A 72,089-nucleotide genomic window follows, 5' to 3' on the forward strand; every position below is an offset into this window, starting at 1 on the left:
AAACCAAGGGAAAGAAAGTAGCTGCTCCTGCACCAAAGAGACCTACTATAAGGGCTGCAACATAAAAAGCCCAAGAGGAGGGAAGAGAGAAGAATAAAACTTCAAAGAAGACTGCTGTCGAGCCAAAGAAGAAAATAAAATTTGTTGCCCAGCCTCAAATAGACGAGGAGAAGACTAAGTCAGAGGACAACAGCCAATTTCAAGTGGTAAGGCACAAACCTTAGACTACTATTGATAAATTATGTTCAAAGATTAAGAATGATGATTTGAAAGGTTTAAAGAACCTAAATTTTTCTAAGCTCACCAAAGAAGAACAAAATAAATTAGAGGAATCAGTGTATGATATGATGGCTGAGTATAAGCACACACATCTAGAATTAGATGAATCAATGCCTAAAGAATTGTACAAAATTATAGAGGATAAATGGCATTTTTGTTTACAAATGGAAAGGGAGATAAGGGAATAAACATTAGCCAGATTTTTGCCTTATTTAACTAAGGATAAAATAAAGAATGTAGTCAAGAGGCATAACAATAGATTCACTCCCAAACATAGAGCTTTCAGCATTTTACAGAATAAAATTGAGGAGGTAGTTAAAAAATCCACAAGATTGTGGAAGATAGTTTACAAGAAAATAGAAGATGTGTATAATGAAGAATATAAGGCAGAGGCAAGTGCCAAGATAAAGGAGATGAAGGGATCAAGAATCAAAGAAAAAGAAAAGGAACAAGTGGAGAAGAAGGTTGAAGAAGAAAAGGAAGATGAAGAGGTACATACAGAGGAGAAAGAGGAAGAGAAAGATACAGTTGTGCAACAAGATCAAAGTGTGCAAGACACACAGGTATCCCCTCCTAGTCCTCCTCATGCCACCATCACACCTGCAGAGATTATCAAAATCAAGGATGTTACAAACACTTCAAGTCAAAACATCAATCCATTAACTGCAAAGGATTTAGAAATCCTTGACCAATCAACACTAGTAGGAAAATTCTATTGAAATCTTGTATTGGTCAGTATTGATGAATTGAAGAATCTAGTAGTCAAAACAAAAGTAGTCAAGGTGAAAACACAAGAACCACCTTCGACCATATAACCTACTAGTATTCTATTCCTTCCTCTACCACCTCCACCAAGTGTAGTCACTAACACACTTCAAATGCTAAGTACAATAGCAGGGGAAGTTAAAGAAACATTTGAACAACCAACAAGTTCAACCCCACCTAGTGATCATCAAAAAAATATACAAGCTGAAGAAAAAGATGAGACAAGGAAGAAGGAGGAGTCTGTAATACAAACATTGGTTACATTACCCAAATCTTGTACTCCAACATAGACTCTTCAGTAGCCAAGCACTGATAGGTTATAATTACAAATCAGGACACTAGGCTCAAGCTCATCAAAGGTAGTTAGGAAACTTCACTATGGAATTCCTGAGCTTGATGAAGAAATAAAGATTCCATATTATGAATCAAGCACTCTCACTGAAGAGAAGATCAATGAAATTCAGAGTGCATTGGACAGAAGAAGGAGACAAGAAGCACTAAGAAGAGAACACAAGCACAAGCTTACCTTGAATGAAATCAAAGACATATTCATAGAAGCTTTCTGCTTACAGTCTCTAGATGAGTCAAGGCCAATTATAGAGTAACTATCTGATATAGTTGACCAGGTGACTAGTGAAGACCAGGAAACAAATGCCAAATTACTAGAATGGTCAGAAAGAAAATTCTAAGGCAAGGTAAACAAGAAAATATCCGGTGATATAGCACTATCACAAGTAGAACTGGCTAAGAAAATTGAATCAATCAAAATTGTACTTGGAAACATATTTTCCCTGTACAACAAGTTGTGTGACTTTTCCACATTCACACAGGACACTAGCCAGAGGATACTGAGCTTGGAGAAAAATTTGAAGATTTCTAGCATGCAACTCCCTACAAATCTAGCTCAGAGTGAGAAACATTTTGCCCAATCACTTCACACACAAAAAGAGTTAGCTGGCTTAGCAGCACGGGAGGCAACCACCAAAGCTAAATTGGTGCAAATTCAATCCTCTATCACTCTTCATTTGGAATACTTCACAAGGCATAGATGAATGCAGAGACAGTTCTCAAGAAAGACCCCAATCTTTCTACATCTGATGGACTTGTACACCTAGTAGCAGAGATTTCCATCTAGCATAAGTCATTGGATGTTGCACTAGCAAATTGGGATGCAGCTTTGAAGGTACTCCTTGAAGTAAATAGTACATTTTTGGCCAAGTATGGCATTTCCTTATAGAACCCTTGACATAAGTGTCAAAAAGGGGGAGAATAAGTATGGAGTTAAGTGTTAAGTAGAGATTAAGTATGGGGGAGTTAAGTACAAAATGAAATGGTAAGTATGATGAAAGGGGGAGATAGAGAAATTAGAAATTTTTGACAAATTTTGATATAACATATTGGTCAGAATGCAGAAATAGGAAAGAAGTCACTAAGTGTACAAGGCATAATCAACTCATAGGGAGTCATAAGGTATATTGTTATTTGTTCCTAATATTTTTGAAGCAAATAAGAAGATACATGAAATAATGTCAAAGATCACAGGATCTTAGTTAAGTGTTTTTGCCACTCATGTCAAAGGGGGAGATTGTTGGTTTAAAGAATAATTTAGATAGCTGAGTGTCAATACACTTAACCATTTTTCACTATACATGCCGAGCAAAGAGTAGGAGCCGAGTGATATCAAGTGCCGAGTGATATCAAGTGCCGAGTTATATCAAGTGCTAAGTTATATCAAGTGCCAAGTTATATCAAGTGCCAAGTGATATCAAGTGCCGAGTTATATCAAGTACTAAGTGATATCAAGTGTCGAGTAATATCAAGTGTCAAGTAACATAAGGTGCCAAGTGATACAATTTTGTTTAGGTGCCAAGCTATCCAGGAAATAGCATGTGTCGAGCATCAGTAATGCTTCAGGAGCTGAGTAACTCAGGATATCAGCATAAGAGTTTGTAATTGCACAAACTATGATGTAAACCATTTTTGTAGCTGACATAAGGAAAATCTCGAAAGATCTAGAGATAAGAATGAATCTTTTACATTTCCTATGCAATCTGCATGTAGCCAATTGGAAAGACATGCATCCAATCAGAAAAAGGCAAGTATTGAGCGGGAAATTAAGATTCAATGAGGATAGTAGATCCATATCTAACCCTAAGTCTTTGAAGTCTTTTTAAGGAAGACGAAAGTTTTTCACTGAGATGATGAAAGAAGAAAGAATAGTGTTGAAAAAAAAGGAATGGAATTCAGTAAAAGGAGACATAGAGAGTAAGAACAACAATTCAATATTCAGTTGATCAGAACAAAGCAAAGTAGACAAATAGAAATCAGATCTCAGAGATTCGAAAGTAGAGAGTGAGCCAGAACAAGTGCCTGCACTCAGCAATCAAGGATTGCAAACTATCAAGTTTATAATACCTAATACTCTCTTAGCATTTTTTTAGAAAGGAAATCCTATGTAAATAGGTTGGCTTAACATCTATTTGTAGATCCTTATCAAAAGGTGATTAAATCCTTTAATAGGGTGACACTTCACGTTAAGTGTTTGTAAATCCTTTAACTAGGTCACTATTGACACAATGTAAAGCCTTTAATAGGGCAGACAATCAGAAGTGGTTGAACAATATTACTATAGTGATTTTTGTGGGTATCATCCCCACCCCAGTTTTGCCTTCTTATTTTTGGAGGGTTTCTGGGTTACCAAATTCCAGTGTTATGTTTTGTTGATGCATGTCTTAGTTTCATGTTTTCTTGATGTATTTACATGCATGCAATTTAATTTTAGATAAAAGTTTTATTGGATAAAGTGTAATACTTCTAATTCAACCCCCCCTCTCATAAGTATTCTTTCCATATTTGAATATTCCAATAAAAGAGATGTGAATACATGACAAGGTTATGCGATGCTTTTATGAGGTAGATTCTAGAGTTTCTACAAAAAAGGGTATTGGTAAATCATATTTATCTTTTAGTAGAGATGGAGTTTGATTAACTGAACTTAGAGAATGGTCAAAGACATTTTCATGAGGATATTTTATGCATGGAAAAATTAGATATGCAGTTTCAACCAACTTATGGAGCCTATTCAGCATGTTGTTTCCTTTGAGTTGACTATCGCTAAATACTTTGAGGAAAGATTTTAATTGTAATATAATGTGTATTTTAATACCATAGTGATGTCCTATGCTATTAATTTTAAATTGAGAGATCCTCAAGGCTGACTCAAAACTTGATTTAAGTCTTTTTATATAAGAAACATCATGTTTCCCTGTGGATCGGTATCCTATGTGGATGGTTAATGTTTACATGAGCTTGAATGTGAATTTGGCTAAGATAAGAGTAGAGTTTGTTCTTGAGGATGTAATAGGACCTTCAAAGGAACTATGTTGGTAAAGAAGTTGATGTTTAGTTAGTTAAAAACTTGGATGAGATCATCTTGAAGAATGTTTAGTGAAGATGACAGTCTAAGGATATTTGAACAATGGGTTCAATTGTCCTCCTTTGAACTCCTAATAGGTTGGAATATTTTAGCAAGGATTCAAATTCTCCTATTAGAGAATCATATGTACTTGATGTATTTCATTGACTCCAAAAAAGGTCTTTCCTTTCATGAAGAACTTTTCTATTAGTACACCATTTTGTGGGCATTACTCCTACCAAGATTTTCCCTTTGATAAAGAGTTTTCATAGTTAACATATCTGATGTTATTGTGCATGGTTATCTATATATGGTTGTTTCTTCTATTGATTACATATTTTAGAATTGATAATGCTAATGAGAGGCCTAAAATTCTATAATATCTTTTGGTTTTAAACATAATGCCTATATTTTTCTTAGAAATATTAGTACAAATTTTGCTCTTGACCATGGACCAATGTTGAATTGTAATGATGTAATTGGAAAAAACTCAAATTTTCAAGGATAGTTTATCATTGTTTGGTTATTATATTGATTATTGAAGCAAATGAAATGATTATATTGACTATTTTCTACTTATAGTATGTAGATCATATATTTCTGTGACAATTCATTTTGGGATTTTTTTCTCATTCTACCAAATAGACTATATTATTTATAATAATATAGGACCTGGTTAAAGGTTAATGACAGGATGAATGAAAAAGAAATGTAATCAATTTTCTAATCTAGTATTTAAGTTTGCTGAAGTTTGTAATGCTCATATTGTAAAATTCTTCAAGAAGTCAAATTTTGTTGAACTAAAAGCATATTGATCCTTGACCGATGTGATCTCAATGTTTTATTGTTGACATAACATTTCAAGGGATGAAAAAGAAAACCAATAAATTCTATAGAAGCAAGTTCCCAAAATATTTGAAAGGTTTTTCATTAGCTCCTAATGTAATAAGAGTCAAATAATTGCCTGCAGACCACACTATAAATATTGTAATATTCAAAATTTCTTGTTTGTATTACTTAGGTCCTAAAAGCCCATTAGACTAAAAAGTAAAGAATACATGAAGCCACAAAAAGGTCTTATTTTATTAAAAAAAAATGATCAAAGTGGCAAGTTGGTGCAACATCTATTAATTTCCCCTTACAAAGATTATACCAAAGTTTATACTAATGCTTACAACTGTGATGATGCAAATTATCCAACTTAACATTTTTCCCCTCTTCATCCTCTCTACAATTTTTTACTTTTAAATAATCTACTTTACATGAGTGGAGCACAAGGTATTTTATTGCATATGAGTGAGATGATACGTATGACACAATCACTTCCACATGTATTCATACTCCTATTAAAAGATTATAGTGTTGATCTCTAAGCCTTGTTGCCTATTAGTGTCCAACACTAAATCTTTTTCGAGGCAACGTTTCTTGGTTATCACTCTGACTGAGCCATTGAATAAAGGTTGAGCTACATGGACTTGTTTATATTTTACTAAATGCTAAGAAAGTCAAACATTGTCGAGCACCCTAGTATAGATTGAGTCATAATATATGTTGAGTGAAAAATATGGAGACCAAGTAAAGAAAATACAATTTATGCTACGTGAATCAATACATGTCAAGTATATAGAAGTTGAGGGATAACCTGAATGTTATTTATGACCAAGCATCATGCTATTCAATTTCCAAGTAAACTAGTTTTTGAATGTGTTTGTAATGGAACAAACACTTATGTCAATCACTTTGGTCAACTTCTATGCAATATTTCTAGATTGTAGAGAAAACTAGGGAGCTAATTCCACATTTTATTGGAGAACATTAATCCCTAGGAAGGCTGAGTAATAAATCACAATAATAGAAGGACTAAGTGGCAAAAGAAAGAATTTTATATCATTGATTATGATATAAAACCTTTCACTAATGTCTATTTACAAAGTGATCAAAACCCTAAATCAGTGCATGTGAGAAGGAAGATCATGAATTCATGGAAAGGATAATGAGAGAGTGAGGAAGAATATGTTTGATCAAATGAACAAACAAAGAAACCTCAAAGTGAAGGGAAAAACATAGCTAATTAGATAAGGAGATCAAATTTACACATTGAAGAGAGAAGATCTATAATTATATTCATGAGAGAAAACTAAAGGATCAGGTATTGAGACATTATAACCATTTTATCAGCGAAAATCTCTTACTAGAGTGGTTTTAAGAGACCTAGTTAAATCTCTTAATAGAGTGCTTACTTAATTGCAAGTTTAAATCCTTTAATCAAGGTAGACTTAATAGTATTGTAATGCTTCTAACTGAGCAAATCCCTCATAGGGAAGACCATCAAAAGTGATCAACATTGTAGCCCTAACAAGAAAAGTTTATTGCTACAGTGGTGGAGATTAGTTGGTGTCATCCCAACCCCAATTTTACCTTCACTTTGGAGGGTTTTTCGGTAACCAAAATCTTCACTAATACATTTCAAGTCAATTTTTGACCTTTATTTTTGACAAAGTCCTTTTTTGACTTCTAGTTTAAAAAAAAATTAAAATTATGAGCCTAATTTGGTCAAAATCTCAACCAAATTGGGCTCATAATTGCATAAAGAAAGGAAAAGAAAAAGACACGAGATATTTTTACTATTTGGAAGTCTTCGAGGTCTTCATGCACAAGAGCTGACTAGTTGAGGTGAGTGTGTTTTTGGAGATGACAATGGGCCACATTTTCTGCACATTTATATTTTACCTTGACATTTTCTTGTAGGTTCTTTCATTGATGACATTTTCAAGAACACGATTTGTCAATTTGCATTTTGCCAGCCGTAAGCAGGTATGCACTCTATTTGGTATTTGATGTAGGAATTTTATCAATTTGATAACATGAAGTGGTAATAACATATCTTTTCTTGTATTTATATTTCAAAATAACACTATAGGCAATATTCTTATCTTGGGTGATTCATTTTGAGAGTTTTCTTGAAACGATTGAGAAAAAAATGATAATTCCCAAGAGAAATCGCTCTTCAATGATGTTTCTTACAACAGTTGTTCAAATTTTCCCTAGCTAGTGTTTTAGATTGAGTCAAAAATTAGACATTTGTATTTACTGGTTAAGTTTGAAAACTAGTAATCAGGGTTTTGGCAATTACATGTGCTATTTCTTAGCAAGCTTATGTGATTTTTTCATATAATTTGTGGTCTAATTAACTGATGATAAGTTCTAATTATGGTTTCTTACCTTTGATAATGTAATTCAAAATAACCTCCATTTTTGAGATATATTTGTTGGAATTACAAGTAGGAAGAGTAAACTTCTGCCGGGGGGGGGTTGAATTAGGAGTTTAAACTTTAACACATAATTATTTTACCATTCATACATCTCATGCATTCAATATATAAATTGAAATAATATGTAAAGAAAATGCATCTAAAACATGTACAGACTTAACACCAGATATGATTACCTAGAAACCCTCCAAATGAGAAGGTAAAACTAGGGTGGGGATGACACCCACAAATCTTTACTTCTGTAGCAATAAAGAGTACCCAATTAAGGTTACAAAGGTTTGACCATGAAACATGATTTTCCCTGTGAAAGGCCCACCCTATTAAATGCTTATAGAGACTATTAAGTCCCACCTTGTTAGAGGATTTTAAAACCTAGTTAGAAGTGTGCATGGTTAAAGGACTTTAGGTCATTCAGTTTGAATGCCACCCTATTAAAGGATTTAGCACAACCTATTAGGACTACTCCACCTAACATATTTAACTGAAATCACTTGCTAAAATATCTCAGCATAGATCTTTGTGATTGGCATTGGCTTGTCTAATTAAAGATCAACTTCAAACAATGTCCTTCTTGATCCTTTATGATTAGTTGTATCAATGTTGTAACCTTCTCTTATCCTATGTTCTTCACAAATTTATCCTACAATACACTCTTGCTACTAAGTCACCTTGAATGCTTCTGGGAACTATCTTTTTCACTTCTCTAATTCAATCATTCACCCCTTGTTAAACTATTTTTCCTTATATAAAGTTTAGGGATTCATTCTCCTTAAAAAGACTTTGGTGGCTTAGGGTTAGGTATGAATCTACAACTAAGATTCATCCATTTTTCTGCTTAAACCTTCCCATTTTTTGATTGGCTACATGTAATTGCATAGGGAATCAGCATATAAATTCATCCTTATCTCCAAAAGTTCAAGATCTACCCATAAGTCAGCTTGGAAAAGGTTTAAATAGTTGTTTTTTTCCATTACAAACAAATATGTACAAACTATGTTACTCAGCATATGAAGTTACTGATGCTTGACATACATTGGATTTCTACTTCTAACTTGGCACATGAACTGCTCGGCATCTACTATTTACTTGGAACTCAAATCACTTGGCATGGTTTGTCTACTCGGTACTTGAATGACTCGGCACATGAGTGACTCGACACTCATTGCAACTTGGCATAGTCTATTATTTACATGTTGTACTTGACTTGCATTATTAGTTTGGCATGAACTGAGTAAATGGCTTAAGTGTGTTGACACTCACTTGTCAAAACCAATCCGAGATCAACAATTTCCCCCTTTGATATGAGTGTCAAACATACTTGAATATACATAATAAATTTAATCTTCTCGAGTACAACATATCTGTGACTTTTCTTATATACAAAACTTTAAAATTTCAAAATTTTGCAATAACCTATATACCTCAAAATTTATAATTCCTCCTGAGTTAATATGTCTATTCTATATCTATTCTTTTATTACTCCCCCTTTATTTATTCTCTCCCTTTTTTTTGTTTCCTCCTTGCACTTTTCTCCCCCTTGCTTGCTTACCCTTGCTTACTTACTCCCCCCCTACTTACTTACTCCCCCTTTTTGACTCTTATGTCAAATGGGCTATATAGTTATAGTGTATTTGTCTAAAAAGGATTTATGGACTTCCATAATGATTTTAAGAGTTGCATCCTAGTTGTCACATGCAACATCCAATGACTTGAGTTGGATATCTATCTCTATTGCAAGGTGTACTAGGCCATCTAGAGTAGAAAGATTGGGGTCTTTCTTCAATAGAGATTTTGCATAACCTAGTTCTTTGTGGAGGATTTCCACATGTGGGCTGAGGGAGGCCTGAATATTTGTCAATTTGGATCTAATTTTAGTCTTTGATGTTGTTAACACAGCTAATTGACTCTATGATTGAAGCAATGTGTGAAAATGCTTCTCACTCTGAACTAGGTTATGAGGTAGTTGTGTACTTGAAATGTTTAAATTCCTCTCCAAGCTCAGAATATGATGTCTAGTCACTTGGGTAAAGAGTGTGGGGTCACATAATTTGGTGTATAATGAGAAGATATTCTCAATTACCTTCTTCACATCCTCAATCTTTGTTGCTAGTGCTACTTGAGTTAGTGTTATCTCACTAGATACCTTTTCACTTACCTTGCTTTGGAATTTCTTTTCTGACCACTCTAAAAGTTTAGCACTTGTATCAATGTCTTCATTATTGACCTTTTCCATAATATCTAAAAAATTTTCTAATAGTTTTTGGGTGATGCGACGCGCTCCCCTGCCCACAGGTGGTTAATTATGTGGTGTTCCATGTTCACTAAAAAAATGTCTTTAATGTCTTGCAGTGCTTGCTTTTACCTGTATTCTTTCATAAGCATTTCCTCATGCTTCTTCTTCTCTAATGCTTTTTGTAGAATACCTATTTTCTCTATTGTCATTTTGTCATAGTCATATTTAGGAATAACTATTTATTCATCTAAAGTGATATCACCATAGTGAGAAACCTTTTCAATCTTAGAAGAGCTTGAGCATGGCATTGAGATTTTCAAGGGTATAACTTCTGTGCTTGGCTTTTCAAGGACTTTTGTAGGAGAAGTGCCAGATGTTGGTAGAGTTACCAATGCTTGGATGGCCTCTAGTTTCTTTACCTTTGGTGTATCCTCACTCTCTTTAGATCTACTCTTGTCTATCACAATGATTTGACTTGCACCTTGTTCTTGTGCCTTAGGTATAGATGCATCTGTCTATTCTATTTTGTCTTCCTGCTTCTTTTCAACTTTGTCACTTGTGTCAAAATTGATATTAGTATCAACCTTAGTAGATTTATCTACTATTCTTTGAATTGGAGGTTGTACTTGAGTAACTGAAGTGATAACAAAAGGTGGTTCTTATGGAACCTTGTCCCTTGTGATATCAGTTACTGCCTTTTGGAGCTCATCTACACTAACCAATACTAGATTTTATCACAACCTTGATTGTAGTCTAGATTGGTCTAATATATTTTTCAAATAATCTATAGTTAAAGGATTGATTTTCTAAGGTGAAACATGAAAAACATCCTTGACAATTATAGTTTTTGTAGTTTCACTAGTGTCACGAGGGCTGACACTCAGCATCTGTGTGTCTTGCACACTTTGTTCCTCTTGCTTCTGTTCAACTATTGTTGTGTCATCATTTTTCTTTTGTGTTTCATCCTCAACATTATTTCCTTCTTATTTACTATCTTCTGTGTCATCTTCTTTCTTGTCATCATTTTTACCCTTAAAGGGATCCTCTTCTCCTTGTTTTACACTAGTTAATCCATATATCACTTTCCACATTTGGGTGGATTTCTTTACATCTTCAATATTATTTTGAGGGATGGTGAAGGCTCTATACTTTGGTGCAAACCTTCCTCCATATTTCTTGTTTGCCTGTGTAATCTATCCTTATGTTAATTTTGGCATTACCTCGGCTAATGTTGATTCTCTAATCTATTTTTCCAAATTTAAACAGTAATTCCACTTTTTTTCAAAAATGTCATATAGCCCCTTTTGTATAATTTTTTCAAATTCAAGTGGAGTGTTCTTCAATTTAGACATCATTGCATACACTACTTCTTCTACTAGATTCTTCTCCTCTCTTCCAAGTTTTTCAAAATCAATACTCTTTAAACCAAATAAATTTGCATTATTTCTAACATTCTCACATATATTTTCAAGATCAAAACATGGTTTGTGACTTACCATTTCAAATTGGCTTGTGTCTACTGATTTAGTTCTTTCTTCATCTGAGTTAGGTTGTCCAACATATTTTCTTCTATGTTTCTTTTGCACTTGGCCTCCTTATTTTTTAGCCTTAGTATTTTCCTTGGCCTTCTATATTCTTGCACATGTGCTAGCTCTGGTGGTAGGGGCAGTAGGCTTGGCTAGGCTTGGCTTTGCAATTTTCTTTGCCTTAGCCATAGGTTGTGCCATAACCTTTCTCTTCTTTTGGTTGGCTCGTGCAGGTGCTTCCTCAGCTCCTTTTCATTGGCATCTTCTATTTCCTTTTCATCCTTGTCCTCTCCCATGCCTTGGGTCAATGCAAGAGGTTCTTGGGTTTGTTCTTGCTCTTCCTCTTCATCCTCTTCATCTTCTTCCTCTTCTTCCTCACTTTCACCTTCACCAAATTTGGCCTTTAGCTTCGTTACCAAATTATCTTTCTTCTTAAGTGTGGAGGTAGTTTTTAACTCCATTTTAATCTTTGATTTCATCACATCATAATTCCCAAAGATTTTTGCAATCTTCTCAACTTCCTCTGTTAGGAGTGTTGTGATTGTTGTTGATGCTTCATCAACATTGATTTCATATCCAAGTGGTCTTAACCATCTGACACTTGGTATGACAACCTGTATAAAAGTGTAATCAACATCAACTAGAAAACATATATCATTATAGTGTTTCTCAACTAGTGAAATAGGTATCCTCATCCTTTTCTTCATTAACTTCTTAAAGTCTTCAAAATAGCTAGTCATCAATGACTCAAAGTTTTCTCCCATTTGTTCAATTTTCTCATTTATTTACACAACAACTAATCTACTTGTTTTCCAACTTACTTTACCAAAGGAGTGAAAAGTATTTTGTACATAGAAGAATATATAGACAAGTGCTGCACCAAATTTGCATTGTGCACTTTTTGTTTTCCTTATAGCTCCAAGGTTTTCCATCAATTATTGTAGTTTAAGCTCAGCTAGATCATAAGTATGATCTTTTCTCACAATTTTGTATCCCACATCTACTGCAATATAGGGTACATTATTCAATCTGCTAGATTGATAGAATTTATGTAACATTACCCTAATAGCAAAGTCTAGTAGTGGATCCGTGATAGTATCAATTGTCATTCCTTTTCTTTTCCATTGTGCTCCTATGCTTTTCTCTATTACCTCTTTGGAGTCACTTTGCAAAGTCTTGGGCCAATCTAGGGTTGGGTAGCTAGTTACCCTATGAATTATTCTCTTTGATATTTAAATTGATCCATCTTCTAGCCACAAGGATCCATCATGTATTTGGCTCAATATGATCTTAATCCATTCAGTTTTGAATATAGTAGGAAAATATAGGGCACATGTCAAACCCTTCCTTTAAATTATTTTGAACTCTTCCTTTAGAATATTATTTTCACACAATCTAACATAAGCTTCTCTAATTTTCGTATCTCCTATTCCTCCTATTTTACAATTGTAACATTTCCTAACATCTTGAATCATAATAACTTTGAGCGAGATCATTGAAAGTGTGCCAGAGGGATTTTGTTTGTACACTATGTTAGGGATTGCCTTGAATATGGGTTGTATAACCTCATTACTAACTTGTTTCACATTGAAAACATCTTTTCCTTGTACATTCCTCAAACGAGATGACATTTGACAAACTAGGGTTTATGCAAATGTAAACTATGTAACTCAGCTTGTGATAAATACCTTAAAAATCTTGGAGAGCTGGTGTGAAATCATCTTTGAGATCTTTGTGAATACTGTGAACAAGTTTCTGAGTCACCTTTTTCTCTACTTGCTCTTACTCAAATTTGAAATGATGAAAAAAGTGAGTGAAAAATGACCATATACCATTCAAAACCTTGCATTTAATGCATACTGCTTGTACAACTATAAACTCAGCATGAAAATGATTTTAGATCCACTTCGCATCTACTAGTATTTCCATCACTCAATAGCTACTGTAGACTCAACATCAACTGATTTAGTCTAGTAGCTCGACATCAACTAATATTCCACTCGAAATCCATTGAAAACTTTCCATGCTAGGAAACAACATGAAAGACTTAAATATTTAACTTGATTTTTCCACAACATCTTGCATCTTCATTTATGCTAATGTAGTCTTTTCATTACTATTTTTTTTGGAACTGATGTATGATATAACACTTTCAATATCAATCCCTCATACCTTTTGTTTGCCTAGTTTTATGAGGTATGATTACCTGACCTATTAGGTGAAGTGATCCCTACTCCATTTGACATACTGCAATCAATTTTCTTTTTCCATGACTTGTTTATCTCATCTCTGATGTGTTCAACATCTACCTTGTCTTTTCCTTTGTTGAGTTCACAACTTGGTGCCTTTAACCTAGTTGGACAATTCTTACTAATATGACTAGTCTTCAAACAACTAAAATATGTAGTTTGAATTAGCCATCTATTATAGTTATGATTGAGTGTGTCCTAATGAAATTCTTAGGAATATGTCCATATTCTTGACAATAATGACAACTTTGTCTTGTGTTGTAATCCCAATTATAAAAATGTCCATAGCTTCTTTCATTTGCTGACTTGTTTGATGACCACATGGATTTGTATCTACATTCAAAGGCTCTATGTCCATATTTCTGACAATTGTAACAATAACCTTCAAATCTTGGTGCATGCATGGTTCTGGTTCTACATTCATGTGCCTGATGGCCTTTCTTGTTGCACTTATGATAGTGAGTCATGTTCTTAGGCTTGACATTCTGATTTGTATTCTTGCTCCTGTACACATTAATAGTATGTCCTCTCTTACCACAAAAATGACAAGTAGGTTTGGAGTTCTTACCTTGGATGTTTCTTTCTTTAGCAACTTTGGATGATTCTCCTTCTTTAGTGCTTGCATAGCCTAATCCTAATGTACTTGATGACTTCATCTGGCTTGTTGAAACTTTCAGCAATTTCTTTTTCTCGTTTTAGGTCATTCTGTAGTTGTTCATTCTACAACTTCAATGTGGTTATCTCAATGTCTTTGACATTCAGCTCATGATGAGCATTCATCATCTAGCTAAGGGTATCCAATTACATGTTGGAGATTCTAGTTAGCTCTGTTGAGTTCTCTTCTAGTCTGTTTGCTACAATTCTTTTGTCTTCTTTAATCATGCCTTGTCTTTTATGGATCTCTACTTTTGTTCAATTACCTCACATAGCATCATGGCTTGAGATTATTGTTCTAGCTTGAGATTTCTAATCTCCTTAGCTTGTTCTCTATTCTTTTCCATAAGATCTGTAATTGTTGCATCAAATTTGTTGGATTCACCATTTGTGAATAGCTTGGTTGTGTCGATCTCTTTGTATTGTGTGTCATTCTTTGCATAGCAATCTCTTTCGTTCTCTTTGAGGATTTCCGTAAATCTTCTCTTGCCTCATCAAGTTGATGTAGAATGAGTTGTATCTCAATTCCTTGATTCTCTATGATCTTTCCCAACTTGTAGACTTCTATTTCAGGATCTTTCCTCTAAGTTGCAAAGCTTCTCCTTCTGAGAACTTAACTTTGATACCAATTATTGGAATTACAAGTAGGAAAGCTAAAATTCTTGGGTGGGGGGATGAATCAGGAGCTTAAACTTTAACACATAAAATTTGCATCATTCACACATCTCATGCATTCAATATATAAAATGAAATAACATGTAAAGAAAATGCATCTAAAACATGTACACACTTAACACTAGATATGATTACCTAGAAACCCTCCAAGTGAGAAGGTAAAATTGGGGTGGGGATGACACCCACAAATCTTTACTCATGCAGCAATAAAGTGTAACCAATTAAGGTTACAAAGGTTTGACCATGAAACATGATCTGCCTTGTGAAAGGCCTACCCTATTAAAGGCTTACAAAGACTATTAAGTCCCACCTTGTTAGAGGATTTTAACACCTTATTAGAAGCGTGCCTAGTTAAAGGACTTTAGGTCATTCACTTGGAATGCCACCATGTTAAAGGATTTAGTATATCCTGTTAGGACTACTCTGCCTAGGAGATTTAATTGAAATCACCTATTAAAATGTCATAGCATAGATCTTTGTGATTGGCATTGGCTTGCCTGATAAAAGATTGACTCCGCACAATGTCCTTCTTGGTCCTATATGATTAGATGTATGAATGTTGTAATCTTCTCTTATCCTCTGTTCTTTACAAACTAATTCTACAATGCATCTTGCTACTAAGTCACCTTGAATGCTTTTGCAAACTATCTTTTTCACTTCTCCAATTCAATCATTTACCCCTTGTTACACTATTTTTCCTTATATAAATTTTAGGGCTCCATTCCCCTTAACAAGACTTTGGTCACTTAGGGTTAGGTATGAATCTATGACTGAGATTCATCCATTTTGCAACTTAAACCTTCCCATTTTTTGATTGGTTGCATGTAATTGCATAGGGAATCTACATATAGATTCATCCTTATCTTCAAAAGATCGAGATCTCTCCATAAGTTAGCTTGGAAATGGTTTGGGTAGTTGTTTGTGCCATTACAAATAGATATGTCCAACGTGTGTTACTCATCATATGAAGTTACTAATGCTTGACATACATTGGATTTTTGCTTCTAACTCAGCACCTAAACTGCTCGGCATCTACTATTTACTTAGCAATTAAATCACTAGGTATGGTTTGTCTACTCGCCACTTGAACGACTTGGCATATGAGTGACTTGACACTCATTGCAACTTGGTGTAGTCTATTACTTAAATGTTATACTCGATATGCATTACTATTTTGGCATGAACTAAGTAAATGGATTAAGTGTGTTGAAACTCACTTGTCAAAGCCAATATGAGATCAATGATATTATACATGTTTTTTGATTAAGTGCATGTGATATCAAACCCTTACTCTACTCAGTAGTTGGAATTTATGTTTTCTAAATTTGCAGTAAAATATTACTTATATTCGATTGGAATCTTCAAGAAGTATATCATTATATCAAAGGGTAGATAATATTTTCTTAATATATCACCTTGATTTATTCTTATATATCAACAAGGATATTCAAACTTTTAAGTATTGTCCAAATGAAATGGTTACTTGAATTTGTATGAAGATTTATATAAATAGTATCACGAACCGACATGACCACATGGATAATATACAATAACATATAACCACCATCTTTTAACAATGATCATTATAAGAAAACATTATGCCACACAATAAATGAGAACACCTTCCTTTTAATCCATCTATGGCCTTGCATTTCATTTTACACCTTTAGGATCTTTGACTCAATTTGACAAACTTTGACTGAAATGTAACCTTGGTCCAAATGACCTTTATTGAACACACAATTATATGAAATTGAAATAACTATTTCACTAATCCTATGATGACTTAAAATATACTAAAATGACTTAAAATTCAATGCATATGGTCAAGATACTCTTGCACTACATGGTTCGTACACCTTGTGAATATATCTGAAGTCAAACCCAAAATAACCATGTGCTAGTTGTATCATGCTTACCATTTCATTCCTCTTTCTTTCCTTCTTACTTATTCATTTTTTTAACCATTTTAATAAAGACACCCTTATAATGGGACAAAAAAACAAATAGATAGAAGTGATATTAGTTAGAGTAATTAGATATTTTTAATTAACTCTAGTCTACTTAAGCTAAACTTTAGGCATATAATAATAATAATTTTTATTAATTATTATTATGCAACCTAGATTAGACCTTTTTAGTGTTTTGATCTCCTTTATAATGATGATCTCTCTTTCTAATTAAAATAATTCATTGTTGATAATAGCAATTTCTCCTTTTGTTCATCAAGAATGTCTCATCTATGGATCTGGCTATTCAACCCTCCATAGCATTTGCTTCTTGTTTCTGTGATAGGTGTTTGCATGTAGGTGATTCTTGGGAGCTATGTGGTTGATCTTTCATCAAATTTTACATGGTATTAGAGCTCCAGATCTTCATGCCCCTATTTTGTTTGTGAGAGATTTGGTAGCGATTTTCAGATTTGGGGCTTTTAGAGGATTTTTGTATTAGATTTTTTTCTTTTTTCTTTTCTTTTGGCGGGTGGGGGGGGGGGGTGTATCTTTTAAAGAACTATGAGCCCAAATGGACATTATGAGCTTTCAAAGCTCAAAAATCCCCATTTCCATATTAAATACATTCGATTTGGATGCTACTAAAATCTGAGGCAAATTTTTCTTGCACCCAAGTCATATTGACCTAGGCATGCATCCCAAAAAAGTGATATTTTTATATTTTTTTGTCAAATAACTTATTTGAAAACTATTTTTTTTGCAAAATTATTCATCGAGTGTTTGGAAGCGCCTGGCTTTGGGTACCTATGCATTGGTGGCCTTCTTTATTGAGCCCATGCCCAATGAGGTTTTTTGCTATTGTGAGGATTTATTTTTGTTTTAAAAAAAAAACTTGGAGTACACACAAGACCTCTATAGGCATAGCCTTGTAATCATGCTCCATATCTAGGTCCTGATCTTTTTGGGTGCACCCTTGAAGTGGGAACAAAATTGTTTTAGGGGCCACCTGCCCTGCACCATCAGTCCATGCATTTTTTTGGGGGTAGGATCCACACTAGCCTTAGATTCCTCTCACACATGTCTGTGGCATTTTTCTTCAAATCATCCCTATGGTCTGGATTAGTAAGGTTGAAATTAGTTCTTGTAATCTACATGCAATTTTGGGAGACTCACACCATTTTTGGGCTGACATGGCATTGATTGGCATGATTATTTTTTGGGAGTTTCTCTTTTTGGGCTCCACGACTGTGTCTTCTCAACTATGGCCATTTTGCATTTGGGGTCTCACACATCTACTGATCACAATGACCCCATGTATGGACTACTCCATGCCAGTTCTAATTAGAACTCATAGTGGTGTCTCTTTTGGTGAGCATTTTTGTTGCGCAGTGGATGAGGTTAAAGACGTTTTAAAGTTTTCTCCATCCACAATTTCCCACACTCAATCCAAAGTCAGTGCCATCATTGACTACAACAATTTCATACCTCTAGAAGCATTGTCTACACCATGTCACCTCTATGGTTCACTTTACCACACACCGTACAAGATTTCAAGCACATGGGACTATTTATTTTCTCTAGATCATATATGAAATGACACATTTTAAGGAAGTTTGAATTTTTTCTCTATCTACTGGTATATGAACGAATTGCATTTCCCCCCTCATGCATTTTGGTTGGATCTTATCTAGCTCATGCAACCCAATGATTTTTGGCATATCAGCTGGAGGAAGTTTTGGTGGCATCCTCTACCATAGAGGCGCATATTTTTGATGAATAGTCCTTTTCAATTAATAAAATTTACTAAGATTACAATTCGCAAAAAAGGGGCTGGGGGATATAGGATCACCCTTCAAATGAGCTCAAACGGCTGAAGCCGGAATAAGCAACATGGCCTCAGCCAAAAACTAAAAACTATTCATTAAAAAAAAACACTTTTAAGCTGCCAAGACAGTACCAGTAGAGGGAGGAGGATCATCTTTATAAGGAAATCCCCACGCATCAGTGGGATTATGAGGCAGACTGGGAATAGTCTAGCCGTCAGCAGCATCAGCAGGGTCTGGGGTAGTCGTAGTCTCCGCATCCTTCTTATCTGGCCGCGGAGGAGAAATTGCCAAGGCTAGCCGAGGAAACTTGCCACAGTGCACCCGTCTAGGGGGAGGAGCCAGAGACCAGCCAGAAGCCTGTCCAGGGGGGGGAGCCGGGGACCAGCCAGAACCACCATGTGGTGGGGAAGCGGAGCGGCACCTCCAACCACCATGACCACCACTGGGAGAGCGGTGGCAGGGACCCTGGGAGTGCAGATTTTGTTGGAGATCTTTGAGGTCTTTTGTGATCTGCATAGTGGAGTTTCTTCCTTCTTCCCATGTTGCCTTATTTTGTGCTCATTCTCCAACATTAGCATAAACACATCATACATGCACTCTAGCCCAAATTTGACCAACACTTTGGTTTTTGGGCAAACAATAATTATTGGTGAGTGGAGCATAATTCCAACCAAGTCTTGCAATTTTTATTTAATGAACATGTGGCCCCACCTTGTTTGTGAGATCCAAACATCTAGTTAGGGCATAGACCTAGCTCTATGTTACAGAATAAAGATTTATTGGTGGTGTGTAAAAACTTTAGCGCCACTTATGCCCTCTATTTTTGTCATGTTTGGTGCCTACATTTTTTTGTTATTTGCTTGGAATGGTTGCTACAATTTTTTATGCCCCCCCATAGTGGTTTTGAATTTTTTCTCACGTGGTGAAAATTGACACGTGGCATGCCCTTGTTTGGCCACCAAATTTTTTCTCTAGCAGTGTCTCTTTTACTAATGACAATGTTTTTCTGATATCTCTGCCTTGTTTTTGGCAGCTATAATTTTTTTCTAGTAGGGGTGTTTCTCAAGCTTTTTTCACCTTTACGATTATTTACTTGTCAAATTTGGGCTTGTCACTTGCTGACATCAGTACCACATGAGCATTGCATCAACATTCATATCACCTCCTCGGGCACTATTTGGACCTAACTTCACATTTTTTCTCATATTTTAGGCATATGAACTCTATTTTCCGCAAACAAGATATCGTCAAAAAGATGGTTCCAAAGCCATCATAGTGGTATAGTTATTTTCAGTTTTGATCCATTTTTGATGTATTTTTCTATTGTCAAAGTTAGGGGTATAATTTTAAACTTTGGAAGACAAATCTTGAGCTTTCTATACCCAATTTAGCAATTTTTTATATCGTTGGAAAGGTCTTTCTAAGCTCTAATCAATCATGCTAGTTGTTGTCTTAAATTCCACTCTAGGAATATTCTACTTGGTCTTTTGCATTTTTTCATTGTAGTGGATATCTTGGTTGTTTTAGATATGGGGATAAATTTTATTGCTTCAGATGATTTGTCATGATTTGTACTATCTATTGTATTAGTCTTATGTCTCTTCTAGTCTATTTAGACATCATTTGTATGTATTCTTGCAAATGCACTGAGATAAAGTGTCATATTCCATTTGTATTTTTATTTTAGTTGTTTTGCCTTATTTTTCCTTATAATTCAAGTAGTTTCATCTGAGGACACTTATGAAATTTATTGTATTCTTGAGATTCACCATATCTTGTGCCTTATTTTACTTGCATTACTCTTATTAAAGTGCCACAGGGGTTTTGATGTTTTGCATTTGTTTTCCACATTCCTTTGTGCATTGAGTGCTCCTTTTGTGACATTATCCTCATGATGTGTCTAAGATTGATCACCTCAATACACACACGTGTACTCTTTTGTGCATTCTGATCCTAGTTCCTTGACTTGTAGCTCTTTTGGCCCACTTTTTCAATTGCTTGTCACCTCGCCCTTGTGTGCATTAGGGGTGTTCTTATGTTGTTTCTCATGCTTCCTTTGTTTGATTTATCAACTCTTTATGCTTTGGTATTTTATGTCATCTATATTTTTGAGTCCAATTGTTTTCCTTTGTGTGCCTCCTGATTCGATGCAAATTATAGTATTCTCTACCTAGTTAGGTTCTATTTTAGTACAGGTTCTTTAGATCAATAGTTACTTTTGCGAGAGATTGTAGTTTCTACATGCTTCAGTGACATTCTTCATGATCATCTTTGGTTCCTATCTTCTAGGGCATCCCCTAGTTTAGTCCTTCACTAGTTTCTTTCAATATTTTTTCTATCTCTTTTTGGAGTAAGTTTTTTCCCATGTGGTTTTCTCTATTTCTTCTCTTTTTAGAAATTTGGTTGTGCTTGGTACCTCATCATGCCTTTGTTTGTCGAGACCCAAATCTACTTTTTGTAGTAGTTTTTACGTTTTTAGCTACTCCTTAAGTTTATCTTAAAGGGGATCTTAGAGTAATTAGAAATTTTCTAATTAATTCTATTCTACATAAGCTAAACTTTAGCTATATAATAATCAATTCTTTTATTAATTATTATTATGCAACCTAGGTTAGACCTTTTTAGGTTTTTGATCTCCTTATGATCTCTCTTTTTAATTAAAATAATTTATTGTTGATAATAACAATTTCTCTTTTTGCTCATCAAGAATGTCCCATCTGTAGATATGACTATTCAAGCCTCCATAGCTTTTTTCTTTTCTCTTTTGTGATAGGTATTTGCATGTAGGTGATTCTTGGGAGTTGTGGGGTTGATCTTTCATCAAATCTTACACTATCACCACACATTGATTATATCATTTTACTGTGTAGGTGGTGTTGATGTGGACAAGATGAATCTTAGTTGAAGGTTGGTATACTATTTTATGTGCAACTACTAGTAACTAGTAATCATGCACGAATAGGAAAATAGAGTGAAAACAAAGCAACTAGGTGTGGATTAAGATAACAGGTGTTAAGAGTAAAGGCCAATGTTAGCAAACTATTACAAGAAGTCATTGCTAGAGAAAGCCCTAGGTTAGTGTGTGGGAGTAAATGAGCTTGGGGATTCCATGTGCTTAGAAGATAAAGACTATCCACTAGATGTCAATACTGGTATCATAATTTGAATAAAAATGGTTTTGCTATAAGAAATATCTATAGTAGTCATTCTAAGGGATACATGTAGACACATGGTTGATTAATAACGCCTAAAAGAGGAGAGCTCAAGGGACTACATAAACACTAGAACATATCACTATAAGGAGTTTTCTAAAACTAGATGTACAAATGTGTAAGCTCTGGAAATTACGGAAAAGTGATTTTCATAAATAAAGGGGAAATGAAGATGATTTGTGAAAGAATGTGTGAATTGGTTGGCCAAATCATGTGACCATGATATGTCTATGTATATGTAAATCTTGTAATATTTTATTATTTTTGATTATATATGTAAGATACTACTAATGCTTGTATGTTTATATTTTGTATATTAAAAGCTCAAATATTTCCTTTTGAAGAAAGATCATGCCTACCAATATGAACCCAGAAAAAAATAATGAGACTATTGCTAGATTGTAGTCTCAGTTCCGAAGAAAATTTGATAAATACAATTGTCCTTGAAAAAAGTGTAAGGGCTTAAATAATTGAAGAATTCTAATCACAAAAGCTCAAAGTCATTGTAGGAAACATGGTCACGTTGAAGGGGGGTATGATTTTTGTTGATTGGTGAATGTGGATTTCCAACTAGAAGAATATGGAGGTGTGAATATCCAACTCAAGGATAAGTTTTCCATGGAAGACGATGATCATATGACAACAAACACAATTAAAGATGATATTGGAGTAATTGATAATATGCTAGAGGACATGATTGAAGAAGATGGTACTAGCATATTTGATAATGAGATGAAGATGGTCTTGATATACCTATACTTGAGAAAGCATATGAGCCCCTATACCAAGGCTCCCAAACAACTCTTCTCACTGCTATAATGTTATTGGTGAACTTGAAGTTTATGAATAGCATAAATCAATTGGTAAAGAAAACTCAATTTAGACACAAAGACAAAGTTAGATTAGGATACATAGAAGAAGGTGAATCATTTCAACAAGGAGGTCAAAAGAATAAAATACCTACTTGTAATCATTGTGTAAATATAAAGCATACATCAAAAAAGTGTTAGAACAATGGAAAACTAAGATTTAATGGAAAGTGTTAGAGTTGTAACAAGCCAAGACATAGAGAAAGTGAACACACAGAGAAATCTAAGTTTGAAGGGAATTGTTTGAATTGCAACAAACAAGGGCATACATATTCAGAATGCAAGATCAACAATTGGAACCCAATAGAACAAATTGTCAAAGCTATATTTGGTTGGGATTACAACACATGGTGCAGATGTCACTATTGTGGTGAGTATGGGAACATTGGAGAAAATTGCATAAAAAATCACGAGGAAGATATACACTACAAAGAGATGTTTTGTATGTATAGAAATTGGACATCTTGCTAAGAGTTATATGAATTGAGGAAGAGTTTTATCCAATGTATAAATGTCATGTATGCTAAGGTATACCATTTCTTTCATATTCAATGTTAGCATACCATCGCTATTAGATAAGTAATTTTTTGTTACCACCATCAAACATTCGGCCTCATTTGTATTGAGAATTATCTACTATTATGAATCAAATTTCCGTGAAGTAGTAGACAATACATGCATGTCCCAACGATCATATTCTATATCATAAAGAACATGAATTTTCAATAGAGTGCCCTGATTGTCATATTAGTAGATATTGGTTAGATCAAATAACAAAAAGGGTGCCTCATAAGGTTCTTTAGTACATTCTGATTATTTCAAATTTTGAACATTTATTCAATTGCACTAGCTTGACATAATTTATGGATTACCATACATGCAATAGATGTCAAGATGACATTATGTGAATTCTTGCATATGGCTTTGTATTGAAGGACATAGAAGATAGTTGACTAGTATTTAAAGAATAACATCATAATTTGAAGGTTTCATTGGTAGTAGATAGTGTCAATTCATTTAGATATATGAGATTTGTTTACTCAGTGTGGCATGATTTTGTTATTAACAATAACATTCTTCCTTGGATGTCGATAAAGAGGGACTAAATAATGTTGTCAATGATTGTACTAGGTATTTTCATTTAATAGTTATCAAAATTAATTTATAAACACCACATCAAAATGGTCATAATAATTATGTAATGTTTCTATTCATTCAACTCGGTAAGTACCAATTTAAAGATACAAACATGCATATTGAGCCCATTATTGATGAGTTTTTAAAGTTATGGAATGTCATCACTATGTATGACATCTCTAGACTAATATGACAAAGAAAATTTCAATTCCATGCAATGCTTGTATAGACAATACGTAATGCTCCTATGCCAACTCAGTTTTGTAGTATGTTAAATTGTTAAGGTCACATATTTTTGGTTTTTTATAGTGCTTACACATTATTGTTGTATGTTTAAGTTTGGCATGATAATTATACATGACCTTTTATGTCCTCAAACAAAGGAGAAATTTACATGTCTAGTTTGTGGTCCAAAGAGGCAATCTCATTAGTCAAGAAGTTTAGGAAAGTAGGTGTTCGATGAGTTTAGTCAATTTCTCCACAATAATCATAAGTATAAAATTACTAAAAAAATATCTTTTTTATGGGAAAGCAGAGACAACATCAAGGCCATGTAGAATGACACCTTGTCTATGGAAGTTGGATTACAATAGACTAAATTGTTGAGGTAATGCCTTTTCATTTGATGATTTTTGTTTGAAATTTATATTTTGATATTGTCTTTTGTTTAGTAATGATGTAATTGATGCTTGTGAAGGTTGTCAAGGCATCAATGACCAACTTCTTAGAGGAATAAAAAGTTATCCTAGTCAATTTAGTAGGTTTTCATACTACAAGGATCTCCCAATAGTACATTTGTTTGATTATATGCACATATAAGAAAGAATGTAACATAGATACTATGGAAAATATTTGATAGAAGGTGTGCCAATGATAAAATTGCCAAAATTTGCAACAACATTCATGAATCCAATCATGCACTAAATTTTTTTATTGAATCAAATATCAATGGAGACCACATAAATATGAGTGCCCTTCCTTTTTTATTAATAGAGAAAAAAAGTGATGCATTAAAAGAAGTTATGAAAAAACAAATTTTCCATAGTATTTGCTACAAATATGAATGCACAAAGTTGGGTCGCAATTCCATGGAAGTCAAATCCGCAAAATGAGACCTCTTAGAAATAGGTTCATTGTTTAAGATTCTGTAGGGAGTGTTCCTGACCTCTCTTCCATCTCCACTTCTTCTCCTTCTGTCGAGCCTTCTTTAACATTTCCTTCACCTTGTTGATTGGCTACAACAAATTTATAAATAAATCAAATTAGATAAAAAATAAGATTGAAACTTAATTAAATTCAAAATCATAAATAAATATATATATATTACATACCTTGTTTAATTCGATGATAATGTGCCATAGTCTTTTGAAGTTTTCTTTGTTCTGCTTCATCAGATCTCTTCCTTCCATATTTTTTTTCCTTCCTTTCTTGTTTTCCATTATAAAATCATAAAAAAAATAAACATTTACTCCTTGACTTAACATAAATTTTGTGCAATAACTATATAAAAATGTCGCTTTAAGAAATTTATAGTACAACTTCACTATTTTTAAGCTGACCTGTCTAAAGCTGATGTCAGCATTTTTTATTTTTTTAAATGTTTGTACAAATATTTTGTATAAATTTTTTGAAATTTATAGTACAAACATATCAATTTCAAAATTTGGCTCCCAAAATTTTTTTGGCCACATGTTCACTATGAACATATGTTCATAGCGAACATAAGTAATATGTTCGCTATGAACATTACGTTCATAGCGAAAATACAAAATTACATTTTTTGGTCCCTTTTTTCTTTTAATTTTTTTTTCCCTCTTTCGACACCCATAATTACAGATAAATCATCTCCTACTATAAAATAAAAACTGCCAAAATGTGCTGCTCAGAGCAAGCTTTGAAACGACTATAATTTTAATACATATTTTAATAATTAAAACTTTCAAATATGAGTTTAACTCATCATAGGTTCATTATCAATTAAATATCAACTAACTTTGATAGTTTAGAAAAATTAGTAACTTAGATCAAATTTTTTTTGAAAAATATCTATGAAATAGCTTACACTAGTACATTTGAACTTGCTTTTCTACCAATTTATTTTACCAAAGCCATGATTCCTTCTTTTTTTCTTGTTTTCATTCCCATGTTGGTTGAAATTTTGACCAACTTATGTTTTCATTTCGACCAACTTCAAAAAATCGCATTATGTTATAACAAAAAAACAAACATTTAAACTTCCCATTTGTGCGGGGGCCCAATTGGTTGATCCCGTAGTTCCTTGTGACTACTCCCTATAATACACTCCATCCTCTTGTCTGCATTTTACCCCAAGAGACTCTTTCATGGTTCTTTTGTTGTTCAAAGAAGCTCTCTCTATAGGTTTTTTATTATTCCTCTTCAGTTTCAACATGCAGATTTTTTTTAAGACCCTCACAAGAAAGACCACTACTTTCAAGGTTGAGAGCTCAGACACCATTGAAAATGTAAAACATAAGATCTAGGACAAGTAAGGGATTCTTTTGGACCAAAAAAGGCTTATCTTTGCTGGGAAACAACTCGAGGATGGGTGAACCCTAGCGAATTATAACATGCAAAAGGAATCCACCCTTCACTTGGTACTTCATCTCAGGGGTGGCATGCAAATCTTTGTTAAAAATCTCAATGGAAAGACCATTACACTTGAAGTAGAAATCTCCGACACCATTAACAATGTGAAGGCCAAGATTCAAGACAAAGAGGGCATTCCCCTAGATTGGCAGAGACTCATTTTTGCTTGAAAACAACTTGAAGATGGTCGGACATTGGTAGATTATAACATCCAAAAGGAGTCAACCCTTCATCTTAGAGGTGGCATGCAAATTTTTGTCAAGACTTTGATAGGAAAGAACATAAAAATGAAGTTGAGAGCTTTGACACCATTGATAACATGAAGGCCAAGATTCAAGACAAAGAGGGCATCTCGCCAGATCAATAGAGACTCATTTTTGTTGGTAAGCATCTTGAAGATGGGCATACCCTTGTAGATTATAATATTCAATAGGAGTCCACACTTCACTTGGTGCTTCATCTCCATGGTGGCTTTTAGGATTTACTAGGGCTAGATGTGATTGAATCAAGTGTTTGTGTTTATTTGCACTTCTTCCTTGTGAATTTCATGATATTATAGAACAAAAAAAAACATCATATTTAATACTTCAGGGCCAATGTAGCAGATTGTCTTTGGTCTTACACCCGTCATGCTTCCTCTCATCATCTCCTAGTGACTGTTGGTAGTCTCGACAGAAAAATGTTCCTTCTTTTCACATTTTTAATGATATATTGTTTTTTTATTTTCCTGCATATAATTCTAATAGATTTAGCATGGGGATAGAGAAATGTTTGAGATTTAAGAAATGTATTCTGAAGATTATTAACTATTGCTGAGAGCTTTTGGGATTTTAACACATTGTAACAAAAGATTTTCTTTTATTTCAGAATGTAAACCCATAAAGAATGTATTTCAGAAAGCAAACATCATAAATATGTCATAGGGGCTGCTTTCTATATACATTATAGCTGGATTTTGAGCTCAAGGATTCCTTGACATTTCAAGGCATATAAAGCACAATACACTCTAAACTTGTAAACCACACAAAAAGACACTCATGGATGCTGTAAATGCACTAAATATCAAGATAGGCTCAATACTTATCACCTCTACTAGTTAGCCTGAACATGAATTGTCTTTTCTACAATCATAAAGAAACATTTTTAGTCTGCAAAGTACTTGCCATATTAAAACCAAGTGAATGACAAGTTAAAACTTAAACCCAAATGGGCTAAAAATAAGAAACTATGGATATAATCTCAATAATAAGGTTAACTTCCGACCAACACTAAGAGAATACTCACTTCTACTCCTTGCTTGAACTTGTGGCAGCACTCTGTGAGTTCTTGGAGATACTGAAGACTGCTTCAAATTGGGTGATGATGGAAGAGAGTGTCTTCTTAGCATACCAATGGTCTTCTCTTGAACATTTGGACTCATCCTTGGAGAAGCTTGAGCATGAAGCTTTGCCTTCAATGACTTAATGGAAGCCATACAGCTAGGAACTGATGGATTTCCTTGCAAATTGTTATCTGAATGATCCCCTTTTGCAGATTCAAATGAGCTATGCCATCTACCTATATTTTTCTCTATTATAGGAATTTTAAGTTCTATATTGATCATTGAATCAATAGTATCATGTTTGGAACATACAAGATCTCCATTTGAAACAGAAGATTCCTTCTTTTCTTGTGATAATTCATCCTCTTCGGTAATGGTTTTAGGTGGGCTTGGTTGTTGGGCTGGAGATCACTGGTACATTAGGCCCCATTTTTGACCAAATTTTTTGACCAAAGGCCTATTTGAGTTGTTAAATTCATTTTTTTTTTCAAAATGGGCCTGATATCATCAAAATTTTTACCATGGTTAAATTGATAGTCAAAATTTTGACCTTCCAAACATATGATGTGATATTAAAAAAGGATGGGGCAGTGTTCATTTTGTTTTCGCATGGGAGACTGAAGTGAGCAGGAGTTTAATCCTTGTGTTTTCAAGCGTGCCTTTTTTGTGAGCTCTCTAAATTATCTATTTTATGGGCTACTCATCAATCACACTACTACTCATGAGTTTTTTGGTTAGTTTTTCCTAGCTATACCCTTCCAAGAGGAGGTTGTGCCCCTTCATTTGAGACCACTAGGCAAGAAATGATGATTATGGGTAATATTTCCAAGGTTAACTACTAGAGCCTCATTTGCAAGTGATTTCCTTAAGTTCTTTGTAGTGTTTGATTTACTGAATAAGCCAAACACATCAGCATAGGCCATAAGAGTTATTGTAGCATGGCATGAGGCTATTTGGTTGATTCACTGTAAGTATAGGTTATTTTTTGCTTCATAAAGTGACATCTAACCATTAGGGTGTGCCCACAGGTGTTCACAATGTGGATTGTGTAGTGCTTGCCCTTGGTTCGCATTTTGTTATCATTGCTGAACTCTTTTAGAGCTAGTTTTATGTTGTTGGTTAGTAGCATTCTTTTGAGATTATCAGATATTGTGCTATGGATTCAATTTATTATGTGATGAGATTACTTAGACTCTACATTTCATGTATGTATGATGATTATTCTTAGTGTTTGCAATTATTGATGATGATTAGTAAGATGATTTATTATCATATGTGTTTTCTTATGGATACTTACCGTATACTTGCATGTGTATGGTGTGCATGTTTGCTTTTGTATGGCGTTTCTGATGTGGTTAAGGAAGAGAGTCGTAGTCACATGCTAGTCGAGATGTACATGATGCACCACTTCCTACCATTGCCTGTTTAGATTAGTATATTGTGCTTGTACATACATAGTTTTTATGTAGGTTGCAGGTACCGGGTATCGACTTTCCTGAATTGTTAGGATGAGTGTACCCTATCACATTATCTCAATAATAAGAGAGGGGAGATAAGTTCTCAAGTCCAAATCCAAACCCTTTAAGCCATTTGTCCTAATTGGAAAATTAGGACAAGTATCTAAGTTGAGTACCCTTCGAATATGTCAGATGACATAATTCGTGATTTAAACCCTTGGTTTGATTTTGTATGTATTTTGGCTATGATGGGTTTTCGTATTTTTACCTTATGAGTCTTTGATGTATTTTCTATTAATTAAGTCTAATTAAAAGATTTAATTAATGGTTTAATTTAATGAAAAATTAATATGATATTTTAATATTTATTTTATTTAATTAATTAGGAAATTAATTAAATAAAATAATTAAATTTGAAAATAAAAGTTATAATATTAAATTTGGAATGTGACAATATTTATTTTAATAATAATATATTTGGAGCTCATTTTTAAATAAATGACTAAATAATATTATTATTAAAGCTAATAAATATTTTAGCAATAAAGTTTTGGAAAATGAAATTTAAAAGTGGAAAATATATTTAAAATTATTAAAAGATTCTAGATTTCATGTGCTTAAAATATAAATATATTAAGATTGAAAAGTGGAATTATTAAAGTTAGTGCATGAGATTTAATAAATTAATTAATTAAATTGGAAAGAGTAAATTAAATATTATATTAATATTTTCTCACATAGGAGTTGGAAAATTCTCGAGAGTTGTCATGTAGACAACACAGGGGTTTGTACTCTAAGAATGCACAAGTTGTCTACACTTAGAAGTTAGCATTTTATTTGAGCACATAGTGTCTACAACCTTAAGACTTATCTAGAAGGTTGGAGAAGACCCATGCTTGGTTGTCATGCTTATCTTCTAGTTGTTTCTAGAGACACTCTAGATGCATCTTAGAGGTCTTTAAATAGAGGCTCTCCTAGTATGTTTGGACAAGCTTAATGGAAGCTACAAGCTACAAGTTACAAGCTTCAAGCTAAAAATGGAAGGTTGAAGCTTACATGCTCATATATTTTTACATACTCATATGCTTCTATATGCTTTCATGCTTCTTCTAGAACTTCTAGTCACTTGAAGGATTCGGTTGGCTTGGATCTTGGAAGAATTACGAATGATGGAGAAGGAAGGGATTTTCTATAGACTTCTGAGGCATCGCAGATTAGCATCAGTGTCTAGGTGCACTCATGTCATTTGCATATTCTCTTTGCACTATTCTTCTTCCTATCTTCATCGTGTCTGTTATATGTGTCTGAATACTCTTTGTGGTTGAATCTACAATTTGAATTGAAATCTAGATATTTTAATTGGTTGCAAAGAAAATAATAGAAAAACCCTAGATCCAATTAAGGAGAAATAATTAGATATGAATCGGGTTTGGGTTTAAATTTATATTAAATTAGAAAGACAAGATTTGGAATTAAAATAAAAATTTTATTGTGAAAATTCGAATAATTAGATGTAATTTTTCTATCAATTATATTTTTAGATGCGTATAAATAAACCCTTTTATGGTTAAATTTAGAGAACAATTATTGTAAGAGGAAATTCTTAATTCATCACAAATTGTCCTATCGCTGCCCCTTGGATAGACCCAAACTCAGTCATTCATAACTTTTTATTGTGATCGAATTTATTCGATTGCTCCGGTCAGAAGTGGCGCAACTTGGCTCTCTCCAAAATATTTCAATTTTAGTCTGATCCAATGGTTCATTAGGGAGATATGGCCGTCGTACTGAGACTTTTTTATTCAAGGATAGATATTTCTCCATTTCTCATAACCAAGAGTTCTTTATGCTTAAACTTCACAAAAATAATATATCAAAGCATGGAATGAATTAAAGATATTATTGCAATCTTCCTTTATTAGAATCTTATTAATATGCATTAGTTTTATATGGTTTATTATCTAATCTAATTAAATCAAATTTATTTAAGATTAGTTAATAGTATAAGAAGTGTAATTAATTATTAGTCAATCTAAGTAAATGGATTTTTAAATGAGAGAAAATTAAAAGAAAAGAGATTTTAATATAGTTTATATAGTGGACTTTTCATAATGTGTATTGAATACTATTTAATATATATTAAACAATTTTAGAGTTGTTTAATGAAGATGATAATGTTAAGAATTTGGAGATTATTCGTGTTAAAATCTACAATGAGTCTTATTGGTTTGTGATAGGGATCTTTTTCAAACAACATTTATATAGACAAAATATTATTAGAACAATTAGAAAATGGAGTCTAATGGTTGATTGTAATATTGATTAAATAATTGTAAGATGATAATTTATATTATGTTGATTTAAATTTAGAAACTCTGAATGATATTGGATTAAGACTAAATTATTATGTTATTGGTTAATATGTCTAAATACCTTAATGGAGTTAAGAGTTAGCCAAATATTAACTAATAAATTTATGGAAAGATTCTATAGATTGAGTATTTATAGTTTGAGGAGTTTATTATTTATTAATGTTTGTAAGGACTAGCAAACCATTAATAAATAATGGTTTAAATAGATATCAACAAATTTGATTAGAGTTAATCTAGTGGAGATTATTTATTGATTGAAGTTTTGTAAAAGATAATAATTTTTGGAGTTGGATTATAATTGATTTAGTCAATTGATATTCATTGAGTTGTCAATATAATTATATTATGTGATAGAGTTTTAACTTGAAATGATTATCATTAATACGAAATCGTTAAGAAAGATGAATGTAGTCATTATGGATAAGATTTCTAAAATAACTTGTTAATATTATTATTATTAAATATTATTATTTGTGTATTGGATTGAAGTTGACTTTGACGTACAAACTATTTTTAGTCAACTAATACTCATTAGATTGATGGCTTGGTTGTGAAATTATTAATTAAATCAATTAACGAGAGCTAATTGGATTTAATTAATAATTAAGTTATGTAATAGAGATTTAATTGATATAATTCTTTTAATGAGATTGTAGAAATATTGATATCAAGTTGATAGATCTTATTCTTATGACTTGAATAACAACTTTAGATATTTTAATGGTGAAGACTTAGTAATATATAATTGAGAATTATTAGAATGATAAAAGGTCAAGGATTGTGAACCAATATTAATTGATCGTTCTAATGAAGTTATAATCTCTTATTTGAAAAATGATAATTGGTCCTCTTATAATATAACGAATAATGATCCTAGAAAAGTTGAAAGGTTAATCAATTAGAATATGGATCATGGTTAAATAGAGAAGACAATTTAATTAAAAGTCAATGATGATCAGTTTAGTGAATATTTATCCTTAAGTTATTTTTAGAATGTAATTCTTAATAATGGAAGAATAATGCTATCGGGGAACAAATGGGTTGACTTGTAGGTCAAATGATGAAACTTAAGACACTTGAAAGTATATTTGCAAACAGAAAACTGAAACTCCACAGATTATACAACTATGTGAATTAGTAAACCAAAACATGTGTTTGCATCATGTATTCTATATGCTTCTTGTTTTGGGTTTTTGGGTTGACTAGTGTTGACTAGTCCTAGATTGTTACCAGAGGCTCGAGAGTTATGAGATGTGATGGCATGTTGATTTTATTTGGTATCGATCTTTATAAGCCCAACCATGGTAATGTGATCGTATGCTCTATGAAATGTTTTTATTTATTGATTGTTATTATTCATCAGTCTTCATGTGTAAAGCTGAGATGTATGTGTATGAGACACTTGAGCTAATCATTTTTGAGTCATCGATCAGTTATCCTTGGTTTATTTTCTAGTTGCCATGATGGGACTAAAATGTTGATTTATTTCTTGATGATGTCATGTTGTGACATGTTTGACTCAACCATTTTGGAGTCTTCGATCAGTATGATTTTGAGATATTCTCAGTTGCCTGTTGAGAACCAATAGATATTGTGATTTATCTTGAGATATATTTTTGGTTATTGAGAACCAATGGATACTTATGATTATCAGTGATGCCTTCAATTGCCAATAGAGAACTATTGTGGTCATGATTTTCTATGGATGCTTTTTAGATGCTCATGGAAATTTGATGATTTTTATCTTGGAGATGTGATGATTCTTATGGATATTTGATGCTTTTATGCATATTTGATGATGTTATTATGAATTATCTTTTGTGATTTTGAGATTTATGATTCCATGAGCTTAGGGTAGGTAATCTACTTGTAGTGTCGGGAAGTGGCTTGCAATGGAGGCCAGGGCCCTAAGTGGCTGCCAGGGTAACTCATTGTAAGTTTGGTTGATAAGTGATAACATTTACACATTAAATGGGGATTAAATGAACCTAAAAAGATAATTGCTTTGATGTTCTTGCCCATGCCTTGAGCGCTTGTACAGGCTAGGATGGGAGTAGTGAGAATGCATGGTTGTGACCATGCATTCCATAGTATGCCTCGTCAGTATGAGAGGATAGTAGTGGCCGCATGAGATCAGTAAGGACCCGTCGAGTTTAGCTGACTACCAGGATAACTTGTACGTGATAATTGTGATGACACTTTCCCACTTGCATAGTAGGTTTCTTACATGTCATTGTGTGCCTCTAGGTATTAGATGTCAGTTTTGTGTGATGGAAACTTTGAGTTAGTATACTTTTAGGATTCCTGGACTATAGAGATTTATGCTTTGTGATTTGGATAGCCTGTTTGGGACTTGAGATTATCTCTTCAGCACGATGGGAGTGGACCACTTAGGTTCCACGCGGTTGGGTGGTAGTGTATTTTCCACTCTTATCATTTGAGATCCATCGAGACACCATAGCTGGAGCATTCTTGGTTGGTATTTATCTTCATTCTATTCTTGGTTCATTATGATAGATAATATAGCTTAAGATGGATGTATTTACTGGTATGTTTCTTATATTGGTGATTTGCATATGTTAGATATTGTTATCTGATACTTATATTTGCATGTTAGATTACTTTTTGCATATGTTGTAGTATGTTAGGAATATTACACATGGAGGGATGGCTAGGATCCATGATGGTCTAATGATGCTATTAATGATTGGGAGGAACCATGCACTTAATTATTTATGTTTGTGACATATAGTTATCTTTTATGATGGATGTTTATATCATTTGTGATGATGTACCATGTGGTTTCATTTACTTTAATTGCATCATGAATTAATATTGGATGATGTACTTTATTTACATGGATGTTTATTCTTTTAAGCCTTTCATACCTTGTAACATGTACAGTGGATGATTGAGCTAAACTAAAATGTAATTATAAAAAAGGACACTTGTATATGGTTTAAGGATGTTGGATGTATCATTTTTATTTCATAAGGATGTGATGTTAGATGAATAGTTAATTTAGATGTGATTCAACGTTAAGGGATCCCTAAAGAATGTAACTTGTTATGTATGTTATGTTTACTTTCATTTGAATTGTTGCTATTGCTTTCGCAAATGTTATGAATGGTTTTACTTTCATGTTTAAAAAAAAAAAAAATGTTTGGTAAACTTAGTGAAATTCTTTGGATGCCTTGGCGGGGCATTACAGATTGGAGAATGATCATGGTCTATGGGTTTATGATTTTTTAAAGCCTGCCACCCTATTTTTTTGCCACCTATAGCAGGGTATTATAACTGTGATTTAATTTTTAGTCACTTAGTTTGGCATCCAATTCTATTTGAGGAACGTTTGAGGGTCTAAGCTATTAGAGGAGTTTCTCATTGTTGGGAGGAGAAGATCAACCCTATCACTTCATCTGGAAGGCCTATTCATGGTGACAAAAACCAAGTTAGGAATATGATGATGGCTATCCACACTAATAAATTGTCACAAAAGGTTTGTAACTAGTTTGTAGTGCATCCATTTTCAAATTATTCAAATTTATTTTAGTGGGTCATTCAAATGCGGCCTCATACTATTTCTTTTAGATGTATTTTACTTCAAATTTTGTGATAGTAGAGGTTGATATAAATGCAATAATCATGGGAAATTCCTAACAACATAGGTTCACACATTGCAAACCTAAGCTTGTAATAGAAAACTCACATATTCACAAGCTCATTGCTTGAGCTCTTGTTGTGGTCTCATTGGGGCAAATTTCAGAAAGGAATATGTAAGGAAGTGTTCTTATAGTTGATAGAATACATAACCATTTATGGGTTTAATGTTGAGGAACAGTGGAAAACCTTTTTTCAAGAAATAAAAATATGAATAAAAATTGTCCGAATGATTTTAAAACACGTGAACATTTTAACAAACTTTTAGCAATAGTCTAACCATAGTTTTTACAACCATAATTTCCTTATATTTGTTAAACAACTAAAATAGACATATTTGCAAACAATTGATATGTAGGTAGTGATGTAGTATGGCAATACCCAGAATGGATGCGATGGCACATGACAAGGAGATAATAATCAATCTATCCTTCAAACCATTATCAATACTCATTGTTCGGCTAGATCATTGGGTCACTTCCACATTCATGTGTAGGTTCCTTTGAAATTGCAAATGCAATCACAGGGAGCAAGAGTCAACGTTAACCATTTTAAACCTATCAAAACCCCTCTTTTCTAGGTCATGAGTAAAAAAAAAGCTTCCCAACCTCATAAATGACTGCATTATGTCAAAAAATTATGACTTTTGTTGGAAGTGTGTTGTGTTATGACCTTGGTATGGCTTCTCAGCTTTTCTCTTGCCTTATCCCAAAGAAGGACTAGGCTAGAAATCCTGAAGGATTTTATCGTGGCCCTCTTGTCAAACCATCTCTTGACAATAGCTTGATGTTTAGCAATGTGTTCTAATGTAGTTTTTAATTTATCCTCCATTTCCAGAAGATTCATCAATCAGATTTGTACTTTGTCAGTGTCATCAACATACCCACTCATGAATTTTAAAATAGGAATCTTGAGATTGAGCGGGAATATCAGTTCTTGCCCGTAAACAAGTAAATAGGGAGAAGTACCCAAGGCCTTTTTCACTCTGACTCGATCTGTCCACAAGGCATATTTCAATCGTGTATACAAATCACTAGGGTTCTCCTTCACATGTCATTTTATTACAGTGATCAAATTTTTTTTTGTAGGCTCTGCTACCCCATTTCCTTTTGGGTAGTAATTTGAAGAAACTCTGATGATGACTTTGTTTTCAAATGCCCATTGTGTCAAAAATGTAGATGAAAATGCAAATCCATTGTCACATACAAGAGAAAATAAAATTCCAAATCTGGTAACAATATGTTCTTCCAAAAATTCTGTCACCACCTTAGCAGTGCAATTTTTGAAAGTCTTTTCCTCCATCCATTGTGTGCAGTAATTTGTAGCTATAAGGATAAATGCGTGTCTAGTTGATGATGGTGGATTTACTGGACCAATGAAATCCAGTCCCCACTTTGTGAAAGGGCACACCTCATATACCGGTTGCAGTGGCATTACTGGGTGTCTCTCTTTGTTAGCACTAGTTTGGCATGTATGACAGGAACACACATGTTCAAACGTATCTTTGAATATCGAGGGTCAATAATAACCTGATCTTAAAATCATGTGAGCAGTTGCTTCTGTTCAACCATGTCCTATACCATACTTATCATGAAAATGTTCAAGGACATCCTTAGCTTCTTCCCATCCTAAGCATTTCAAATAAAACCCTTTCGTAGTTCCTTTTATACAACTTGTTACCAAGTAATTTGTAAGACTCGTATTTCATCTTAAGTCCCCTATGTTATGAATTGTTCATCCATTTAGGGCATCAATCTTGTAGGAGATAATAGACAATATCCTTGTACCACACATCTGTCACCACACCTTGATTGATATCAACTTTTGATACAACCATCTTCTTTTGATCTTCATCAATTTCATAATCAAATTTGAATTCCTTTTGACTTCCTTCTTGGTTGTTAGCGATCAATTTTGGATAATCCTTGGCCTCTGAATAATCGCATAGGTTGAATCTCTAGATAAAATTCTTGAAGTATTGCCATCCACTTTCCTCTTCTTTCGACAAGTTCATTCTGCATCAAAAGCATTTTTACTGCTGGGTTAGGTACAATTGCATACACCTTACTTCTGAGTATGTAGTGACGAAACTTCTTTACTGCCTTGATTAATACAAAGGACTATTAATCAAAATTTGAATATTTTAACTCAGTGTTCTTTAGAGGAGAACTCATGAAAGCAATGGGTCGTTCATCCTCCTTTTCTCTTTTTTGTGTCAAGATCCCTGCGCAAGAATGTTTCGAAGTAAAGGAATAGATCTTGAAGGGTAACCCGTAATCTGGACTTACCAAAACTGGGGCTGTGGAGATGGAAACCTTAATATCTTGGAAGGATTTCTTTATCTCTGGTACCCATTCCATTTTAGCCCCTTTTTTGAGTAAATCATTAAGGGGGTGCACTATTTCTGCAAAACCACTTATGAATTTGTGTACAAAGTTTATCTTTCCAAAAAAAGATTTTAATTCCTTCCGGCTATGACGAGGTGCTAACTTCAAAATAGACTCAACTCTATCTGGATCAATGGAAATTCAAACTTCTGAAATGACATGTAACAGGAGCTTTCCTTTAGTAACACCAAATGAACATTTCTTGGGATTGAGCGATATGTCGTACCTATGACATCTATTGAATACCTGCCTTAGATCAGCAATATGAGTAGTTTGATCTTTTGAAAAGATAGTCAAGTCATCCATGTAGATGACTATACATTTCTTTATCAATCCTTTTAAAGCTTCATCCATTGCTCGTTAAAATGTAGCTCTCGCATTAATCAACCCAAAAGGCATCCTTCTGTAGGCAAACATTCCCCACTTGGTTGTGAAAGCAATCTTTAGACTATCTTCTTCATCGACCATCACTTGGTTATATCCAGAGTAACCATCCAAAAATGACATCATCTTTGAACCATTAACGATTTGCAACACTTCATCTAACGAGGGTAGAGGGTAGTTATCCTTCTGAGATGCCAAGTTCAAGTTATGAAAGTCAACACAAAGGCAAATCTCTCCAGTCTTTTTCCATACAAGGACCAAATTTTCTACCTAGGTGGAATGAAGAATAGGTAATATGATCTTAGCATCCAATAGTTTTTTGACTTCTTTCATAATCAATGGTTCGATTATCAGATTTACCAGTCGCTGTCTTTGCCAGAAAGGTTTAGCATCTGGTTTCAATGGGATGTTGTGTGTGATAATCTCAAGATCATAAGTTTTTAATTCTTCATAGCTCCAAGCAATGACATCTTTATAATTGATGGGCAACTTGAGCATGTCATCCCATTCCTTTTGGTTGCATGCTTTCCCTATTTGCACCATTTTTGGTTCTTCATTAGTGTCTAAATTGTACAAGTCACATTCTTTGATTCCTTTCTCTTGAGTTCCCTTCTATGGAGTGCAGATTCATCACGGTCGAAGATGCCTTCAATTTCAACCATCCCTTTTGTAATGTTGTTGGTTTTCAAATTAAGGATTCCATCATCATCCTCAAGCTCATCATCTTTGAGCTTTTCTTCAAGTGTATCATCAATCTCTTCTCCTTGGAAATGGAAACTGCAGATAATAAACTTGAGTATATCTTGATCATCTTGAAAGACTTGACAGTTTGTGATATTTTTAGGAATGGTAGGAATGGAAACTAATTCAATTGAGAATCTTTTCAACTTTGTTCTTTCTACTAGTTGTAAAGTGCTGGCTGAAATTGCAAGGGCGTTTGCTACCACATTCTTTCTTCTTGGAATGGATTTGATGTTTAGAGCTTCAAAGTCATCCATTATATCCCATACCTTTTTTCTGTAAGTGATTAGACTTTTTTTGTTGCATGAGTATATGGATTTTACTTGTCTTATCACCAGTTGAGAATCCCCTTCAATTATAAGAGCAGTGACTCCTTTTTCCAATGCAAAGAGAAGTCCTCGAATCAAGGCTTCATATTTTGTGCCATTATTAGTACATCTAAATTGCAGTGGATATGCGGCATAGAAAGAGACCTACCTTTTGGGTTGCTTTGTTCAATACCTACACCATCTCCTAATTTGCATCTAGAACCATCAAAGCAGAGTGTCCAAACTGCATTTTCCTTGGGTTTTTTGACTTTATGTTTATTCGTCCTTAATTTTTCTTTTACTTGAGCTTTGAACGACTGTTTCTTGGGCACCCATTGTAACTTTTCTCGTGTAGGGCTTGATGAACCTCCTTCATACCCCATGGATAGAGGAAGAGTGTGTTTTTCTTGCTCCTCCTGAATTTCCTCTATTAACTCAATGATTTGTTCAACCTTAGGTTTCGGATGAATGACTATTGAGGTCCATCCTTTACCTTTAACATATTGTCTTCTTCTTTGAACTTAAATCATCCTAGGAGTAGGAGAAGATAAACCTCCACCATCTAAAGAGGTATTATTGTATGATACATTTAAATCTTCACTTTCCTCTTTAGCTTGCTTAACAAGGTTGGATGGATTCACTGAATTTATACTTTGGGTAACTTCATCGCTTGAGGTCTTCATACTTTTTTTTCCCATTATTTGTGTCAAAACTTTTGCTACTACTTCTTGGCATGTTGAACATTCGAACTATGAATGGCTAACTTTGTGCAACTGGAAAAATCCTAGAAGGAGGAGGATATTGGGGTAAGGTTCCTCTACTAAACACTGTAGATTAGTCACCATACTTTCTATGAATTGTGTCACAGTCTCATTTTTAGGTATCAAAACCTTAGGTTCTTCATTTTGGTCTTGAGATGTCTTGTTAGGAACCATGTCCAATGCCATTACTTTTTATGAACCCAAATTAGATTCTATGAATGCTACCTCATTCAAGGCATTGTAATCTATGATCATTGTTTTCAGTTTGGGCTCGGCATCTATCTTGATTTGATTGTTCAGACCTTTCCATGGTAACCATAATTGAGTGAAATCTGTGGAGAACCATCCTCTAAGACATTTTTTCCATTCTCTTCTCAGGAGTAATCCATATGTTTCCAGGATGTCAACCACATGTATTTCAATAATATCTTGGATTTGAGGATCAACTATTAACTGTATACACACATCTTTCAATACTCCAATGACTTTTACCTCTGTTTAGCCAATTTTAATACCACTTAGTTAGAGGGTTGAGGATTAACTCCTAGCCTTTGAGCTATTGATAATGGCATCACATTACAAGATGCTCCTGAATGAATAAGACAATTGTGTAGATTCTTTCCATATATCCTTATGCTCAGCAAAAATGGGGGTACCTCGACTTTTTCCTTGAACATAGTAGGCATCGCTTCTATAGTATTTACTTGTTGTGGCACCATCTTTTGGGGGACATTATTCATATTATGGGAAACCTTTGTATTGTCCAGTGTCTTCATGAGTGCTTCTCTTTATTGTGGACAATTCTGCAACATGTCGAACATGGACATATTGGCTTTTGTTTTCTTCAGGTCTTCAACTGCATTATATTTTTTAGTAGACCAAAAAAGGTTCCTCAGTATTGTCGGTATGTTTACTTGATTCTGATACTATGGTCCTCCTTGGGCTGGCCTTACTGGTGGTGGATTGTTGCTTGCTCTAGGATTAGGTGGGGTTGGTTTCAAATTAGGAGGAATTCCATCAGTAAAGGGATCCTTTTTGTTTCTAAGATCATATGTGTTTCAATTATCATTTCGAAAGGAAAACATCTTATCATGTTGAAGATCAGGTTCTTGACTAAAAGGGAATGAGAATTCTTCATTTTCTTATTGTTCCACTTGTACATTCTAGGTAGAATCATAAGATTCTAATAGCATTATGCTGAATTAAACATGAGGTAGATTATCATTCATTGGTGGCTTTTGATTCACATCTTGATTAACATTGTAGTATGCACCATCATTAATAGGCATATCTTGGCTATCATCATACTGATTAATGTCAGCATACTGAATGTTGTTGTTATCGGCAGGAAGGCTTCCGTTATTTGGTCTAGTGTACCATTGTTGGTTTTGTCTTAGGAAGCCATTGTTGCGATCAGGAGGATTGAAGTTGTTTCCTCACCCGTTGTTTCCTGCATTGTTGTTACCATTATTGTTGAAGTTCCTATTGTAATTCTGACCAAAATTGTTGTTGTAGGGGCCAGCATTGTTTCTCTGGAAGTTGTTATTTTGTCCTTGAGACAATCTAAGAGAATTCAATTTTTTTTTCATTTGCGACATGGTTTTCTTCATCTAACCAACTTTTGAAAGGAGATTATTATTTTCTTCCATAGGAACCATCATCTTTTGTTCAAAGAATGCTATTTTCGGGGGCTCATACCCTGTATATGTTATTGCTTGAGTTTGTGGAGCAGGTACCTGTTGTAATGGAACTGGGTTCATAGGTATGAACTGATTAGGTACAATGGGTGCTCCCATAGGAACTTTTGGCATGGTAGGAACTATTTGTGTAGGAAGCATCATTCCCACTCCATTAGGATCAGCTTTCTTTGTGAACATGATTGCTTCTACAAAGACTTTGTCCAATGTGTCAATATTTGTTGCAGGAAGTCTTCTTAGAAAAATTGCAGTAAGAGGATCCATGGCATTGAAATAAACTTGGATGGTAGCTTCAACTAGAATTGTGTATAGTGTTTCCAACTTGCAGTAGGCCATATGAAAGCGATGATTGAAGCGTTAGACTGTTTCAGTTGGATCCCTTTTTATTGATATTTATTGTTGATGTATCACTGTTGGATTGATGAATGTTTTGAATTGTTCCAAAAATGATTTTTTGAAAGTGTCCCAGTCTCCAATGCATCTTGGTGGTAGGTTTACATACCAATTGAAGGCAATTTCCCCCAAAGAGTAGGGGAATAAATGAAGAACCACATCTTCATTGGCAATTTGCTTTCGGTTGCAAATTTCCTTAAAAATCTTGACATGATCTTCGGCGGTTCTTCCGTAAATAAAACTTGGACAAAATTTCTCGAGATTCTTAGGGAGGTCATGGAGGGAACCTCTCAAGCTAAGGGGTGAATCAACTACATTTGCGAAAAAGGCCATCAGAGAATTTTCTTGACCTAAAGGTAGGTGGAAAGGTGATGGGAGTGTTGGAATATATGGAGGTCCACCTGGTGGTTGAATGGGTGGTAGAGTAGAAGAAGATGATGAAATGTCGAATGGAAGTGGTTGAATTCGGGGTATTCCTCTATCACTACGTGCCTTATGAAAATGAGTAAGCTCTAGAAATTCTTGGGTAGTTGGTGAAGATCTTAATGCTCGCTAGAATGGGGATCTAGGATCAATATCTTCTAGCTTGTATCAATTCTGTGAAAAGCACACCTCTCCAGAAGTACACTTCCTCACTATTCTAAATTTGCTAACCATAGAGTTGTGTAGAGCTGCGGACCTGCAGATCTACGGAGCTATGGACCTGCGGACATACGGACCTAAATTTCTAAAAATTTTAGAAGTGATTTTTGAACCTTTTAGGTAGTGTAGATTATTGCAAGGGTGCAAATTTTTTGAAATTTGATCAAATCTGTCTTGTTTCCAATAGTAGGTTCTTTGTTTTGTGCCCTCCTTCTAGTGACACTTCTATTGGGCATTCATTTTGGATGAGGTCAACGGCAGGAATCCATAGTGTAATTCCTGTCTTCAAAATCAAATCTTTTAAAGGATCCACTCCAAGGTTCAGTGTTTGTCTTGTAACGTACCAAAATGTGCTTAGTAGAAGATAAATGTGAATGTTCACGAGGAGGCCTTTGTTGGTTTGAAAAAATATTTTACCTTGGAATCAAGTAAAATCTGTTCGCTGTCTCAAAATATCACACCAAAAGAATAATATTTTTGTATTTTCTATTTTTCAATGAATGCAACTCTAACAATGCAACTAGTATGAGGTCCTACTCTGACAGGGAGGGTTAGCAAAGCAAATAACGAAACTGAAAGCAAATAACATGAAATCAAATAACTTGAAATTGAAATTCCTAAATGGACACAAGCTATAGAACACAACACGCTGCAACTTAAAGCTTTGAAGAAATTGGTAGGAAACAAATGAAAGCAGGAGCAGCGCTTCCTAGAATCCACTGATGCAATCATTGGTGAGAATCTGTAACAAATCGAATGATGTTTCACTGTTCATCAAATCCCAAGGCCATGGAAACTGTGGTCATGTGAGATAAAAAGCTATGTAGACACAATCGAGTGATCTCTTGTCAACCTCGTTACTTCAACAGAATTCATATATCTGTAGCAAACACCAGAACTAAAAGATCGCACAACTATAAACAATGCAATAAACCTTTGGCTCAATCACAATCTTATGAATAAAATCCACAAAAAAATGACACATTCAGGCAAGAATAACTACACTCCAAATGCTAGAACCAAAAGCATAATCTTATTGCATAATAATGGTGGCCCTTTTCACATTTTACAATGGGGTATTTATAAAAAATCATCTTCTCAATTTTTGTTGAGAGTGAGAGATATCTTAATGCAATAAAATGCTTTTAAAACATTAGAAACAAACTAAATATATACAAACTAGTAATCTAACTGGTGCTTAGAGGGACTCCATCAATATTTTATTCATTAATTGGATGCATGAGCCCTTTACATGTGTAAAACAATGAAAGCGTGAGAGAGAAAGTAGGAGGAAGCCATCAGTCGAAGTAGAAGTGTATGGAGACACCAAAAATAGAAGTTGGCCCTTCACAACTTGCCATCAAAATGTATTTCCAATGCATGGAAAGTGCTACTTTTGAAACTGGCAGTCAACTATCGGTGCACCTCTGAATTGTAGAGCTATATGAAAATGCGGAGCTGTGGACCTGCAGAGTTGCAAAGCTACAAACTTGCGAACTCTGTGACCTCGATTGAATCAAAAATCTTAAAAATTTTCTAAGTGTCAAAATTGAAATTTTGGGATCTAGGTTTTGTTCATCTTCATCCTAAAGATATGTTTGGATATTTGCCCTTGAATTTCTCTATAATCTTCGTAATCTTAGCAGCATTGGGAAGATCCAAAGCCTCATACTTATCTTTGACCATTTGTCTCTAGTTTTCCACCTCAATTCAAGTTTCTAAAAAATCCCCAAGTTTGATATCCAACTCTAACAATGCTTCTTCTGTCCTGAAGGCTTGTCTGATGTCTTCATCACTAGATGCTTCCTCTAATATCTTTCTGAAGTTTTCTACAACTACCTCAACTAGTAAAAGCTTCTCTCATTCTTCATCTTATAAAATATCCAATCATGCATCACTATATAACTTTTCTGCTTCCAAGATTCACTCTCAAGCTTGTTCCTTAAGCCTATGTATCTCATCATGCAATGCTTCCATCACTTTATTTCCTTCTGCAATCTTTTCTATCCAATCATCTATCATGTCTAGCTCTTCACTAGTATATACATCAATCAGAATGCAGTACCTTTCTCCTTTTATGGCCTATAGAATTTACAAATCCTTGCTCCAAACCTGTACCTCATCCATAATGCTGAAGTCCTACCTTAAAATTGCCACGATCTTATCAACATTGTCTTTTGTATCATGCAATAATTTTAGACTTCCTGTAATTATAGTGATACCCCTATCCTCAAGGTTGTCTCACCAATCCTGACAAGCTCTCAAAAATGGATTGAGCCATACACCTTCCCCTTCTTTAAGAATGGTATTCAAAGTCTACTTGGGGTGTTCAGAATCAAGAGGACCAATAACTTTAGCTAGATATCCTTCCAAGATCTCAACTTGCCTTCTAAGTGCTCAGATTTCAATCTCATCACATTCCATGTGGTTAAGAACCTCTTTAACTCCTATAGTCATCATTTGTCGAGAAGTATCCTGTGCAGGTTTCCCTAACGTGATATCCTTTACTTCATAGTCCTGAAGGCTAACCACTTCTTCACCTATACCTTTTGGGGGATGAGACACTTGTGCAAATAAGTCCTAATTTTGAGTGGTGGTAATGAATGAAAATGGTGTTGCATCCTGTAATGGAGAGTCAAGCTTGTTCAAAATGTCTACAATGTTACAAATATCATCCTCTGAAGCAAGGAATTGATGCTTAGCACTCCTCATTATTTCCTTTTAGAACCATCTCGGGATGTGTCTTTCTTCAACCTTAGATTTAGATGATGAAGGGATGTGTTCAGCTACCTCCTTCCCTCTATTGGTTCTACTTGGAGTTTCTTGTTGTGAGGGTTCTTCTTCTATAGTTTTAGTTTTAGTAGATCCCATAGTTTGATTCTCAACTTCCTGGGAAGGCTATTGTATACATTCCATTACCTATGCCTCTTTTGGTGGCTCATTAGTAGTCCTTGGTTCTGGTTCTCCTTATCATGATGATCCTTTCTAAAAATGTTCCTCTAAACTCATAGGTCATGGTGTCACTGAAACCTTATCTACCATAATAGCTTGAGGTAAATATGGAGGCATTTGATGAGGACCTTGTGTCTCAGGTGGCATTTGTGTCCAATCTTGCTATTGAGATTCACCTATAGGAGTATCACTAATCTTATCTCCAACCAATTCTGTACCCACTGGCATGAAATCAAAATCTAGAATGGAGAGAATATCATCACCTAGCTCTCTTTTCTCATTCACCCATCCTTGTACTTCATGTTCCGATGAAGAGAGCTCTACCATTTCAACTTGGGTGGGTGGTGGGGTATTTGTGACATTCTTCTTTCTTTCCAATTTTGTGGCTTTGGAAAACTGAGTTCTCCCTTGTAAAGGCACTTGTTCTTCCTCCCCATCTGACTCTATTTCATCCTCATCTGATTCTTCCTTAGGAATGGTTTCAGGAATAGATGGATTAGGCACTAATCTTTTACAATCTCTCTGCCTCTTGTTCATTCTAACCTTAACCCTCCTTTGCTTTTGTGGAACCATAAGAGAAGCAGGTTCTTCATGCATCGGATGAATGGATGTCTCTAGAATCTCTCCTTCTTGTTGGCTTGAAAAAATAGGAGGTAACAGAAATTCAACCTAGATATGAGAAATTGTAGGATCTTAGGGGTCTTGGGAAGTAGATTCATGTTACTGCATAGGAGCCTGTTCTTCAAAATTCTCTATCTGGATCCTCTGAGGAGAGGGTCTCTTCCTCTTTTATTTCTTCTTCTCTAAAGGATGGTAATATCCCATTGGACGATCAAGCTGGTAGACCATTTTTGGCCTGATAGGAGACTACAGTGCAAAGATAGGAACTGTGACCTTCCTCCCCTTTACCCTTTCTGGGTGAGCATGTGCATGGAATATCATTGTGTTCAAAATCGGATCAAGTGGAAAGGGTTTCTTGACCCAACTCTTTGTCATTCTGATTATATGTCTTGCTCGATGATTAAAATCATCCCCATCCTCCCTATCAACTTCGGCATTCAGAATGGGCCTCTTGCCAACCTTATCTGTATTGAACAAGGGATCCAATAGCTCTTGCAAATATTGTAGCCTTATCTCATCCAGGATGGTCAAATGGAGAGCCTTTTCTACTAAATATAAAGTCATTATATAATAGTCCCTAATACGGACATCATAGTCATTTGAGGCATTCATCCAATGATCTTCAATGGCATCCTCATGGTAGAACTCTTTTCTTGCCAGATTTTCCACTTTACCAACATTGCCAAAGAATGGCCAAGGAGAGTTATATTCTTCGAGGGGATAGTTCTCACATTCCCACTCGAAAGTCAGGATATCCTACTTTCTCTTTACCTAGTATGCTCCTATTACAAATGGCCAATCCCATCATGGTCTTCATTGTTTCTTAATTGTTTCATATGCTGACTCAATCTACCGAGAAATTTCCATTAGAACCAACTTGTCATTAGAATAGATGGACCACATACCCGGATGTATGTGAATGTCTGAAACTGGATAAAATATGCACAAAGAGCTGTGATCCATGCCTTGGCCTCATCAGAAAATCTCTTTCCATAATCGCCTTTGATGAATCAAGTGATGGCAAAGATAAAGGCATCATTCACAATCTTGTACTCTTTGCTTTGCAACGAGAGCTTATTCTTAACTAGCTAAGGATAAATTATATATGACCATGCATTAGGATCCTGCATACTGCCCCTTTTGTACAATCAAGATAGTCGGTGGCTTTTGTTGCAAGTAGATATATCACATAAGAAGTCATATAAAACTTCTTCTTATCCTTTACTGTCTACAACTGATCACACACGTTCTCACTAAGTGTAGTGGCCCAATCTAGTGGCATTTTTGCGTGTCTGATAGTTTCAATGAAGTTAACCATGACTGCAGGCAATCCCATAACTCTGCTCAGAAGAATGATTGAATATATAATGTCATCCTTCATGTATCCTCATGCCATATCTACTTTGTTGATTGTCTTTCTTCGAGATGGCTTCTCAATGAAGTATGAGGAATATATGATGTCCATGGCCTCTTGGTGATGATCCTTATGCCACCTCTCAGCTACTTCATGTGAAAGTCTGATAAACTGATCAGCTCTAAGTAAGTGAAAACTCTCTCAATATTATCAGGTCGTAGATCTAAGACCACCTCCCTAGTGACACTCTTTACCACCCTTTCCTCGGGAACAAAATGTCAAGATAATGTCAAAATCAATTCAGTTGACTGAACAGTCCTAAGATGTGATGCTACATTTACCAATCTAGACTGGATTAAGGTAGATCTCAAAGAAGATCTTTCAGTTGGCTTGTTACAAACCCTCAAAAATTCTCCCAAGTCTGTGTGTCCAAGTTTCTGTGTCTTTGATCTCAGAGTGTTCATTGTGCAGTCGTGACTTAGGGGTTACACCTTGGAACTTGTACATAATTGGCTTCACTGTTCATCTAGATGTGGATGCCATTTGATTATATTACCTATATATCACAAAGAAAAGAAAAATAATTAATCACTGGATACATATAAAACATTCCAAAAAAATGATATTTTTTATTTACTTTACTTCCTTTTTTATTTTGTTTATTTATTTTTACTTTTTTATAATTTTTTAATTTTTAAATATATATATATATATATATTTGGTTTTTAGAGATCATAAATAAAAAAATAAAAAATAGAAATTTAGACAAATGAGGAGGGTGGTGACGGAGGCCACGCACGGCAGTGCATTGCCCCAAGAGGCGCGCGCAGTGGCCGCGTATGCCGCACGTCCAAAAGGGCACATGGCAGTGTGGTGTGCTTGTAGCCCCAAGAGGCGTGCACATCAACCACATGTACAAAAGGGCGTGCGGTGGTGCGCTATGCATGGCAGCTGCATGCGCCACACATTCAAAAAAGGTGTGCGGTGGCACGGCATACGCGCAGCTTCTAGAGGCACATGCAATGGTCACATGCATTGTACCCCAAAAGGACTCGTAGTGGCACAGCGCGCACGCAGCGGCCACACATGCCAGACATCTGAAAGTTCACATGGCAGCACGGTGTGCATAGCCCCAAAAGGCGCGCGCAGCAATCGCATGCACCGTGCGTCCTATAGGGTGCAGGGCGACACGATGTGCGCAGTCTCAAGAGGTGCGCACAACGACATGTGAATGGAGAGGGGGGGAAGGTTTTCTCACCTTCCTCTCTTAGCTCTTAAGAAAAAATGAAGAATGACAATAACAAGGGGGAAGGAGGGGTTTTTATAACCCCCTTTCCTTCCTTTTTTTTACAAAGCGCGCACACCTTGATATGCGCACATGCGAGAATTTTATTTTTATTTTTATTTTTTTAATATTTTTTTTTTTGAAATTTTTTTTTTTGTGTTTTGCAAAAAATAATTTAACGGATAGTTTCTCCTTCTTCCAATTCCCAAACTATGAGTCTGGGAGTCGAAAGAAAGTAGGGGGTTCTCATTCCTAGTGAGGAATGGGGCGTGTGTTGTGGATACCACAACAAATAGCTCTGAAAAAAGGCAAGAAATGACCAAGTCATTTCTTCATCAGAAAACATTTCTCTGATGTGTGTCAAACACGAACCAGGCTTTGAACATTCCAAGCGTCTTTTGGATGACTTCTTAGTCTAAATCTCAAAACTCGAAACCTTCTAGTTCAATGTGTGCATTGTGTATTCATTCCTTTTGATGTGTCAGGCTTCAGTCAATAAGAGTTTTCTGACAACTTGAAACAATCTTCCACTCCTCCCAACTCATTCATTTGGAATCGTCATGAAGGCTTTTTATCAATCAATTGCTTGACCAAATGAGAGAATCAGTTCAAGGGCTCTTGGCAGGATGTCATGTTCTTTTAATTTTTGGCCTTTTACATAATTTCTCTATATCATTCAACACGTTACTTTTGATGAAACAATACTTTTGAATACAAGACACTTTATTTTGCAATGTATCTTTAGCCATTTCAGATCTTTAAAATCCTTCAGACTTAACACTGTCCTTTTTTCTTTTTTTTTAAAATTATGTATCTTGACTATGCTTAGACTATGCAGTTAGAACATCAGTGTCATTTCTTGGATTCGATCTCTTATGAACATCCCTCGTGTTCCTCTTTTAGAACTTTTTAAGAAACTCTTATGCCAAACAATGATCTTAGCAACCCCCCGAGGAGACCCCTCCTATTTGAACCTGTCAGAATTTGGATCATCTCTCGTCATCTTGAACTTGAAATTGAATAACACCTAACACCATCAAATCTTTAAATTTGCAAATTTTTGAGAGCTTGTTAGTCTAGGCTTCTAATTTCTAGACTGAAAGTCCCTTTAATTCCATAAGAGATGTTTGTTTCTTGGTTGTTATAAAACACATAATCGTCCAAATGTTTTGACAAAGAAATACCTCCTCCTAAAATCAGGACCAAAGAGTGGTTAGTGAGATCTTGAGAAAAATTCCCTAGTACACCTTACCCCCTAGGACAGACCTGACTTTAAAAGAAAACATGCAACTGAAAGCAAACACACAACTTGAAAAAAAAGGAAACACACTTGCAGAATTAAACACTCTTGCCGAAATGAAAATTTAATCTACATATGGAAATGAAACTTAACTAATTTTTTTTAAAAAAATTTCTTTTAATTTTTTTTTAGGCTTCAAAATAATGTTTCAAAAATTGCCCATTTACGAGAAAAGGTAGAAACTCCCCCTGTAAGGAACTTAGCCTAAATGTGTTTTCTTCAAGAATTTTTGTAATCTGATATGGGCCTATCCACAAGCGTTGAAACTTAGTATGGCTTCCTAGCTTTTCTCTCGCCTTATCCCAAAGTAGGACTAGGTCAGAAATTCTGAAGAATTTTATCGTGGCCCTCTTGTCGAACCATCTCTTGACAATGGCTTGATGTTTAGCCATGTGTTCTAATGCAGTTGTTCATTTATCCTCCATTTCCAGAAGATTCATCAATCAAATTTGTACTTTGCTAGTGTCATCAGCATACCCACTCATGAGTTTTCAAACAAGAATCTTGAGATTGAGTGGGAATAATGGTTCTTGCCCATAAAAAAGTAAATAGGGAGAAGTACCCAAGGCCCTTTTCACTTTGACTCGATCCATCCACAAGGTGTATTTCAATTGTGTATGCCAATCCCTAGGGTTCTCCTTCAGCAATCATTTTATTACAGTGATCAAATTTTTGTTTGTAGACTCCGCTACCCCATTTCCTTGCGGGTAGTAATTTGAAAAGAATCTGATGATGAATTTGTTTTCAAATGCCCATTGTGTCAAAAATGCAGATGCAAATGTAGATCCATTGTCACATACAATAGCAAACAACATTCTAAATCTGGTAACAATATGTTCTTCCAAAAAGTCTATCACCACCTTAGCAGTGTAATTTCTGAAAGTCTCTACCTCCATCCACCATGTGTAGTAATCTATAGCTATACGGATAAATGCATGTCCAGTTGATGATGGTGGATTTACTGGGCCAATGAAATCTAGTCCCCACTTTGTGAAAGGGCATACCTCGTATACCAATTATAGTCGCATTGCTGGGTGTCTCTCTTTGTTAGCACTAGTTTTGCATGTATGACAAGAACACACATGTTGAAATGTATCTTTGAATATGGAGTGCCAGAAATAACCTGATCTTAAAATCATGTGAGCTGTTGCTTCTGTTGAACCATGTCCCGTACCATACTTATCATGAAAATTTTCAAGGACATCCTTAGCTTCTTCCTGTCCTAAGCATTTCAAATAAATCCCTTTGTAGTTCCTTTTATAAAACTTGTTACCAAGTAATTTTTAAGACTCACATTTCATCTTAAGTCCCCTACATTGTGAACTGTTCATCCATTTGGGGCATCGATCTTGTAGGAGATAATAGACAATATCCTAGTACCACACATCTATCACCACACCTTGATTGATATCAACTTGTAATACAACCATCATTTTCTGATCATCTTCATCAGTTTCATAATCAAATTTGAATTCCTTTTGACTTCCTTCTTGGTTGACAGTGATCATTTTGGATAATGCTTGGCCTCTGACTAATCGCATAGGTTAAATCTCTAGATCGAATTCTTGAAGTATTGCCATCCACTTTCCTCTTCTTTCGCCAAGTTCATTCTATATCAAAAGCATTTTTACTGTTGGGTCAGGTACAATTGCATACACCTTACTTCTGAGTATTTATTGACGAAACTTCTTTACTGTCGTGATTAATGCAAAGGACTGTTTATCAAGATTTGAATATTTTAACTCAGCATTCTTTAGAGGAGAACTCATGAAAGCAATGGGTCATTCATCCTCCTTTTCTCTTTTTTGTGTCAAGATCCCTGTGCAAGAATGTTCAGAAGCAAAGGAATAGATCTTGAAGGGTAACCTATAATCTAGACTTACCAAAATTGGGGCTGTGGAGATGGCAACCTTAATATCTTGGAAGGATTTCTTTATCTCTGGTACCCATTCTATTTTAGCCCCTTTTTTGAGTAAATCATTGAGGGGGCACACTATTTCTACGAAACCACTTATGAATTTGTGTACAAAGTTTATCTTTCCAAAAAAATATTTTAATTCCTTCTGGCTATGAGGAGGTGCTAACTTCAAAATAGACTCAACTCTATCTGGATCAATGGAAATTCCAACTTCTAAAATGACATGTCCCAGGAGCTTTCCTTTAGTAACACTGAATGAACATTTCTTGGGATTGAGAGATATGTCGTACCTACAACATCTATTGAATACCTGCCTCAGATCAGCAATATGAGTAGTTTGATCTTTTGAAAAGATAGTCAAGTCATCCATGTAGATGACTATACATTTTTTTATCAATCCTTTGAAAGCTTCATCCATTGCTCGTTGAAATGTAGCTCCCACATTAATCAACCTGAAAGGCATCCTTTTGTAGGCAAATTTTCCCCACTTGGTTGTGAAAGCAGTCTTTAGACTATCTTCTTCATCAACCATCACTTGGTTATATCCCAAGTAACCATGCAGAAATGACATCATCTTTGAACCATCAATGATTTGCAACACTTCATCTAATGAGGGTAGAGGGTAGTTATCCTTCTGAGATGCCAAGTTCAAGTTACAGAAGTCAACACAAAGGCGAAACTCTCCAGTCTTTTTCCGTACAAGGACCAAATTTACTACCCAGGTGGAATGACGAATATTGAATATGATCTTAGCATCCAGTATTTTTTGACTTCTTTAATAATCATTGGTTTGATTATCAGATTTATTGGTCATTGTCTTTGCTAGAAAGTTTTAGCATCTGGTTTCAACAGGATGTCATGTGTGATAATCTCAGGATCATAAGTTTTTAATTCTTCATAGCTCCAAGCAATGACATCTTTATACTCGATGAGCAACTTGAGCCTGTCATCCCATTCCTTTTGGTTGCATGCTTTCCCTATTTGCACCATTTTTGGTTCCTCATCAGTGCCTAAATTGTACAAGTCACTTTCTTTGATTCCTTTCTCTTGAGTTTTCCTTCTATGGAGTGCTAATTTGTCACGGTCAAAGATGCATTCAAGTTCAACCATCCCTTTCAAAATGTTGTTGGTTTTCAAATTAAGGATTCCATCATCATCCTCAAGCTCATCATCTTAGAGCTTGTCTTTAGGTGTATCATCAATCTCTTGTCCTTGGAAATGGTGACTGCACATAATAAACTCCAGTATATGTTGATCATCTTGAAAGACTTTAAAGTTTGTGATATTGTCAGGAATGGTAGGAATGGCAACTAATTCAATTGAGAATCTTTTCAACTTTGTTCTTTCTACTAGTTGTAAAGCGCTAGCTGAAATTACAAGGGCGTCTGCTACCACATTTTTTCTTCTTGGAATGGATTTGATGTTCAGAGCTTCAAAATCATCCATTATATCCCATACCCTTTTTCTATAAGTGATTAATCTTTTTTCGTTGCATGATTATATGGATTTTATTTGTCTTATCACCAATTGAGAATCCCCTTCATTTATAAGATTAGTGACTCCTTTTTCCAATGCAATGAGAAGTCCTTGAATCAAGGCTTCATATTCTATGCCATTATTAGTACATCTAAATTACAATTGATATGTGGCATAGAAAGACCTACCTTTTGTGTTGATTAGTTCAATACCTGCACCAGCTCCTGATTTGCATCTAGAACCATCGAAGTAGAGTGTCCAAGCTACATTTTCCTTGGGTTTTCTGACTTTATGTTGATTGGTCCTTAACTTTTCTTTTTCTTGAGCTTTGAATGACTATTTCTTGGGCACCCATTGTAACTTTTCTCATGTAGGGCTTGATGAACCTTCTTCATACCGAATGGATAGAGGAATAGTGTGTTTTTCTTGCTCCTCCTAAATTTCCTCTATTAACTTAATGATTTGTTCAACCTTAGGTTTCGAACGAATGACTATTGAGATCCATCCTTTACCTTTAACATATCGTCTTCTTCTCTAAACTTTAATCATCCTAGGAGGAGGAGAAGATAAACTTGCACCATCTAAAGAGGTATCACTGTATGATACATTTAAATCTTCACTTTCCTCTTCAACTTGCTTAACAAGGTTGGATGGATTCACTGAATTTAGACTTTGGGTAACTTCATCGCTTGAGGTCTTCGTACTTTTGTTTCCCATTATTTATGTCAAAACTTTTGCTACTGCTTCTTGGCATGTTGAACATTCGAACTCTGAATGACTAACTTTGTGCAATCGGAAAAATCTTGGAAGGAGGAGGATATTGGGGTTAGCTTCCTCTCCTCAACACTGCAGATTAGTCAAAATACTTTCTATGAATTGTGTCACGGTCTCATTTTTAGGTATCAACACCTTAGGTTCTTCATTTTGGTCTTGAGATGTCTTGTTAGGAACCATGTCCAATGCCATTACTTTGTATAAACCCAAATTAGATTGTATGAATGCTACCTCATTCGAGGCGTTGTAATCTGTGATCATTGTTTTCATATTGGGCTCGACATCTATCTTGATTTGATTGTTTAGACCTTTCCATGGTAACCATAATTGAGTGAAATCCGTGGAGAACCATCCTCTAAGACATTTTGTCCATTCTCTGCTTAGGAGTAATCCATATGTTTCTGGGATGTCAACCACATGTATGTCAAAAATATATTGGATCCAAGGATCAACTTTTAACTGTATCTGCCCATCTTTCAATACTCCAATGACTTTTACCTCTGTTTTATCCAACTATATTACCACTCAGTTAGAGGGTTGAGGATTAACTCCTAGTCTTTGAGCTATTGATAATGGCATCACATTACAAGAAGCTCCCGAATCAATAAGATAATTTTGTAGATTCTTTCCATATATCCTTACGCTCAGCAAAAATGGGGGTACCTCGACTTTGTCCTTCAAAATAGTAGGCATCGCTTTTGTAGTATTTACTTGTTGTGGTGCCGTCTTTTGGGGGACATTATTCATATTATGGGAAGCCTTTGTATTATCCAATTTCTTCATGAGTCCTTCTCTTTGTTGTGGACAATTCTGCAACATGTCGAACATGGACATATTGGCTTTTGTTTTCCTTAGGTCTTCAACCACATTATATTTTTTAGTAGACCAAGCAAGGTTCCTCAGTATTGTCAATATGTTTAATTTATTTTGGTACTATGGTCCTCCTTTGGCTGGCCTTACCGGTGGTGGATTGTTGCTTGCTCTAGGATCAGGTGGGGTTGGTTGCAAACTAGGAGGAATTCCATCAGTCAAGGGATCCTTTTTGTTTATGAGATTATATGTCTTTCGATTATCATTTCGAAAGGAAAACATCTCATCATGTTGAAGATTAGGTTCTTGACTAAAGTGGAACAAGAATTCTTCATTTTCTTGTTGTTCCAAATGTACATTCTGGGTAGAATAATAAGATTCTAATAGCATTACGTTGAATTGAACAGGAGGTAGATTATCATTCATTGACAGCTTTTGATTTACATCTTGATTACCGTTGTAGTATGCACCATCATTACTAGGCATATTTTGGGTATCATCATATTGATTAATGTTGGCATACTAAATGTTGTTGTTATCGGCAAGAATGCTTCCATTATTTGGTCTAATGTTCCATTGTAAGTTTTGTCTTTGGAAGCCATTGTTGCAATCAGGAGGATTGAAGTTATTTCCTCCTCCGTTGTTTCTTGCATTGTTGTTACCATTATTGTTGAAGTTCCTATTGTAATTTTGACCAAAATTGTTGTTGTAGGGGTCGACATTGTTTCTCTGGAAGTTGTTATTTTGTCCGTTAGACAATCTAAGATGAGTCAATTTGTTGTTCATTTCCAACATGGTTTTCTTCAGCTGGCCAACTTTTGAAAGGAGATTATTATCTGCTTCCATAGGAACCATCGCCTTTTGTTCAAAGAAGGCTATTTTCGGGGGCTCATACCCTGGATATGTTATTGCTTGAGTTTGTGGAGTAGGTACCTATTGTAATAGAACTGGGTTCATATGTATGAACTGACTAGGTATAGTGGGTGCTCCCATAGGAACCATTGGCATGGTAGGAACTGTTTGTGTAGGAAGCATCATTCCCCCTCCATTAGGATTAGCTTGCTTTGTGAACGTGATTGCTTCTGCAAAGACTTTGTTCAATGTGTCAATATTTGCTGCAAGAAGTCTTCTTAGAAAAATCACAGTAAGAGGATCCATGGCATTCAAATAAACTTGGATGGAAGCTTCAACTGGAATTGTGTACAATGTTTCCGACTTGTGGTAGGCCATATGAAAGCGATGATTGAAGCATGAGACTATTTCAGCTGGATCGCTTTTTATTGATATGAATTGTTGATGTATCATTGCTAGATTGATGAATGTTTTGAATTGTCCCAAAAATGATTTTTTGAAAGTTTCCTAGTCTCCAATGCATCTTGGTGGTAGGTTTATGTACCAATTGAAGGCAATTTCCCCCAAAGAGTAGGGGAATAAACAAAGAACCACATCTTCATTCACAATTTGCTTCCGATTTCAAATTTCCTTAAAAATCTTGACATGATCTTCGGCAGTTCTTGTTTCCCCATAAATAAACCTTGGACAAAATTTCTCAGGATTCTTAGGGAGTTCATGGAGGGAACCTCTCATGCTAAGGGGTGAATCAACTGCATTTGCAAAAAAGGCCATCGAAGTATTTTTTGGACCTAAAGGCAAGTGGAAAGGTGATGGGAGTGTCAGAATATATGGATGTCCACCTAGTGGTTGAATGGGTGGTGGAGTAGAAGAAGATGATGAAATGTCGAATGGAAGTGGTTGAATTTAGCATATTCCTCTGTCATTACATGGCTTACGAAAATGAGTAAGCTCTAGAAATTCTTGGGCAGTTGGTGAAGATCTTAATGCTCGTTGGAATGGGGATCTAGGATCAATATCTTCCAGCTTGTATCAATTCTAGGAAAAGCGCACCTCTAAGAAAGTACACTTCCTCACTATTCTAAATTTATAGACCACAGAGTTCTGCAGAGCTACGGACCTGTGGATCTACGGAGCTGCGGACCTATGAACCTACGGACCTAAATTTTTGAAAATTTCAAAAGTGATTTCTTAACCTTTTACATAGTGTAGATTATTCGAAGGGTGCAAAATTTTTGAAATTTGATCAAATCTTTCTTGTTTCCAAGAGTAGGTTCTTTGTTTTGGGCCCTCCTTCTAGCGCCACTTCTATTGGGCATTCGTTTTGCACAAGGTCAATGGCAGGAATCCATAGTGTAATTCCTCTTTTGAAAATCAAATCTTTTAAAGGATCCACTCGAAGGTTCACTGTTTGTCTTGCAACGTACCATAATCCACTCAATAGAAGATAAATGTGAATTTTCAAAAGGAGGCCTTTGCAGGTTCCAAAAACTCTTTTACCTTGGAATCAAGTAAAATCTATTCGTTGTCTCAAAATATCACACCAAAAGAATAATATTTTTGTATTTTCTATTTTTTAATGAATGCAACTCTAACAATGCAACTAGTATGATGTCCTACTCTGATAGGGGGGGTTAGCAAAGCAAATAATGAAATTGAAAGAAAATAACATGAAATCAAATAACTTGAAATTGACATTCCTAAATGGACATAAGCTATAGAACACAACACACTGCGAGTTAAACATTTGAAGAAATCGGTAGGAAACCAATGAAAGCAGGAGCAGTGCTTCCTAGAATCCACTGATGCAATCATTGGTGAGAATCTATAGCAAATCAAATGATGTTTCACTCTTCATCAAATCACAAGGCCATGAAAAGTGCACTCATGTGAGACAAGAAGCTATGTAGAGACAATCGGGTGATCTCTTCTCAAGCTCGTTACATCAGCGAAATTCATATATCTCTAGCAAACACCACAACTGAAAGATCGCACAACCAAAAACAATGCAATAAACCTTTGGCTCTATCAAAATCTTATGAATAAAATCCACAAAACAATGACACATTCAGGCAAGAATAACTACACTCCAAATGCTAGCACTAAAAGCATAATTTTATTGCATAATAATGGCGACCCTTTACACATTTTACAATGGGGTATTTATAAGAAATCATCTCCTCAATTTGTGTTGAGAGTGAGAGATACCTTAATGCTATAAAATGCTTTTAAAACATTAAAAATAAACTAAATATATACAAGCTTTTAATCTAACTGGTTCTTAGAGGGACTCCATCCATATTTTATTCATTAATTCGATGCATGAGCCCTTTACATGTCAAAAACAATGAAAGCATGAGAGAGAAAGTAGGAGGAAGCCATCAGTCAAAGTAGAAGTGTATGGACACACCAAAAATAGAAGCTAGCCCTTCACTTGATGTGTGTCAGAGTTAAGTTGCCATCAAAATGCATTTCCAATGCATGGAAAGTGCTATTTTTGAAACTGGTAGTCAATTGTTGGTGCACCTCTGAATTGCGGAGCTACGTGAAAATGCAGAGCTGCAGACCTGCGCAGCTGTCGACTTGTGAACCATCCTAAAGATATGTTTTGATATTTTCCCTTGAATTTCTCTATGATCTTAGTAATCTTAGCAGCATCGGGAAGTTCAAAAACCTCATACTTATCTTTGACCTTCTGTTTGTAGTTGTCCACCTCAATTCGAGTCTCTATAAAATCCCTAAGTTTGGTATCAAACTCTAACAATGCTTCTTCTGTCCTGAAGGCTTGTCTGATGTCTTCATCACTGGATGCTTCCTCTAAAGTCTTTCTAAAGTTTTTTACAACTACCTCAACTGGTAAAAGCTTCTCTCATTCTTCATCTTCAAAAATATCCAAGCATGCATCACTATATAACTTTTCTACTTCCAAGATTCGCTCTTGAGCTTGGTCCTTGAGCCTATGTATCTCATCATGCAATGTTTCCATCACTTTATTTCCTTCTACAATCTTTTCTATCTAATCATCTATCATGTCTAGCTCTTTTCCAATATATACATCAATCAGAATGCGATACCTTTGTCCTTTTATAGCCTGTAGAATTTTCAAATCCTTGCTTCAAACCCATACCTAATCCATAATGCTGAAGTCCTGACTTAAAATTGCCACGATCTTATCAACATTGTCTTGTGTAGCATGCAATAATTTTAGATTTCCTATAATTATAGTGATACCCCTATCCTCAAGGTTGTCTCGCCAATCCTAACAAGCTCTCAAAAATGGATTGATCCATACACCTGCCCCTTCTTTAAGAATGGTAGTCAAAGTCTCCTCGGGGCATTCACAATCAAGAGGACCAATAACTTCAGCTAGATATCCTTTCAAGATCTCAACTTTCCTTTGAAGTGCTCAGATTTCAATCTCATCATGTTCCATGTGGTTAAGAACCTCTTGGACTCCCATATTCATCATTTGTCGAGAAGTATCCCGTGTAGTTTTCGCTAACGTGATATCATTTACTTCATAGTCCTCAATGCTTACCACTTCTTCATTTGCACCTTTTAGGGGATGATCCACTTGTGCAAATAAGTCCTGATTCTGAGTAGTGGTAATGAATTCAAATGGTGTTGCATCCTGTAATGGAGAGTCTGGCTTGTTCAAAATCTCTACAATGTCACAAATATCATCCTCTGAAGCAAGGAATTGATGCTTATCACTCCTCATTATTTCCTTCTGGAACCATCTCAGGATATGTCTTTCTTCAAACTTAGCTCTGGATGATGAAGGGATGTGTTAAACTACCTCCTTCCCTCCGTTGCTTCTGCTTGGAGTTTACTTTTGCGAGGGTTCTTCTTTTGTAGTCTCAATTTTTTTAGATCCCATAGTTTGATTCTCAACTTCCTTAGAAGGCTATTGTATACATTCCATTACCTGTACCTCTTTTTTTTGCTGATTAGTAGTCCTTGGTTCTGGTTTTCCTTGTAATGATGATCCTTTCTGAACATGTTCCTCTGAACTCATAGGTGGAGGTGTCACTGAAACCTTATCTACCATAATAGCTTGAGGTGAAGATTTAGACATTGGATGAGGACCTTTTGTCTCAGGTGGCATCTACGTCCAATCTTGCTATTGAGATTCACTTGTAGGAGTATCTCTAATCTTATCTCCAACCAATTCTATACCCATTGGCATGAAATCAAAATCTGGAATGGAGAGAATATCATCACCTAGCTCTCTTTGCTCATTCAACCATCGTTGTACTTCATTTTTTGATGAAGAGAGCTCTACCATTTCAGCTTGGGTGGGTGGTGGGGTATTTGTGACATTCTTCTTTCTTTCCAATTCTGTGGCTTTGGAAAACTGAGTTCTCCCTTGTAAAGGAACTTGTTCTTCCTCCCCATTTGACTCTGTTTCATCCTCATCTAATTCTTCCTCGGGAATAGTTTTAGGAACATATGGATTAGGCACTAATCTTTTACGAACTCTCTGCCTCTTGTTCATTCTAACCTTAACCCTCCTTTTCTTCTGTGGAACCATAGGAGAAGCAGGTTCTTCATGCATCAGATGAATGGATGTGTTTAGAATCTCTCCTTCTTTTTGTTGGCTTGAGAAAATAAAAGGTAATGGAAAATCAACCTGGATATAAGAAATTGCAGGATCTCAGGGGTCTTGGGAAGTATATTCATGTTGCTGCATAGGAGCCTATTCTTCAACATGCTCTATCTGGATCCTCTGAGGAGAGGCTCTCTTCCTCTTTTCTTTCTTCTTCTTTGAAGTATGTTAATATCTCACTGGAAGATCAAGATGGTAGACCATTTCTGGCCTGATAGGAGACTGGAGTGCAAAGATAGGAACTATGACCTTCCTCCCCTTTACCCTTTCTGGGTGATCATGTGCATGGAATATCACTCTGTCCAGAATCAGATCAAGTGGAAAGGGTTTCTTGACCCAACTCTTTGTCATTCTAATGACATGTTTTTCTCGATGATTAATATTATCCCCTTTCTTTCTAACAACTTTTTTATTTAGAATGGGCTCCAGTAGCTCTTGCGAATCTTGTAGCCAACCTTATCTATACTAAATAAGGGATCCAATAGCTCTTGCGAATCTTGTAGCCTTATCTCATCCGGGATGGTCAAATGGAGAGCCTTCTCTGCTAAATATAAATTCATTCTACAATAGTCCCTAATACGAACATCATAGTCATTTGTGGCATTCATCCAATGATCTTCAATGGCATCCTCGTGGTAGAACTCTTTTCCTGCCAGATTTTCCACTTTACCAACATTGTCAAAGAATGGTTGGGAAGAGTTATATTCTTCAAGGGGATAGTTCTCCCATTCCCACTCAAAATTTGGGATATCTTGCTTCCTCTTTACTTGGTATGCTCCTATTACAAATGGCCAATCCCAACAAGGTCTTCATTGTTTCTTAATCCTTTCATATGCTGACTCAATCTACCGAGAAATTTCCATTAGAACCCACTTGTCACTGGGGTACGTTGAGAGCTTCTTTGGATGAATAGATGCACCACCAACCTGAATGTATGTGAATGTCTAGAACTAGATAAAATATGCACTGAGAGCTATGATCTGTACCTTGGCCTCATCAAACAATCTCTTTCCATAATCCCCTTCGATGAATCAAATGATGGCAAAGATAAAAGCATCATTCACAATCCTATACTCTTTGCTTTGTGGTGAGAGCTTCTTCTTAACTAGCTGAGGATAAACTATATACGGCCATGCATTAGGATCCTACATACTACCCCTTTTGTACAACCTGGGATAGTCGGTGGCTCTTGCTGCAAGTAGATATATTGCATAAGAAGTCATATAAAACATCTTCCTGTCCTTTACTATCTGCAACTGATCACACACATTCTCACTAACTGTGGTGGCCCAATCCAGTGGCATTTTTTGTGTGTCTGATAGTTTCAATGAAGTTAACCATGAATGGAGTGAGATGACCTACTGTAGGCAATCCCATAACTCTGCTCAGAAGAATGATTGAATATCTAATCTCATCCTTCATGTATCCTCGTGCCATATCTACTTTGCTGATTGTCTTTTCCCGAGGTGGCTTCTCAATGAAGTGCGAGGAATATATGATGTCCATGGCCTCCTAGTGATGATCCTTATGCCAGCTCTTAGCTACTTCTTATGAAAGTCTGATAAATTGATCAGCTCTAGGTAAGTGAAAAACTCTCTCAATATTATCAGGTCATAGATCTAAGACCATCTCCCCAGTGATGCTCTTTACCACCCTTTCCTCGGGAACAAAATGTCGAGATAAGGTCAAAATCAATTCAACTGACTGAACAATCCTAGGATGTGATGCTACATTTACCAATCCAGACCGGATTAAGGCAGATCTCAAAGAAGATCTTTCAGTTGGGTTGTTACAAACCCTCACAAATTCTCCCAAGTCCGTGTGTCCAAGTTCTGTGTCTTTGATCTCAGAGTGTCCATTGTACAGTCATGACTTATGGGTTATGCCTTGGAACTTGTACACAACTGGCTTCGCTATTGATCTGGATGTGGATGCCATTTGATTATATTACCTGTACATCACAAAGAAAAGAAAAATGATTAATCACTGGATACATATAAAACATTACAAGAAAAAATGGTATTTTTTATTTGCTTTACTTCCTTTTTTATTTTTTTTATTTATTTTTACTATTTTTTAATTTTTTTTAAAAACATTTTTTAAAAATATTGTTTTTTTATTTTTTATTTTTTTGTTTTTAGAGATCATATATAAAAAAATTAAAAATAAAAATAAAAAATAGAAATTTAGACAAATGAGGAGGGCGGTTGCAGAGGCCACACATGGTGGCACATAGCCCCAAGAGGCCAAAAGGGCATGCAGAAGCACGACACGTGGGCAGCTTCAAGAGGTGAGCGCAGTAGTCACGCATCCAAAAAAGGTGCACGATGGCAGTGCGTGTAGCCTCAAGAGGTGCATGCGACGACCACACACATCGAGCTCCCAAAAGGGCGCACAGCAGCGCAGTGCACGCGCAGTGGCCACAGGTGCCATGCATCCAAAAGGGTGCATGGCGGCTTGGCATGAACGCAGCCCCAAGAGGCATGCACAGTGGCCGTACATCCAAAAGGGCGTGTGCGCAGCCTCAAGTGGTCTGCATAGCAGCATGCCAATGGAGAGAAGGGGGGGAAGGTTTTCTGACCTTCCTCTCTTAGCTCTTAAGAAAAAATGAAGAATGACAATAACAAGGGGGAAGGAGGGGTTTTTATAACCCCCTTTCCTTCCTTGTTTTTACGAAGGATGCGCGCGTCAATATGCGCACCTACGCAATAATTTTTTTTAAAAAAATTTTCTTTGTGTTTTCCAAAAAATAATTTAACGGAGACTTTCTCCTTCTTCGAATTCTCAAACTATGAGTGCGAGAGTCGGAAGAAAGTAGGGGGTCCCCATTCCTAGTGAGGAATGGGGTGTGTGTTGTGGATACCACAACACATACCAACTCATATGATGGTAACATGTGTCCAACAATACCATGTCCCTATAGCACCATGCTAGGAACACCACACACAACCTACCACTAAACTCAATTTCCAGCCTCAAGTCAATAGTCCACGAGAAGACTTGACTGAGACAATCTACATGAAGATATAAGCTTAGGGAGAAGGATACTATAGAGTAATAGGACTGAGAGGAAGTCTCTCTCTCAACCTTTACACTAAATCAGTCCATGATGTGTTAGGGAACTCACAATTCCACCAACCATCAACATACTTACTAGAGAACACAAACAATGCTAGTGGCATAACCACAGTAGCCTATTCTCTCAAGAGAGAAAAGAATATAGAGATGCACCCAAGGAAACATCCAAAAAGGAGAATCTAGACTCATCAAAGGACTAAGTCACTCCCAAAAGAAAAGGCAACATCACCCTTGAGCAAGGAATGCTCACAAACCACACTACACCTCACAAGGGTGGGCCAGTGCAATAGGAAACATAAAAACCCAAGCACGAACTTCAACAAGTACCTAGTAGATTATGAAGACAAGATAAATCTTCGATTATGAATAACATGAAGAGTTAAACTTCCCCAATGACCATGAATATAATATGTCATGATTGAATTGGCCTCTGCTCAAAAAGGTACAAGGAACATTGATCAACAACTCCAGAAGCCATAGCTTCACATCTGGACTTAGATTGGCTCCATTTGAAAAGTGCTAAAAAGATAATGTCAAGGACAACAAGAAGAAGAAGCTAAGAGAGACCTAAGACCTAGGATTTGATTCACCACTCAAAACAAAACCACAAAGGCAAAAAAAATAGTCTTGGCCACCAAGACAAATGATGGACAAAACGTCCAAATTGACACAAGAGTACACATGCTCAAAACAACATAAGACATGGAATGAAAAGTAATTCACACATTGAATCCATCATTACTCCTCTTCATAATTTCATTAATTAAACATAATATAAGCACTAATGCACAATGAAACTGAAAGGATTTCAAAGCAAGGGTTCAAGGGTCACTTACCATAAAACAAATACATATCTTACAATTTCTTTCAAAAATAACATTCCATTTACTCATCTTTTAAACCATTCAATTATAATAAGAACTTGAAATATAACAAAGACACACTAGCATGTTCTCCATGATATTATCCCTTGAACAATGGCAAAGTCACAAAATACAATTTGGTAGCACTTAAAACACATTCAAAATAGTCATGATGAAACATAATCAAAAAGCCCATATGGGTGAATTGTCAATTCCAATAGTAAGTAACAAAAAGAGCTCATTTCAACAATAAGACAAATGTGACAACTATCACAAAGAGAGTGATGGATAAATTTTGATGACTATTCCAAGAGAGGAAAAATATCGAAATCCAATGCTAGCCCAACAACATGAAGAAAGTACCTCTAGCCAAATAAAATAAAGCATCCAAAAAATCACATTACAAGTGATGACTGAGTATAGTCACACAAGAGGGATAAATCACCGCACAATGCTAAGGAATACATCATCCTAGCAATGTTAGAGAACACACTCACACACATCAAGTAGTATACCATCAATAACCTCATGCATATGCAGACAACAATAATTTCCATGCAATGCAAAATTTAGACATCCATCAAATTAATATAGTTTTTCACAAGCTTATGAAGCAAAAAAATTGGGGACTTAAGTCATTAACCCAAGGATATAATGCAAATCTACTGCTTTGCAATGATTCACAATAACACACATTTTCAATGAGAGGAATCATTTGATTAGTATAATGACATAACATAGAGTCACAAATAAGATTCATCTATCCACTTACAACAAGGAGAAAATGGGGAAACAATGCACCTTTCTCCACAAGGAGAAACAAAGATGGCCTCAAAGCCAACACATGGACACCAATCAGCAGTTCCATCCAAAAAGGGTCACACAAGCAACCAACCAAACAAGGCACATCCATTCCACTTACCAAACTAGGAAAACTCACTTCCTTTTCCACACACTACTCTAGTCACATCTACTAGATAAGAAAATCCATCCCAAGTAGATATTGAAGCAACAAAGATCACGAGTTCTCACGAAGACACTTGCACTCAACCAAGACAAAATTAATCATATGGGCAACACATACATAGAGATCTTAATATTTGAACATGGGCTTTGATACCAAATGGAATGCCCCAGCCAGAGATCCTTGGAAATAAGGATGAAATACAAGCCAAGATTTTAAATTTTTTTTACAAGTATGAATGCACATGACAACATCATATAGGGATCACAACGATCACAACGGAAGACTTCACCACAATACTAGCAATAAACGAATCTCCAAATGCCACTACCAAATTGACATACACAAACAAAGCCAACAATGACAATGCATATGATGAGGGATCAAGAAATTATGACTCATCAACAAAACACCAAGCTAGGGTAGAATGCAGAATCCTAAAATTTGGCTAAGCCTGAAATCCTGAAGCCCTGAAGATTGACTAATCCTGAATTTTTGAAGCCCTAAAATTTCCTAGAATCCTTAACTTATATCCGAGAGGTCTAAAACCTATCTCAAAAGATTCATCCCATATATTAAAATCTATCTTAAGTATAAGGAATTAAATATAATTCTTTATACTTAAATGATATCTTTTAAACCCCAAAGGACTACAATAGAAACACACAAATAGGATTGAAAGAAAACAACCTGAATCCAAAAAGAAACAGCATAGGGTTGAAGAACACCAAAAAGGGTATTCAAAACAACTCTCAAAATTTTTGGATCAAATCAAAAAGTGCCCGCTGTCGGCCCATGTAGGTTTTTACAAAACTCGTGCCATATTTTAATACAACACTAAATACTATTGCGCGACATTCCTAAAGAAGGAGGGTGACACTTTTAGAGTCTGAGTGATATTTTTCTCAAGGGTGTGCGATACTTTCAGGGTATCATACAACATTTCTCCAAACGAGGTGTGATACTTTCTATTATTGCATGACATTTCTCCCTTTACATGGAATGTGAATAAAAAATAAAGATGATCAAATATAAAGAAATACACATTCCCAAAATAATAATTTCAATTATGTACAATGAATAAAAGTACCATTTTGAGGCAATTTCATGACTATTTTGGGTTATCTGAGAACTAACAATCATATCATAATCAAGAAAACATAAAATTTTATAGCACTCACCTCAAGTTTGGTACTGCCATTTACATACATATCATTTGCATCCTCATCGAAGTCAACATAATCACTATCAACATTTTTGTTTCCTTTTTGGTTTGTTTTCATATGATTGCTTTGCATGTGGTTTAATCATCATGAGGAGTTAATATAGTTCAAGTAGAGAGTACACAATCTACTAAAACAAAATCCACAACAGTTATTATATTAACTCAAATTCAGCATAACTATTATTGGGCTGCAAATTATTCATATCCGCTCGTTCATCATGATCGCTATTAATATTAGTAGCTTTATTGGCATGAAGGTATTTCTGTTTTTATGTTTCTTTGATAAAATTATTCTACATATATAGCTTTTTTTTTGAAATAAAATGATCAAAATGATGTCTTTAACAATGAAAAAATAAATTAGTACAAAATAGACTTAACTCACCAATAGACCCTCTTACCTGATATGAATATGTGGAATTGCAGTCATTCCATGTAGAAAGCATAGGCTAAACTACAGAAGTCAATTGAGAAACTTTCTCACCAAGACTATGCAAATAACTCATCATATGTTGGTATCTTGCATTTGAGTTAGCATGATTTGGAGAGGCTCTTACTGTGTGTTCCACAGATGGTTGTGAAATTGATGTTGACAAACTAGATTTCCACTTCATACTACTCTTATTTTTTGTAGGATCTATTGCCGCCATATAATTGAAATATCTTCTACACCTAGTTCTCTACTATTGTTTTCAACCTAAAATACAAGATCAATTTTAATAGTCATTTAAATAAAAAATGAAATAAATATCATAATGTAAAATGAACTAAAAAGTCATACACTTCAAATTTGTTTATTTTGGACTGCAACCCACCTCTGCTAAATGTATATTAAGCCCTTACATTATTTCTTTCTCTCTTCCTTTGTTACTCTTTGTCAAATATTCTTCAGAATGCATGCTTTCTTTTAATGCATCCCACTGGTTGAGAGTTAAGGTATTGTCAGAACTCTCTTTTCCCTCCATGACTAATTTTCTGCAATTGTATCAAAAATTATTTAGTATAAGTCTCATCTTGTTCTTGTAATATGTTCTAGAGATTTGTCCACCAATAGTCTCAAATATATTTTCCATTTTTTGTATAATAAATTCTGCTCGTTGTGGATCTTGCTCTATAAAATTCTATTTGCAAATATCCAAATGAGCCTGACATCTTACACCCAACTTGGTGGCCCACTTTGTGGCATTTTTCCCAATGGGCTCACCATTTTTTGATACCTGAACTAAGAATGGCTTCTTTCCTTCTAATTTCCTTTCTTTTTCCTCTCCCTATGTAGATCTATACAAATCTTGACTCAATTTCTTTCTTTTAACAAAAGTAAGCACATCTTCTGTTGAACCACAACCAAACGATGCACTCTAAGGTACATCAGATGCAAATGGACTCTCTTCATGACTTTCATCAAGATGTGTATCATTGTGTGCTATATTAGGTTGTGCATTATCACAACTGCCTTTTTCACCAACTATGCTTGTTGAATCACAAAAGCGTTGGCTTTTACAAACTAGCAACACTCTATCTTTTTTTGCTACTTTTCTTTTCTCTTCATTTTCTTTACACTTGTTTTCTTTCCTACAAAACCAAAAACAACATATCATGTCATATATAAAAAAAGATATTGCTTTTATAATTTTATTAGCTGGTATTAAACAAATAATATACTACTTGGTTGATTTACAACTTGCCTGTTTGCAAAACCAAGATGCAATAAACATTCATTATTCTTGGCCACACATTCTTCATGAAAGCACTCTTAATTTGTCACCAAAATTTTAGCATTTTGATCATTATCATCTAATTTGCGCCTTACATTATTTCTCTTCATTTTCTGATATCAAAAAGAGAAATAATGTATAAATTAGTAACTTGATCCAACCATAATTAACCATAATAGAAATTGCAAAAATACAATTTCATGCAACATTTTTAATGTAAAATTTCATTTGTGAAGAAACAAAATTAACCATTGAATTCAAGATGTGTAACAAACTAACAGGTCTTGCCCCTATTTAGTTTGCAAGGTCTATTAGTCCTTGATGAAGTAACAAACTAAATTCTTGTTTACAAAAGACAATTGCTAGTTTTTTACAATTCTCATAATAAAAAAATATAAATAATCTTGTCAAAAATTCACTAAAAGTAATAGCAATAACAGAAAGTATACTCCATAAAATGAAAGAAGAAAAAGGGGTGGCAAGCTCTATTCAACAAGAAAACTCAGAATGAATAATTGAGTACATAATAATAAATGAGGTGAGAAATCTTTCCAAGTAAGCTAATTTTGGGTTTCTACTCTTTGCTTTCATCTTAATAATTAAAATCTACAAAATCACATTTACATTAGAAGGGTGGGCACAAAAAGTGGTAACTGGATGAGTGAAACTTGGGGCATCCCTATAGGTGTCATTGCTGTTATGACGCAAACAGTAATGTAGGTGATTCCTGTAGTTCCTGGAGAACTTGATTCTGCGGAGAGAGTAGTTCCTCAAGCTGGGCAGGTTTGGTTTCTAGATTCAACAAGTAAGACAACTCAAGCCTTAACAAGATTTTAACAAGGAAGAGCTACCTCTTTTCATCTTGTCTAACTGGAGAGGATTCTCTGCTGGCCAAAGGGATCTTTTTGAAGGAATTCTTCAGGCAGGATCAACTATTACTGAAAATATCTATACATACAAGTAACCTATATTTTTTTTCATTCCAAAAATAGGGGAACTAAGAGAAGGGGCATGGGTGGTTGTAGATAGAAAGATTGATTCTAATGAAGTTGAAATGAATGCAGAAAGAATTGTAAAAAGTGGTGTACTAGAACTAGAGGGGCTGATTGAAATTAAATTATGTACAAAAGACATGTTGCAATGCATGCACAAGCTTGATAAGCAAATGATCTCACTTAAAATGGAGTCACAAAAAGCCAATGATCATAACATTGGGTTGATTATAGACATACAACAAAAAATTAAAGCTCATGAGAAATAGTTGCTTCCTATTTATAAACAGATAGCTATCAGATTTGCTGAGTTGCATGACACATCCTTCAGAATATCTGCAAAAGGGGTCATAGAAAAAGTAGTTAAATGGGAAGAGTCATGCTTTTTTTTCTCCAAGAGATTAAATAAAAGAGTAGCAAAATCGATTTTAATTAGGACTATAAGAGATGCTGGTGGGGAAACCTTGACACATAAGTCAGCCTTGTGTCTAATAAAGTAGTGGTTTTTGTTCTCAGTGGTTAAGGATTGTGGAGAAGATGCATGGAAAGATGATGTTTCTTTTTTGGCTTGGAAAGATGATCATGGAAGGTTTAAGTTACATCTACAAAAACTAAGATTTGAGAAATTGTGTAGGAAACGACTAGATATGGAAACTTCTATAGCAGATTTGCAAGCATTGCCTAAAGGACTGGCTACCCTTCTATGCAAGGTGAATTTCCTGGTTGCTTTCTTGAAAAGATATATCTTTTGGTTTCTAGCTATGAAAGGATCCCTTAAAAAAATGCTAAAGAGCCCTTAAAAAATTTGCATTCTTAGATACTTGGTTATAGTCTTATGTTTTTCCTTACTATCTCATGGGTTTTGGTGATGTTTCAAATTCCTTGTGAATGTTATTGAAGGTGTGACTCAATATGAATACAACATGTATATCCAACACCCCTGGTTGTATGGGTTATTCTTAGTTAGAACAGTAAAATACAAGCAAGCTTGGGTTCACTGAGCATAGTATCTATTTATTGTCATTTTATAATGGTTGTGGAAGATTTAAAGACCACTTTGGTTTTTTTAAATTACCACCTTAGGTGTTGAAACCACATCACCACCCCTTTGTAACGAACTGGCCGAGAATCAGTAACTTATCTACTGTTGTATACAATAACAATAAATCTACAGGCTAGAAAACTGTGACAGAGGATTTTAAGGTTTGCATATGCATTGAAGGGTTAGTATATATATCCTTGGGATGTTGAGAAGATATTTGGAAGGAGTAGATCATATGCATATTGGAGTTTGAAGGTTGTTGCAAAATTCAACAATAAAACATTCATATTAGCATCTGCTTGTGCCATGGCATCTGCCAAATTCAGGTTGCTAATCAATTGAATATCAATTTAAGCAATAAAATAGATAGAACTCTTTCTTGGTAACAAGTCACACCATTTGAAAGTCCAAGTAAAAAGTACATCTTAAAGCAAGAACCCAGTGGTATTCCATTACTCCACTTCAAACCATTTATGTTCCTTCATGGTGCTTCTAGTTTTTATAGCTAATAACCTATTTTATATGGGTATCAATAAGACTATTAATATGGAAACAATCCAATTGTACTCATATCTTGCAGACAAAACTAGAAGAACACATATTACTGTCATGGCGTACACATGTTTCTATGTCAATTCCCTATTGCATTGTTGCAATCTTTGACTGAGTGCAAATCTTTCTTCTAAAAGAAACTGTATGAAATGATATGTTTGCATCTTCGTGTTCTTATCAGCTCCTATTTAATAATAGAATGAATGAGAACCACCTTATCTTGATGTTATTATTGGGCAGTGAACAACATAGAATTTTCTCATTTTTTATTTATTTTTGATAAGTTAGGTATATTATCATAGATGAAGCTCGTATGTACAAAGGACGTTTTGGATGTCACACTGCACTCATTTTGTGAAGGATGTTTAGGATTTATCATCATTGTATGCTCTTTATTTGCATTCTAAATACAAACATGATATTTTAATGTTTATTAATCACTATCTTTGCATACTTAGATTTCTTCTTTTATATAGACTTAATCTCTGATATGTGGATCTTTCATGATCTTTCATGCTCTCCCATTTTCTATTGTTCCCAATAAAATATTGAAAGACCAACCTTTATTGTTTTAATTGGATTTGCAGGAGTAGGATAGGATTTCATCTTTGGGTAAAATGTACAATTGTGTAGTTGCTCCTCAAAAACAAGATGTCATCTTTGGGTAAAATGTGCAATTATGTAGCTACTCCTCGAAAAAAATGAATATCCTTAATTTATGCCAATGCTGATTCCTTTGGGTTTTTATTAAATTATAACATACTTTTCTTTCTCAATACAATATCATATTCCATCCTTGATATTTACTTCCAAAATATATTCAACCTTCAGTCAACATTGATTACCTTTTGCACACTATCACTTTATCAAATTAAGAGTACCTATATACTATAAGATTAAAGTACATGTATT

The 72,089-nt window shown here is 35.0% G+C and overlaps 1 pseudogene; it reads left to right on the plus strand.

Annotated features, from left to right (window-relative positions):
- Positions 1–26,473: 26,473 nt before the first annotated feature.
- Positions 26,474–27,150, plus strand: LOC149541663 (polyubiquitin 11-like; annotated as a pseudogene).
- Positions 27,151–72,089: the final 44,939 nt, after the last annotated feature.

Source organism: Cupressus sempervirens, chromosome 8, assembly GCF_028749045.1.
Source record: "Cupressus sempervirens isolate cs-2001-9-10 chromosome 8, ASM2874904v1, whole genome shotgun sequence".
Lineage (NCBI taxonomy): Eukaryota > Viridiplantae > Streptophyta > Pinopsida > Cupressales > Cupressaceae > Cupressus > Cupressus sempervirens.